Here is a 50,760-nt window from a genome sequence, read left to right as displayed (position 1 = left end):
GTGAAGGCTCAGGTACAGCAAATGCGTGCGGAGTACGCAGCAAAGCACGGGCCTTCGAAAATGATGCCAAGGGAGCGGGCTACGGCACCACAGCAACGTCATACGAAATCGACTTAGCCAGCGCGTTTGCCGACAAGGACGTTTCTCCGAGAATGAGGTGGTGGATGGAGTATCGGTGGGCACACTGGGAGAAGAAGATGAAGAAACGCGGCTAAAAAAATTATGTCGTTCGCCAGTTGATGATGTTGCTGCAGCGCGACAGTTTTTCGAGCTGAGTGGCTCGTCATCAGACGAGGGCTCGCCCGTACCTTTTGTCGCCACGCAATTGCCGCTACTTGGAAGCGAACTGAAGTATCTGACGGATAATACGGTGCTGGAAGTCGTATTATCCGTCAGATACTTCAGTCCCCAGATCGGGCCCAATTTGAGAAATCTAAAGACTCACATTTCGAGAAACCCGATGAAGCACAGATCGGGATATGTAAAAGCGCGCATTTCGGGATACCTGATAGCAAACATTTCGAGAATTCAGATGACGTCAATTTAGATTTACCGGAAAACTACGGCAACTGCAGCGACGGTGTTTTGAACGGCTTCCCTTCGAGGTGGAGCTCTTGGAAACAATTTCATGACGGACTTAAATGGTTTAGTGCCGGGACCAACCAGTGTTTTATTATTCGATCGTCACAGACCGTGTAAAAAAGGAATATGCAGATGAATGACGGTATTCGACACTTTCCAATTGCATGGAAGCACTACTTCAAAACGCTAGTGTGTACGCACGGACACAAGCAACGACCACGCGACAAAGGAATCCGAGTCCACAGATCGGTGCGCTACACAGGTTGTACCGCGAAGGTACACGCGCTGTTATCGAGTATGGGAACACGACACTACATTTACGTTCGCAGTTCTGGCATTCACAACCACAACCTGAGTAGCAGCCAATCGAACAATTCAAGATCCCGCGCTACTCGCCACAGTCTCTGACATGCGCGCTGCTGGTTCCTCGCCTAAAGGCATTCTTGCTTGGATCCGCAAACAGACAGGTTATCTACGTAGCGGCTGACTAATTCCACAAATTACTTTATGTTTTTGCGTGTGATTTTATTTACATATAAGGAAGAAAACGAAGCTCAAAGATGTGCATAACATGCTGCAGGAGCTTAGACATACAGCAAAGGGGTCAACTACAGACGTTGAAAGAACCGAAAGTGTGCTACGTGAGTTTACCAAGCAGGACGAGGGGAACACGGCAAAGATATTCGTGGACACCACCAGAGAGGTGGCGGTAGCGGTGGTCTTTCAAACCTCTGGGATGAAAAGACTTTTCGAAGCTTTTCCTGAAGTTGTAATGGTAGGAACAACTCACGACACCAACACGAACGCATACAAGCTTTTCAGCTTCGTTGTGCATGACGGTTTTGGAAAGGTACACTAGTACGCTTCTGCTCCCGTGTCATCACGCAATGTACTACAGGAAGTTAAACGGCAACGAGAGCATTCTTCCACCACTCTCTCTTATTTGTACCCGATGGTTGCGATCCCATCCAGCGAATGACATTACTTTTGGACCAGTCTTGCGAAGAAAATTCGAGTACCACGGCGTGATGGCTAAGAACCACGACAAGAAGCAATTCCCTAGTTCGGCCTCGCTTCCAAAATCCGTCAAGTTTTCAAGTGCAAAGATACTGGGTGAAGAAGTCGTGGCGCTACTAGCGCTCCAGCCAACACCCACGTTTAGTACGGGCATGCAATGGCTTACACTTTTCCGGGACGCCGTTCGAACTGGAACTTTGGAGGATTTCGTCGGAATAACTCTCGCTCCAAACTCGCCAGATGCTGAAACAGAACACGACGAAGCAAAGCCCGCAACGTCAAGCTCCGGGTCCAAAACGAAAGAGCAATCGAACGGAAAGCTCGGAAAACGTAAGTACGCTTTCACTAAGCCAGTGCAAAACAAAAAATGTCAAGAAAGGCCCAGACTAAAATCACGCGTATTCAGCGAAAGATTGGCGTGCGCACCCTGGCAAAATTGTGCAAGGACCAAAAAAGCAAGCCGGCAGTGACTCCCATAATGCTCGACTGTCTACTTTCTGGAAATTATTGCTACAACGCGGTATCGGAGAAACTATTTTTGTTGGATTTACCGGTATGCGAAGTAAAGGGCAATGCCACGATTCGATTTCTCGAGGACAGACAGCGGTTAACAATTGACGATGAGACTCACCGATTACCTGCGGATAAAATAACACACGCGTTGTCAATCCTGCCGCTAACGAACGTCGAGAAGTACGTGGCGGTGTGGGAGGAATACGGAGACATCACCCGAGAACAACTTATGTTCCTAGAGCGATATGGAGACGCAAAAAATCAGATTGAGGATGTTGAACATACACTAGAATGGATTGAGGGACGTAGAATGGAAGGCTACCGCTGTTGAAGATGTTCCTGTCATGTTTTGGGAGCCACTTCAGGAGAGAAGGGTACGTTGACTTCTTGCACACGGTTACTGTTACGAGAAGTTATGCGAGATTGGATACGTGCTGACGTCAGTAATTTTTATCATAATACGTTTCGCAGGACTACATTCTACAGCAAATAAATGAGTTACCCCTTCGTTTAGTCTCCGTTGGAAAAGAGGCTATCGATGGATACCGTTTGCTCAGCCTTCGACGAAACCAATGGCTCAGCACGACAGCCATGATAACAACGATGAAAGTGTTGGCTGAGAAGTACACTGACGTCGGTGTGGTGAGTCCCTCCTTTCGCGAGCCGAAGGAACCCGACCGAAAGAGAATAGTCGCAAATGCTTATAAGGCATCACACCCACCAAGAGCAAGCTGATTGGGGCGCTAAACTACGATGGAGCACACTGGGTAGCCTTCTTCGTTGACGTGGGGGATCGGGTCTGCATACTCTTTGATCCACTACAAGAGGATATGAACTACGCAAAAATTAGAGCAAGCATCAAGGAAGTGGTGGAATTTCTGTTGCCTGTAAATACCGAGTTGACGTACGACAACTACACATCGTGCTTTCAGCAGGACAGCGACAGCTGTGGATTGTGGTGCCTCATTGTTCTTGAGCTAAGTTTAACTGGTATGCTATGGCACAAGGGATTGTACAAGCTGGTCCCGTATCTGCGACTGCGTTTCCTGAGCCTGTGCTTGGGCTACGTTGAGGAAAAGCGATAATGCTGAGTGTGGAATCTCGTATTGAATTGCGACTTAAACTTTTCATCGTACTGCATTCGGGAATGCTTCCTTTTTCTTTTGTTTCACTAAAATGGCTGCATTTACTTGCTCAACCTGTACAGTAACGTTCGTAGAGATCTACATTAACTGAATTCGCAGAATTTGCTCTATGCATTCCTAAAGAAGACCATTTTGTTGGTATACGTTTTTTTATTGCGTTGCTGCTGTGAGTGGTGTAGCCGTAAGTGTATGCGCTGTTGTTATGAGTGCTGTAGCCGTTGCTTCGTCTCGGTAATAGTGAAAGTGATTTCGTGTTCTGTTTTATCGCGGTGCTGGGGTATCTGCTGCTACGGTGTTGTACTGTGAAGGTGTTGCTGTGCGTTCTGCAGATTTCTCTATTTTTAGAGACGTGATGTTGTTAGAGTGCAGCCCTCTTTGGCAAAGCACGGCCAAGATAAAAAAAAACACGATCTGCTGTTTCGTGTTTTTTTTCGGTATCTCTAGCAAGAGCCCATGTATCACCTTGTGGACTTTGACAAGCTCCTGCTTCCCGTTGCCAATCCCCGCTTGGCAATCCAGTGCTGACTCTTCCGATCCCGATTTGACCCTCAATCTCTAGAGATTATCTACTACATGTACTACATGTACATATTAATAACAAGGAGCCGTGTACATGTTCTATCAAAATACTTATTAAGTACACTGTACTTTTAGGAACACGATATGCAGAAGTAAATGCCAACTCTATCACGCTAGTTTACTTGAAAAATGAAAACCATGCTGAAGGGCATATATATTTCTAGCATTGTTCGTTTATTCGATGCGATCTGAGTACCATATATCTATTGCTAAATCTGGTAAAGCGGTGTCCATGATATAAGGGTTTACAGAAAAATTCTTCTGTATCTCGTAGCAGGAGGGAACGCAAGTCTGATGGCTGGAACGCAAGTCTGATGGCGAGGTGGAAAGGCTGGAGCCAGTGATGCGAGGTGCCCGCTTCTATATTTAAAAAGGATCGGACGAACCGTCGTTCAGCTTAGCCGATTTGGCGATCCGTGTACATGTCCAGTAATACTTAATAAGTGACTTATGCATTAATAAACGTTGAATGCATGCACTGTGCACAAAACTTGGAGTCCACTGGAGTCGTTTAATCTGACCAAGGTATTATATTATTGAGTCAATCTCAAAATGGCTGCTAAATCACGCTTTACAAAACTCCTGGTGCACTGTACACCCAATTAGTCGTACCCTGACTACTTGTGGTGAGCCATAAGTACATGCATAGTTCGAAGCCAAATTTGGGAATTTCAACTGTCCATTTTGTAAAAAAAGCACAGGCTCAATTTGATTAGGATAAAGAGCTCGATGAAACGGTCTTTTCTTTCTTTAACATTATAGTTTTATTATTGCGCGTTTGCAATTGGGGGTGTTTGGGGGTGTTTGAAGCTACTTCAGCGAGGTTTTATTCTGCTTCTTGAGGTTTTGAGGTTTTATACCTAAGTTTCTTAGAAAAAACTCAAATGTCTCGAAAGGCTTGGGTTCCAAATTGGTGGTAAGGTAAACTGCCAGTTAAAGTCCGTGACAGAAGGTTGAGTTTGAGGGCGCATAAATTGTCACCGACATCGAAAGCGATCGTTTTACAAACACGTCTGGAACCATCAAGATTTCAACATTGTATTGTGGTGCGGAGCAACGCGAACGAGCTATTTTTAGCTTGTAGTAGCGGCATAAAGTTCGGGCCCATTTTGCAGAAATGCCAGTTTAAGTCCAAATTTGACTTGATTTTAGTAAAAACGACGACGTTTTACGCGCGATTTCACACTGTACACTAGAATTTCTGCAAATTCCGATTTAGCTTGATAAAATGATAATCACGAGTACGATCAAAGAATAGAGTGTATTAAAAGAAAAATATCTACAACCTTACCACATACACAACTGTTTCGGCTTGGCTGCTTTGTTGGGTCGACACTTCTCTAGCTCATACCCCTGGTCCTGGGTCTGTACGCGCTCATGCTCCTGCTTCTGCTCCTCGTGCTGCTGTACCATCGACGATTTTTTGTGGCTCTCCTACTCTTCGCTGTGTTTCGTATTTGGTTCTGGGTCATTAGCTCGAAGTGTTGGTCCGGTTGCTGGAACATCTCGCGTGTTAGCAGTCTACCTGCTAAGTTGCAACTTGTCCATGCTAATGTAGCCATTTGAAGCGTTTTTTTCTTGCTGATAATTAATTCCATTCGCACGAACTACCGCGTCGATGAGATCGTGAAGTGTGTTCTTAAATAAAGAAAACTGCAACATCCAACGGCTGCAGTAAGTATGTGCCGTTTGCAGGGAGGCACACCAGTTTGACAAGCAGGCTATGACGATTTCGTCAGCAATGTGAGATGTGCAGCCAACCATGATGAGAACTAGTGGCCTTTTGACGGGCGTAGGGACAGAAAAAGCGAAGAAACCAATCCATTTAGCAAATAGAGACGCTGTCATAAATGCCTTTATAGTAGTAGTAACTGCAGCCCCAGGAACACTGCACAGTTTGAGGACTTCAGTTTCCACTCGTTCGCCAAGTAATATGAACAACGGTGGCACGACAAAACCACTAGCGCTACCACACGCCACGATAGAGAGATGAAAGCTTGTCGTGAGATCAGTGTGCCAAACATTTTTCGAACCTTTAAGGGCTACCACACGCGTTGTTTTACGGGAGCTCTCAAATGCAGTTTCATCAATATTGAAGATGCGGCTTCCATCCATATTTTCTTCCACAATGACCTTTGCCAAAACCCCAAAAAGTGCAGCCACCTCCAATTCAGTCACATTATTGCGAGCCTTTGACACTGACTGAGAAGTTCGAGATCTTAAGTCAGGATAACGGTCCTTGAATCGGCGATACCATCTCTCGCCTACTGATCAATCACTAACCAGCTTAGAAATCTGCTAGGCTTTCCTTATGATATCTTTCCTTCCAACAGGAGCCCCATCAACCTGCTGCCCAACGACCCATTCATGTATATTGGTTTCAGCTTCCCTGGGTAGAGCAGGCTCTGGCCCACATCGTTTTCCAAACGAGTAAGGCTCGTCATTCCCCACTTCACGCCATTTTTTTACTTCATTAACCCATCGACGCAAGTTACGGACAGGAATGCCATTTTGCTCGCCTATGTCGTCAATGTCGCCTCCTTCTCGAATTGCCTTTACGAAGTCCATCTTCTCCTTGCTGCTGTAAGTCTTGCGGCACTTCACGGTTGGAAGCGGTTGGAGCGGTTGTAAGCGAGATCGAAACTGAGAGGTATAAATGGAATCGTCTGCCTTTCTAATTATAGCCAATCCACTGCATCTGTAGCTGCTATTGGTCGGTCTTAATCTGATCCGATTGACTTAAACTGGCAGTTTACCTTAGACTTGTTTATGACGAAGAGCTATTCTCGATTGAGCTGCTAAAATTAGGCAGATTAAATAAATACTACTCCGTTTCGTATTACTTGTCCCTTTTGCTAAGCTGCTCGGAATTTGCCAATATTAAACTAAAATGCCTCGGGTTGGCCTTAAATACAGGCTGGCGTCGGTGTGGTTTCAATGGTGTGCAGGGCTTCAGCAACTGACCAATATTCGATGTGTGATGGTCACTCCGGGACAAAATAGCGGCAAACGGGCACAGATATCGCCCCTCCTCGCTCATATCTGACGTTTCACAGACAGAGGGGTCTAATGAAGGACAGGGTATGCTTATTACGCTTCAACAAGACAATGCCCCCCCCATTTACCCAAAAGACCCCGCATTTTGCGCTGCGAAAGAAGCTCTCCACCTCGACATGGCACAAAAGATTCAACCTTCTAACAGTCCCGATATGATTTGCTTAGATTTGAGCTTGTTCAACGCGATTCAAGCCCGACAGCAGCAGTGCAGTTCTCGCAACGTTGCTGAGCGGGTGAAAGCGACGACGGATGCGTACTGGGAGCTGCTAGAGCAGACTTTGAGTGACACCTTTCTTTCTCTGCAGTGCGTAATGGATTCGTGCATACGCGAGGGTGGTGAGAGCACCTACAAGGTAGCGCACATGTCGAAAGCAAAGCTTCGCCGGGGGGGGGGAGACTTCCTCTGAGCATTTCGTGCTTTGACTATACTGTCTCGGTTATGCATGCATTAGGTAGCATCACACTTTCAAACCATAATTAAACTAAGTGTAGTCTAGGGACAAGTGTTTTTGAAACAGGAAGGGGACAACTAATGTGAAACGCAGTGGTATTTTTTTTTAGCGAAATCACGTTTTTCAACTCGGTACACGGCCTAAATGTGTGGCGTCACTGAACGCCACCCAAAACCGCCATAAGGGCCAATTGTCAAGGCCTTCGATAGATGATATAAATGGTATTACCGCTCGTCTGGTGATACGTAAATCCGGTCTCAATAAAGTTGCGGAGTAATATCAGCTGCGCACCCTAAATTCCGGCAACTACACAACTTATATCTTAGTTTTGTAAGGAAAGGCATATTGGGCCCATCACCGTCCCTTCAACATGCTCCCTCGTATAATCTTCGACATACATCAGAAATCATTGACATTTTGTACCTGTGCACTCTTTGCATTTAGAGCTATTGTGCTTCGCAGATGGAATGTCCATCCGTTTTATAGCTTAGATCGCAGGGTCGGAGCATAAAACCACGCATAAAAAAATTGATGGGGAGAGGCAGGCATCGAATTGTTTTATCTGTGATCGAATTACCATTTCAAAACGGCAAAAAGGGTCGATTTACAGGATACCGATGTGGATTTGGTGGTTGATCGATCCCAAGCGGTCGATTTGGCTGCCGTAGCTCGATTTATCAGCCAGTCTAGCTGGATTGGTTTGTACTTTTTATAGACCTCGATGAAATAGAACGACCTCTTTTTATTATAAATCGAGCATCAGGCTAAGTGAGGACAAAATCATTGAAATGCACAATAAATTAAGAGATCGTTCATGACACCAGTTCTGTCATGAAGCACCAAAATGACGAAATGTAAAACAAAAAATGTAAAAAAAAAAAGATCGAGCCTATGTCCTACTCCGTGGCCCACAGTCATATTAAGGTGAAACTAGCAGTGTGGTTTAATAATAAGGGCAAAGGTCACTTCTATAGATGCTCTTGTACGGCATCTCCACCGGTAGATATTAACCTAACTCTAAGCGGAGGCGTTGAGACCCCGGATTTTAAAATAAGACTCGTGCGGGCAAAATGATAGCAACAAGGAGGTCTAAGCGAGGCTTAATAAATTGTTTTCTACCAATAGGAAACGGTTATATCTGGAGAGACATCACAAGTGCATTTGGTGGGGTTGTCGGAGGAGTGCATCAAATCACGGAGGACGACTCGGACGGCGAATTATATACCAGCACTACCGTATGCGCTGAAGTCTGTTCGAGTAGATTATCAACGCTCTTGTAGATGACGACCAGAGCAACTACTTCAATCAACGACCTGTGGTATGCTTGTTTTTTGCCAGAAGAAAACATGACGATCGCCCTACGGCAGCTGGCTCGTGAAGCAAATGCAGACCAACTGGATGAACCGACAAAAATCGGTGAATCCGCGGTTATCGAGACGATAAAAACGTTTTGCACTAGTGCTATTTGTTTATTCGTTGCCGAGTTTCTTCGCAAGCCAACCCAGTATAAAATGGAGGTTCTATTAGCAGAAAATAACGCTCGTGGATTCCCCCGAATGATTGGAAGTTTCGTCTGAATGCGCTGGACATGGCCAAACTGTCCTACTGCGTGAGCTGGCATGTTCCGAGGTAAGGAGAAGGCATCTACTTTGAGATTGGAGGCTGTATCCTCTCGTTCGCTGTGGATATGGCGTACAGGTTTTGGGACACCAGCAGCAAATAAAGATTTTTATGTGCTGGGGCGTTCTCCGCCTTTTGACGACCCATTTTCGGAGAGGAACCGAAAGACCATTTTACCGTCAATGGAGCAGCCTGCGACCCCACTTATTATCTCACCGATGGGATCTTTCCACGATGGAGCGTCTTTCAGCAGCGTATCAGTGCTCAAATCTCAGTCAAGTGACGCGTGTACGCAAAGTTGCATGAATCAGTCAGAGAGGACGTAAGGCGCGCATTTTGTGTACTTCAGCAGCGCATTAGATCTCTAGTAAGAGCACGGAGCCTGGGGACGCAACGGAACCCCAATCAGCGACAACAAGCGGACGAACAACGGACGGAACGACGAACGGTGAAAGGCTGGTGCTCGGACACAACGGTGAACGATTACTGGACCTGGACGGACGTAGACGAACGGCGGACAGGGCGAGCAGGAGGCAACGGTCTCTGTGTCTCTTGGCGGCTGGGCTAAGTAGGGCGACGCACACGAGGTGTTGAGTCCAAGTGGATTGCCAAGTGGCGACTCGAACTGAACGGCGATGGAACGAACGAACGAACGAATATGTAGACGGACGAACGGTAGATCTAGTGACTGGCCTAGCTATTAATAACTAGTTACAGATTACATGGGACAGAGACAGAAACAGAAATACAAATAGGTCGTGTGTCAGTACGATACACACCGGCGGGGTAGGGGAAGTTCCTACCGATAGCCAGCGGATTCTTGGACCTATCGGCACTGGACGACCAAAGCTCGGCGTGCAGGGCTAGATCAGACACGTTACAACATTAAAGTCGACCTCGCGAACTGTAACTCTCTCCGTTTTACTGCTTAACGATCGTTCCGAGGAACTGCGTTATACTGAATTCTTTTTTTAGCTGTGTGGTTCTTGTTATCCGCGTTTTTGTATGGTCGAGCCTTGAAAGCGTCGTAAATGTCGCTATCAACGATGAAGAGAAGGATGTGCGTATAACCCGGAAACGGTTTTTCAGCTATCAAGGCGTCATACACCTTTTTCAAGGGTTCATGCTTGATGGGATGCGCTTCAGCCACTGTCGACTGATCATAGACGATAAGCTTCTGACCTGGCACAACAAGTGCAACATCTATCGCTAGAACTGTATTGGAAAGGGGGATATACAGCACAAACTCGTTCTCACACTCGGATACCGCTTGGATGATCCTTGATGACGCATAGATTGGGTCAAACTGCTAACGTGGTACATATTTAACCCGTTCGAGTGGTCTCATACGAAACGTATTGGTCGCAAGGTCTTGCAGCAGTATTGTCTCCACTTCTTTTCCACGCCACGACTGCACATTGCCTGCTGGTGTTTGCAACTGCGAGCGAATTGCATCGACTGCTTGAATTGTGTAGCGTGAGCTGGCAATAGCCTCCACTGCCAACGAAGAATAAGTCAACTGACAACGGCTAGGCGAATTCTTATCCCGATATCACTAGATCGCAAGGTGCTTCATCTTATCATCGACATTACCTCCCATAAAATTTAGCCACTGGGTTTTCAGCTCCTCCAAACTTTGTGGAACTGCGATCTTCAGATCTTTGAGCAAATCGTCACACGAACGCGATGACGAAAACAGGAATCTTGGTTTGCCACCAACGATATTAAATCTCCTGAACCAACCGTCTTGATTACTCCAGTCAGTTATGTCGGCAAAACTCTAACACTCCGTTCTGGTTCATGGATTCATCCACACAGTGAAACAATCCTTCTTCACAAAATTGTTGTAATTGCCAGTGTGAGGGCTAGCGGACACATACGCATGGCCAAACAAAACCATGTCCAGTGCTTCCCCGTCGCCGTTACCATCAAACAATCCCTCGTATGTTACCGTAGCAAGCGGTGTCCGAGATATTTCGTAGCCGTTTGCCTGGCTTCAATTAAAGAAGTAGACTGAAGATTCACCCAAAGGGCAGTAGGCAATAACTGTTTTCTCCGTCATGAACACAAGCAGCAAAAATAGTCCCTGGACTCCCAACCACAAGACCTCTGCGTGTCGTTTTATCCGACGCTATTATAATTGCATCTCGATCATCGTATGGTAGAATATGAAGTTTTATCGGACCTCACTTAAATTTGTAATGGTATCTTACAGCCAATGAGATAATTTTGCTGTGGTACTAACCAATAACTTTCAAGATGATAATGTTATTTAACCAATCAAATTGAATAGGGGTAGGCGAGTCCTCTACGTTAGTCGATCGGACGTATCACGTCCGATTGATACGCAAAATATGTGTATGCCTATCCAAACTCTAAGTCATTGATATATCACTTGCATATTTTGCTTTTATCGGATCAGTGGACCAGTGACATGGGCTTAGACGAACTACAGCCTGGTAACACCTTGCAGGCTAAGGCAACAGCCACCGAAGCGTTCGTCAAATTCCTCAAAGAAGAGGAAGTTGAACAGGAATACATAAGGAAGTGCATTGATAGTGACGAGAGCGGAAAAAATGTTCGTGCGTGTGATGGATAAATTTGGTATGTATCTTGCATTTAAGGAAGGAAAGATAGATAAACCAATAGCTCGCAACACTGACATGCAGTACTATCGGCAAGCCAAGCTCTGGCTGCTCGATCCGTTCCCTAAGCACCAAGCTTTATCGGAAGCCCGGTTGCTGAAAATGGGAAAGACACTAGATAGCTTCTGTCTGAAGCGAGATGGTGGTGGGCTCGTAGCGAAAGCACCACCTTGTACGAAAGATGATCTGAAAAGAATGATGTTGTATTTGTACACTTATGCTAGCTCAGAAAGTGACTATCACGATGCAACTTTACTATGTCTTCTCTGGTACTTGTTCGGTCGTGCGTCTGACTTAGCCATGGTACGTAAACACAACATGTCAGTAGACGCAGGCGACGTCTTCTTCCTGCGCTTGGTTCGCGCGAATACATCTGAGGAGCAGGGGCTGTCGCTCGTTCCTGATACGGAATTGACTACGTGCCCCTTGCTCTCCATTGCGCTCGCCTTGATCCTCCAAGTCGCCCCAGGCCCAGCCCTCGTCAGCAACCTCCCAGAACAAGCAGGCTTCGCAAGCTCCACGCTTTCTCCCGACGTCCCGCTAATCGAGCTGCTCAACTCTCCTCAAGTCACAGCTGGTCTTGCCGCTCCAGCAGCTCCGCCGCGCGTTGCCACAGCCTCTACAGTATACGCGTACGTTAACCGGGTGATAGAACGTGTAGCGTCTGCTGCTGGTGTGGATGTCGCCTTGACTACGCACTCGTTTCGAAGAGGAGGCGCTCAGCACGCAAACGGCTGCGACGAGATGACTGCACGCTGGATCTTTAACAGAGGCTCTTGAAATCTAAGCACGACGAACAAAGGGTTCAATTACATTTTCAATACAAGCAAAGAAGACCACAAGATAGCGAAAGTACTCAGCGGATACAAACCCAGAACCGCGGTGCCGCTGCAAGACTTGACTAGCTTTGACACGCAGACGCGTGAAGCGATGGATCGAATGCAGCGTGTCCTGTTTGCTACCTGCTTTGAGCTCAAGACCGACAGCCTAAACATCAACAAGAAGGTAATGGGTGTCCTCACCGCACGCGTCTTCCGTCACTTCACGCTACTCAAAGACCTGAACCCCACAAGTCCAGCTGTGAAGCGCATCGAAGCGGCTGTTGATCACGCTGGATGCTCACCAGCCGAGCTGCTTGCGTGGTCCTTGCACCTGGTAACCTCATCCACTACCTGTGAAGACATCAAGGCAAGTAATGCAGCCACCCACAACGACGATGGACAGCCAAGAGAATCAAGCGAGAACCAGAAGACCATCGACCACCAAGCGGCCGTGATTAAGCACTTAATGAAGCACATCAAGCGACAGGACGCTCGCATAGATGCACTCAAAACTAAGAAAACAGCGAACCTACACCAAGAAAACGAAGCTATTTAGAGGAAGGCACAGATGACGTTAGCCCGCTAAGCAAGAAACAACACCGGGGATCTCCAACTCACCTTTATGCTACCTGGTTTGCGTGGAACGCTCAAGATCCACGCTGGTACGCACTGGGGCCAAAACAAAAACGGTCGAGAGCGAAGTTGCTGGTGGCCTTCATGAAGATTTTTCTTGAAGACGGCTTTGTTCTTGACCAAGATGCTGACGACTATCGTAACTGTGTTCTTGAGGTGGGCAAGAAAGCAGAGAAAGCCGTACTTAACTTTTCTGGGTGGCGAGAAGAAGATCAGCTTGCGTGGGTCGAGCGCCGTCCTTAAGCACTTGCAGGCTCTTCACAGTAAGGGAGACCTAAACGACAGAATCAAGCGCCACTAGAAACTCCTCCAGTCTGCGGCCATTCGCGACCCCGCTCCTGGCTACACCCAAGACGTTTTAGAAGCTAAGGATTAGCAACAGGAGCGCATAGCTAGCATTTTCATCATACACGTTTGCCATAACGCACACAGCGTAACCACATCATACTTAACCCAGATACCCAATCAGGTAGAGCACCACGCCTTCAGCCACTAGCCCGTGACGAGCCTCCACCTCACAAGCAAAAAGATGGCGACGGCTGGATTTGAACCAGCGTCCTCAAGGCATAGCCCTGTGCCCTTCCACTGAGCTACGTCGTCGTTGGGTGAGGGGGGGGGATGTGGAGGAGGGGGGGGGGCTGAGGAGCGACAGCCTGAGCTGTGGGGCTTGAGCGGTCGAGCTGAAGGTCTGCGTAGCTGGGCGAAAAAAATTAAGAGGCCAAGTTGTCGGGGCCGGTTTTGTGTGTTTTGAGCTCTGCTAGGCTATGAGTCACAGGTGGGGTGCGAGTCTAAACATTTTTAGGTGGCAGGATAGGGTTGGTGAAAATCGACCAATAAGTGCATACATCTGTAACTGGCTGTCGTTGGTGCTCTTAATAGTGAAACCCCGCCACGAAAATCGGGGGCTCATTGTTGAATTTATCAGACTAAGAGCACATGGCTCCTGGTCGCAAAATGATTCTTGAACGGATTTTGCAGGACAACGTCTGGACATTGAAATTGACCAATCAGTGCTCCCTATGATATACAGATAGCTACACTGTGTTTCTACCGGTCTTATCGGCGATTCAGTGCAGACGGACAATCGAGACCCACCATAACTGCCCTCTCCGTCGCTTTCTAGCGTGTGTAGTGCTAACCGGCACTTCGACAGCTAAGCACATGCAGCATACACTCTGACGGCTTCCTCTTCGGTTTGTCTCGGCTGAAGTAAGTTGCTTGCCGCTGCGAACGCCTCAATTTGCTTCATCAGATATCGAGCATCACTGAGTCGCTTTTGACTGTTTCTGTTTGGCAGGTCAACACAGCTTAGTAAGTACAGAGGCGGCAGCTGCTTCTCGTCGTTTCCACACCGCCAGATCACCCACAGATGCGCAATGGAGCACTCAGGGAGGACGAAGTCGGGGGGAACACGGCGAAACTTTCCAGCCCAGAAGAAGGTCGGTGGTGCTGCACGCTCACTTGTATCAATTGGGGCTTGGTGGTCTCGTGACTCTGACACGTTGTTCTTATCGGCTAGGTTTTGAATCCCTACTCCTGCAAGACAGTTACGCAGCGCATCATGCAATCCATCATAGGTGACTGTGCGCGCACCGATAGCTCGATCCTCTAGCTCATGTACGATATCCTTCACGATATCGGGGCCTTTTCAATTTTTTTGATGTTCAACAATGTCTGGCCTTGCAGCTCCTTTATCTGACTTAATATAGTTACATGAGGTGGAAGTCCTGTTGCTTTCAGCTTCGAGTCAGGTCCACTAAATCCGCAATGCACACGCTCCATCAAGCTCTTGATAAGCTCAGCGTCCTGAAACAACGCTGTCTCAAAATGAGGGTGACAAGGCGGGAGATGCGTTCGCAGGAAAGGTATGTGGTACACTATCGACGCAAGGCAAACTCTCCTACAAACGACAAGTGCCCAGGGATCCCTTGAAACATGTTCGTTACTCCACGTCAAACCCATTCATATTGCTGCTGAAAGTGGGGAGGCAAAATTGCAAACTCATGACTATTCGATGGTAGACCAACAACAGTTCTCCCGACATGCATATCTCCTGCAGCTTCGTAGCGTAGATAGGTGTTCTGTACACCGCCGAGAGACCACCCTGCACGCAAGTGCACTGCTGTAGACGACGGACAGGCGGCTGAACCTGAGGTACAATATGTTGCAGCACCTTTGCGCATTGAATGGGTCCCAATATCACTTGAATTCACACCTCGTCTCTTTAACTAGACCTTGTCATCTTCTAGTAAACGGTGTAAGCGCTTGTGAAACCGCTCATACTGGTCAGATCCTGGAAACAGGCAGCTTTCCATATCAAATGTAGATGTTGCCCAGTATATTCCTAGTGCTAGGACTGGGTATATTGATGGATGCAGTGGGTTAGCGTATACGTGACGCGGGTCACGAGGTCGATCACCGCCCTGGTCATATTTCATGTGAGCAAAGTACACTCGCAGCGCGTCGCCACGCCACTCAATATGCGAATGCCTAATGCCGAAAGCATTTGCAGAGCGACACATGAGATTCCACGACATAATCAAGTACACCCGCGCGAAAATTGCATCACTCCCTGGTAGCGCCATCAAGTGGGTGAAAAGAAACTCAAAAAGCTCAAATGATAGCGGGTCCTTCCCCACCTTTATAGATCCCTTTCCCCGAGCTTGAGTAGTTGCAAGCTGACGTTTTAGTCCCTTGAATTCATTTTCCATGGCAGGTCCCATTTGGCGTCCATAATATCTATAGATGTTGAATAACCCAGCGGGGCAGTGAGTGTTAAGAACAGAGTAGCTGAGCATTTCGGTTTTTGTTTTTGCATTTTGTACCAGCTTTGAGGTACAGGTCCGATGGTCCGAGAGTCCGATAAATTTTGGTATGGACGGCCCAATACTCCTTTCGAATGTACAAGACCTGACATTCAAAAGGATTTCTGACTAGGTTCCAGGTATGTCAGTCTGTCGATCCAGCTGCTGCTCAACCGAGGAAATGACGAGCAATTCATTCCACCCCAGCGGGGTAATATTTGGCAAGGAAACAATTGTTGCAACCGTGTGTTTGCTTTTCATGGATGGCCCTTCCGGTTTCGGTAGCTCCACCAGTACGTGAAGAGGACTTTTTCCAGCAGCACGGTCAACAACACTCGGTTCGCCCAATTCACCACCTGCCAGCCCAATGGATGATAACACCTCGTCTTGCGGGTCTTAGCGTCCTTCACACCTACCAGAGCGTCATTTTGCGTCAGCCACTCGCCACCTTCCGACTTCGCCTGGCGGATTTGCGGCTGGTCGGCTCCGACTGAAATTGTGAGCGGCTTCACAACCTTGGTCGTCGATTTTAAATGGTCCACCGTCTTACTTTCATCGATGTCTACAGGGAACGCGCTGCCAGCCACACCCACAACAGCGCACTGAATTGTTCTATTGAGAAACTATCAAGAAGCACAATTTAATACTACTACACCTTTGTGCACTCAACCTCGTAGAAAACGGCAGTCAAACTCGTAACTTAAAAATTGGCAAATAGGAAAATTACGGTAGGAGCCCCTAATCAGTATTCAATGTTAAAAAAACTGCAATCAACTTCATTGATTATTTACCGTAGACCATAGGTATTTCTTCAGCAGCAGCGCTGACAGCCTTGCTACAGTGAAGCTCTATACAAGACACCAGAACCGATGTCATACACTTCATTTCCGCCTTAGCAGCCCTCTCCAGAACGCGCATCTGCCTTCCAGCGAGCGTTATCACGTCTCCATTCTCGTCCAGCTGACGGCTGCGATCGCAAATTTCCTCGCGGTCGATTGCTAAGTTCCTTTTGATGTTTGCCTTTAGCACGCTGAAACAACCCTCTATCGGGACGGGGGGGGGCGTAGCAGCTCCATGTCTTCGTGCTCGGTAACGCGATCCTCCGTCTGTCGGTGGGCAGGAGCATTATCAAGAACGATGACAATCTTTTTGCCTTGATAGAAATTGCGGAACTCTTGCGACGCCTTGACCGCCTTGTAAATCTCTTCGACGAAGGCAGCATTCTTCTCCATGCGAATGCTGCCATGTTTCACTTGGTACGTTACCAGCCCAATGCTTGACGAAATAGCACATTGGGTCTGGAGGTTGGCCCCTTTGGAGGGTGGAAGGCTAAGCACGGCCCTTTCTCCTCGCCTAGATCGTCCTCGCAAGCGCTTTAAATAGATATTGTAGTTAGTTTCATCATAGTAAATGATGTAGTTACCTGCGTCTTGATGCTCCTTTAATTTCACGGTAAACACACGTCGTTCCTCAATGTTTCTATCGCTATTACACGTTGTGGGCTCGACTCTCACTTGTTTTACGGTAAACAGCATGCCCTTCAGATACCGGCTAATCGTCGACATGTCCACCTTAACGCCACAGTCCAGAAACAACATTGCCCAGCGTGTAGGTACAGTTATCATTCAGGTACTCCTCCAGGAGGACCTTAGCTTCAGGCGTTATCTTGACGTGCTTCGCGCCTCCCCGAGGGAGAATGTCCTTCGCCCACGCCGTACTATGTCGTAGGCAGTAGTCACAGGAATGCCGTTGAAATGAGCAACGGCTAGCCAGTCTTCTCGACCGACACGATGGGCTTCAAGGATTCGCTGTTTCTCGATGAGGGTGTGCGGCGTGATTCGGGAAGGAATCTTGGAGACAAACGGTAAGTTAGCAAATGAATCAGATCTCCTTTCGTTCTGAGCGATTTGTACAAACATCGGGCTTTGGCGCGAGTCGAGCAGAGCCTATCGTTTTGGCGCGAACCAGTCGCGCAAATCTTGTACAGTCAGACCTCCATAAATGACGCCCGATTGGTTCGGGAAAACATGTCTTTTCATTTATAGAATTGGTCACATAGAGAAGTGGCTACATGTAGCCATCTTACTGAAAGTAACTATCGAGTGTCCGCTGTCGCCTACGCTTCACCACTTGCGTTCGCACTAGCTTTGTCAAAGATTGCAGCATGCTCTGCTGGTCGTTAGTGTCCCCCTCGCACTGAAATAGAAATGTTGAAAGCTCCACGCAATAAGCAAGGGCTGTCGATGCAGGTACAGGTGGGTCATCTTCTTGGTTGTACTGTAACTACACAGATTCATATAACTCACCCTGATCCAAAGGCTGGACATACGACGTTAGATTAGAAGGAAGAAAGCGTACCTCGATGTTTGAATATGACCGGGTAATCTTGTGACTCGAGGCATTGTCAATCAACAGCAGGACCTTGCGATTTTAAACAGCCATCTTTAAGTTGAGACTTTGTACCCACTCGGAGAAAATTCGGGCTGTCATCCATGCTTTTTAGCTATTGTAGCATTGAACAGCCTTGCCTTTTAGCGCACGAGCACCCCCGCCAATAAACAACGTGGGTTTTCTACTGTGCCAATCACGACCGGGTCTAACTTGTGCGTACCCGTTGCATTACAGCAGAATGCTATTGTGATACGAGCTTTATCGCGTTTCTTTCCTTTTATGCTCATAGTTGCCAATGTCTGCTGAGTGTGGCGGTGTCATGGTGCGAGCGGGGATTATAAAAGGAATATTGACGGGATTCAGCTCGAATTTAAAAGTGAGAAGGATTTAATTGAGTTGAGAAAACGTAAGATGCAATCGCCGACGTTATGGGGGAGACTTTTGATTGGGTGAAAACAGTTATTTTAACGTTGAGTCGTGCACTAGAAAGTTTACTCTTCATCACGCACTGACGAGTTCCCTGTAGCACAGGTACTATTGCTGTGGCGCGTGCGCCGCTTCCGGCGCCTAAGTGGCCGCCCACATATGCCATCCGGACTTCTCTGCTCCTGGCCGGCTTCCCTGATGAGTCTTAGTACTGTGGTGAGCTTGATTTGGGCATTTCTCCGTTTTCGTTTGCTTGGCTTTAAATCCAGTGTGTTGTACCCAATCTTAAACAGCTCGATGGCATGAACTTCGTCACGGATGGCCGGCATCGGTTTTCCAAGGTCTTTTTCAATCCCGTTTATGATATGCTGCATCATAACTGACCACTCTGACAGTGTTGCTTTCTTTTGTGGCGTGTCCAGATCGTCCGATGGTATACCCTTGTATGGTGGATAGTTAAGCTCCGGATTGCCGAACCACCACAGTATCCACGCCCCCAGCGGATCGATACTTGGAAAGGCGAAGTCTTTTGGAAGCACGTGAAATTTCCCACCCCATGTATGATAATAGCGAGTTTGTGCTGTCGATAAAGTTGATAAGGCCGCTGATTTCTCTTTTTGAAGCCCAACCTCTTCTAATAACGCTCTTATTTCTTCATGCAAAAGGTCCCTCGTTATAGTACCCGCTGACACACCTTTCTTTTCCAATATCGCTTCCATTCTTTGCTCAAGTTTATCAGGAATTAAGTCGATAGACTGCTGCTGCTTATCAAGTTTTTTGTAAAGCTCAATGTAAGGCGGAATACCTGTCGGGTGCACTCAGCTCGAATCCCCAAGTTGAAGTTGTTCTTGTAGGCTGTGAAAAACGTTCACATTTGTAAATACTATTGTCGAGAGCAGAGGGTGGTTTGTTGGTATATTCTGCTGTAATTATTTCCTGTGAAAAACCAGCGACGCCAGACATAACTGTAAAATGCCATTTAAATTAGGTTCATCCGCAAGACTCGGAAAAACTGTTCTCATCACTGATGTTGTTGTGCTATCACCGGTGGACTTAAAATGGGGCGGTAGTATAGCAAATTTTAAATCGTTTATAGGCATCCCAGCAACGACGCGACCTAAAAATTGGTCTCCTGCTGCTTCGTAGCGGAAATAGCGATCCTGAACTCCACCAAGTGAGCAGCCACAGCGTAAACAAACACTCACAATGGAAGGACCCCCAGTACTTCCACCGCACGCAAATGTCGCGACACCTTTTCGTACCGAGTGAGTACCATAGGTTTTTGCGGAGCCATCGAGTTTTAGAAGACTACCCAAAGTCTTACTAAATCGAAGCTTCTGGTTGGACCCTGGGAATAGTGGCCCCTGCTGCAATCTCGGGTGGCACGCCAAGTAAATTGCGAGCGCTGTTACCCAACACGTAGAAGGACTTAGCGGATTCGCGTAAACGTGACGAGAATCACGCGGCCCAGTGCCTTCCTGATTCGTTTTTGTCGTGACAAATATTACACCAATGCCATCGTCTTTAGCCACAAAACGCTGAGTTTGTACGGTTTGAACAGATATTGATCTGCACGTTAAATTCCATTGGGATATTAGGAAGAGATGAGAAAAACCTCCATCACCAAGTTCCAAAGTTTCTTTACAGAGTTTCTGGTAAAGCGAGTAGGTCAATGGCTGCTTCCCTGACGTCTTCGGGCTACTAATCTGGTCACTATCAGCCTCCATGCGCTTCATTCCCGAGAAAAGCTGTTTCATTCCATCTCCATATTCAGGCGGCAAAGCTAGACGCCTCACTCTATACAGGTCCTTGATTGCACTCCGATAACCACTTAGTGTCCCAGCTTTCACATCACGGCTTTTGTAAACAAGAAACTGCTCAAAATACGGAGGCGTGAACTCCATTAGATTAAGTTCACCACTGCTGTCGAAGAATCGATCCGTGTTGTGGTCGACTTTAGCAAGCTCCTTGCGAATCCACTTTGCAATGCCGTTCAAGCTACTCTTGTACTTCCCTCGTGTTTCCTTGGTAAAGCAGGCATCTCGGATTGCCTCCACGTCAGCTACAGCCATCCCGCAGGCCACGCTTTCGCTGGTCTGCTGCGCGCTTCCTTCACTCATTTTACAGTGGTTTTTGGGTAGTTTTAGATCCATTTTTGGCCAATTGGAACAGCGTATAATCGTAAGACGATTCCACTTACGATTTGTTGGAAACTCGGGATGGCAAGGCGTTGTATAGTGAGCTTTTGTCAAAATACGAGTAAGAATATTTCTTTTTGATAAAAGGTAAGTGGTCAGCGCTTACGAATTGACGCGAAACTCAATATATTACTTATGAAAGTACAGGATATATGGTGCGGTCACCTGTCCAGATAGAGAGTTTTACCTCCCGAATTGACTGTCATTTAGCGAATAGAGAGGGTTCTAGTCAATTAGAGGGACTAGTATAATGAACACCATATAGTCTCGTTTGCTTTGAGATACTACATTCAAGTTAGAGATAGTGGTCAGTTATAGGAGTCACACCGTGTGACTGTATGAGGTTGATTGCAGATTAGGGGCTCTACCGTAACTTTCCTATTTGCCAATTTTTAAGTTACGAGTTTGACTGCCGTTTTCTACGAGGTTGAGTGCACAAAGGTGTCGTATTTTCCAAATAAAAATACTTGAAGTAACTGTAGTAGTAGATGATATTGTAGACAGAAGATGATGCATAAGAAAAGAAGCCTCCAGCATGGATATTCCTCATCATATTTTGATCACAAAGTTCTATCTTGTCCAGCAAAACCTTATCTACAAAATATTCGTCGACTTTTTGGTCGTCTTCACGATTTGATCCATCGCACGGGATATATCCTGGCTCTTGAAGTCTACGCGCATGCGCAAGAGTGTTTCAATAACCTGCGCTGAAAACTCTTCTCGCAAACTCGCCAAGTAGTCCAGCACATGAGATGGCTGCATCAAGTTTAGCACAAACACGACTTGAAAGAGCCGCGTGAAAGCCCCACGAAGACTTCTTTGCGGCACAAGCGTAGACATGCGAGTCAGCATTTCCGTGACTTCCCGCTCCAATTGCAGTGCACCTAAGTCATTACAGCGCTTCTTGGACGTGAGAAGCGCCTTCTCCACACAAGAAGTTAAGTATTGCGTGGCTGCTTCAACCAGATCCTCAAAGGGAGCTCTGCACAGCGCTTGCTCGTACCGCTGCAGCTCTCGATTCGTCACGATCTCTCGTTCCACCAGGCGCACCAAAGGAGAGCCCTGCGATCCGAGCGCGTCGTACTGAGCTGACGTAAGCACGTATTGCAGTTGTTCATCCATCGAATGATTCAGAATCTGCGGTAGTCGTTTGTGTAGAGTTCGTGACAGCATCTCCTGTATCTCGTTGGAGACAATGGAGTGAAATGCCTCCGTCATGTCGTGAATAGGCGTCGGGAGACACTCGAGAATCGGAGCGTCCGTCGGGAAACTCGCGCTGGAAAATTCGTCGATTTTGTCTTGGAGTGCACGTACGAACTCGCCGCTCGCGAATGCCGAGTTGATGGTCATGATGGGTCTTGCTTCCTCTTGCAGAGTTCGTTCTAAGTCTTCGTCCACAGCTTGAAGAAGCATGTCCGAGAAGGACACCTCGCTTTGAGCTTGAGTCTCGTCGATGGAGTTGCCATCTTGACCGCTTGCTGCGTTAATGGAGCTCAGAGGAATCACACACGGTCGGCTCGGCAGTACCAAGATGGCTTGCAGGTACTGGGACTCTAGTGCATCCACTATTGCAATCACAATGGAGAGAGCAGTATGATAATTCATACTGTCATCATAAATACCATGAGTAACTCAGCTAATATCCATATAAACTATGACAGACGCACCATTGGGAGGCTCGAAAAAACGCCTTATTGAGTACAAAGGACACGTCCTCGACGACACTTGACACATAGACACCCTGTTCCAGCTCCTGAGGCTCAGCAATCGCCGTGGCTTTATGGACGGACTGAAACACGTAGAATCTCTCCAGCACGACGTACACACCGCTAAGTTCCTGCACCTTGACTTGAAATCCGCCGTCTTTCTGTCCCAACCCTTCACACACTGTAGCCAAGAAGGCAGTATAGCTCACTAATACGCGGATAATAAACGCCAGTTCGTCCAGAAACAAGTCGATCATTTGCAAACTCTCATCCGCCTCCACTTCATCCCCCTCCAGCACGCGTCTCGGGTCTCTCTGTGCCTGAGAATTGGCTCTACGTTCCCATGCGACCATACGAGCGTCATCTGCGTACATTTGCACCATTTGCAGCGCGATCTCAGCGCACGAGACGTGAATCGGCTCCAGTACTTGCTTGAGCACCTGTGGGTCCGCTGTGACGTCTGCTACGGCGTTCATAATGTCCGTAGCTCCTGTCAGCAGCTCGCTTAAAGATTTTACGTAGAAGGCTCGATCGATGTAGCCATGTTCATTAGCTTTGGCAGCCTGTTTGCTGCCTCGCACGCGGTCAAGACTCGCACGCGCTTGAGTGGCGAAAATGCCGCTCAAGCAGCTCGAAAACTTGGATACTGCCTCGCGTGCAGCGCCCAGAAAGACACATCGAGCGAAGGCCGCCAGTGCTGCGTCCACATCCACGTTGGAGCCCGCGCAAGCTTGTTGCAGGTGGGAGAGCGCCGTGTCTTGCAGACTCTGCGCTTTGGCTTCGCAGCTTCGCAGCATCTCGTCGCGTACAGCAGCAGCCTCCTGGTCTCCATCCGATTCACGACTAGCTGACACACGCATGTCGCTCAGAGCCTGACATACCTGGTCAAGCTGCTGCTCCGCGAACGCCACGTAGAAGGACGTGACGCTCTCCTCAAAGCTCATGGACAAGATGGTAATTGAAAATGCATGACATATCATAGGAACTGTGATACCGCATGATCTGCTACGTTCGTCAGACGCAGAAATGTCCCATCATATGAGCGTAATTAGAGCTGCACAAGGTCAAGTGAAGTTTTTATTTTTTAAATCTGCCTTCAGTTTGAAGTCTGCCTTATTATAGCATCGTTCCTTCCTTCTAAATAAAAAGGAACTTGACACTGTTTCTGTCCTGGACTCGACAATAACGAGCGCTGCTTTATGCCGCTCGCTGTGAATGACGTTTACTTGTCAGCAACGAGGGGTCCGATGAGTGCGGCGGTGGCCTCGAAGACCTCGTCTGGGCCGGGCGTGGCATCCACCTTGAAGACCTTGCTCTGCTTCTCGTAGTGCATGATGACGGGCATGGTCGACTCGAGGTACGTACGGAAGCGCTTACGGATGGCCTCGGCGTTGTCGTCCGTGCGTCCGCTGGTCTTGCCACGTTCGAGCAGACGCTCCTCCATGACGCTCTCGGTGCAGTCGTAGAAGAGCACACCCTGCACCTGGAATTCATCCTCAGACATCTCCTGCTGCCAGCCCTGCAGGTTGTCGAAGTTGCGCGGGAACCCGTCAATGAGGAACAGGTCGCGGCCGCTCTTGACCATAGCCTGCTGCAACAAGTTCAGCGTGATCTTCACGGGAACGATCTGGCCTTCCTTAATCATGCGGTCAATCAGCTCGCCATTCTCTGAGCCTGACTGACGCTCCTCGCGCAGCAGATCGCCAGCCTAAGTAGTATTCAAAAAATGACATCAAGGTGTCAGAGCTTGTGATGCACTTGCGTCTTGAAGAGTGCTTTCCTCACCGACAAGTGGACGAAGCCGTACTTCTCCACCAGCTTGAAGCACTGCGTGCCCTTGCCCGCACCTGGGCCTCCCAGGACAAACAAGATCTTCTTAAACAGCGTAGCACTCATCTTCGTGTCGTCAAATTTGCAAATGACGCACGGAAAATTCAAGTTTCAAGTGCAAAGCTCATTTCTAAAGAGCCTAAAAACGTTAGTGTGGGACACACAACATTCGATCTTACACAGGAAGGATCGCTTCAAGCGCTAGAGACTGAGAGTAGAAGGCGAAGCGATGGATAGCAAGGGTCACGTAGCCATCAACATGACGGGCAGCGGGTCGCTCGACGTGGCGCTGGCTCGGGAGGAGGCTCTGCACCGCTTCCGAGACATCAATTGGGCCACCTACACGCGGTATGTTCTGTTTATCAGATCCCATTTTTTTCGATTCGAATTTACTTACTCGATGTCTATTTGCAATATGGTCTCAATAGTGCTGGTGGCTTTTCGCTGGAGAAGGCGGAAATCACAGCACTGATGGATCTTGAGGGAACCATCAAGCCTGGCGCTGACGACACGACCAATGTGAGTGCACAAGAAGTTTTGAAAATTATTGTGCGTCTTTAGCAGAATTAATAAAAAAATTTGCGGTGCTAGGTCAAAGCCGTGGATGAGTTTATGAGTGGTGCGTCCAGTTTCATTTCAAGTAGATAGACACTCCCGGTAGCTTAGATTCTTCTTATTGTGCCGTGTATCAGATGCTGGTCCGTTGGTGGGCAGTGCGCTGCTCAAACTGGTGAAGAATGTGACAGAGCCGACGGTACTCAAGTACTGTCTAGCCCGCATGGAAGAGCTGCTACCTGGTACGTAGCGGGTTGTACCCATAATTTATCGTTGCTCGCGATTGACACAGCTGCTTGTTGTCGCTGTCTCTAGATGGTCTGCGTCTACACAAGCGTATGGTTTATTTCGTCCCGGAAGGTAGTACAGTGGACGCTGCGCCGTTCTTGAGGATGATCCGCAACGATACCGGCTACTTGCAGTATGCAGCGAGTCACCTGCTTGCACTCTTTCTCACGTGCGTAGTCGTATAAGTCCTCGCAAAGCTGATAAACTGAGGGCTAAATTGCTGTATTGAGTTCAGGATCCGTCCGCGTCATGAAGATGCAGAGGCACTTTGCCAATGGGAGATTCAGGCGCTGAAGACTGGTGCTCTACCGACATCGACGAACGACTCAACTCGTGCGAACGTAACACGTGCAGCGGTTGCCTCCCTGATGGTCCTTTTACGCAACGAGAAGCTTCGTGTGGTATTTGTCAAGCTGGGTGGCGTACTACCGTAAGCTAAAACGTTTGTCAAGTACCGTGGTGCTGATGAATACTCACTCTAATATTACAGTGTGGTAGACTTGCTCGAGAGCTCGCAGAACCGAGCGCAACTGGCATATGAGGTGAGTCCAACCGTATCATGCCGTTACTGTTATGGATAGTAGAATATACTAATCTTATGTATTTGTCTTTGCAGCTCACGTTCATCCTGTGGACCTTGGCGTTCTGCGACGAAGCAATGGAGAAGTTCGTGGCTGCGAAGGCATTGGATGCGATCGTACAGCAAGTGGCCGCAGCACCACGTGAAAAAGTCGTTCGTGTTGCTCTAGAAGCTCTTCAGGTATGTGCGATCCACTGGCACAGTGTACAAGCCTCGTCTTAGTGAAGCAACTATTTGTTGCGATTGGATCATATGCAGAACCTTCTTGGCAAGCTCAGTGGGTTCTTTAATGAACGCATGATCGACAGTGGACTGCTGAAGACGCTGAACAACATGCGGGAGCGAAAGTGGGCGGATGAAGACATCGCCAAGGGGATCCAGGCTATCCGTGACGTACTTATCCGCGAGTACAAGGAGTTGAAGTACGTATGGACTGGTACATTGTCCCACTGAAGGCTTAATCGAGCTGACCTGTTGCTGGTGGTGAGCAGCACAATGGAACGCTACGAGAAGGAGCTACGCACGGGGACGCTGAACTGGGGTTTGCTGCACACGGACAAGTTTTGGAAGGACAACTTTATGACATTTGAGAACAAGGACTTCGAGCTGATTCGGTACGTGTGTTGATGTCAAGAAGAAGATATCGTAGCCTACAGTTGTTGACAATAATGATGCTGTGTTCGTCAGCTTGTTGATCGACTTGTTGGAGTCGGACGAACCAAAGACGGTGGCAGTGGCTCTGTTCGACTTGGGAGAGTTTGTGCGCTTTTATCCGAACGGCAAGCACATTGCCAAGAGACTTGGCGCTAAGAAGATGACGATGAAGCTCATGACGCATGAGAACGCAGAGGTGCAGAAGCAGGCTCTGCAGTGCATCTCCAAGATGATGGTAAACAAGTGGGAGTTTGTCAAATGAGCATGGCGCAGCACAACGTTAGCGTATAACACCTTGTTGCAAGGACTGAGATGGTCGTGCAACAATTTGTTGAGAACGAAGGACAGTCGTGTCGGTATGCAATAAAACTGCTTTTAAACTAACGAGTCGTACAGTTTCCGCTTTCAAATTGACAGTACCTGTACCATAACTTGGTAGAAATGGGTTGAAGCGGTACGGCGACTACTGCGTGTTCACCCACGAGCGCCAAAGGCCGACAGCAGCTTCCGCCGCACACGAGAGGCTCACCAGATGGTCTAATCACAGTCACACCATCGAGATATCGATAAGAGACTGTCATTGCTCTTAAAAAGAAAACGTAGAATCTACGTACCAGGGAGGAAGCCCTTCTCGAGACACCAGTGGATGCAAGGTCCGGCGTAGAAGAAGTTACGGAGCTGCACAAAATAGAGCTCACGACGACTGCCATACAACCACCAAAAAGATTTAGTTGGTGCGCCTGAGTACAAGCAGGTGAATATGCAATATACCGAGCTTGGATGGCGGCTAGTTGAGTAGCACGCTGGAGAGAAGACAAGGAGAATATAAGACAAGTTCCTTCAAACATATATAGCAGACTCTGCTGTTACCTCCTCGTCCGAAAGATCGCTCTGCTCCTTGATCTGCTTCTCCTTGGCAGTCAGCGCGCAGATCCTGTCAGCAACATCGCCAGTCATGCACTGTGAGCCCCGCATCCACATTTCCTCCTCTCACTTTTGACGTACCGAAGAGTATTGGCATAGACATCTAGAAGAATGTAGATGCCCCACGTCCGACATGACAGTCGCGAGATCTTCATGGCGTCAATACTCAGCAACTTTGGAGCTCTGCAACATACAGCACGACCACCAGAATGTCAGTCAACGTGGCTTCACGCGCTATAACTCATAGTACTCCAGACTTCTACTCACACAAAGCCGACGTAGGATGTGTGCTCCAGTGGGTAGTACACGAGCATAGACAGCGCCTGTAGACTCACGATGCGTTTGACATGGTCGCTGTCGTCTCCGTAACACCACGAGCCGTTCTTCCAGGCTGCGTACGACTCCAAGCTGCCTGTAAAGCGGATGACGTAGCGAGCCATAGAGATGTTGGAGGCGATGGCTTTAAATCCTTTCGACGTCTCCGTCTCCTGCTGCGTCGTGTGCGCCATCAAGTGGCCCATCGCGCCGAGTCCATAGCCGATGGTTTTGTAGAACTTGTCGGAGCGGAACGTGCTGCTACTGAAGCGCGCGAACTTGTCCACGTCCAGCAGCGTGAGAGTCTTATCAGTGTCAGACATTGCTGGGTCTGTGACTTGCTACACGATCAGCTAAAGCGCTTGCGCCTGGTCGACGCAACATCGCCCCGTTGAATGAGATATCGCTTTCGACAGGTGGGCCTGTTGAAGTCGCTGGGTATCGTGATGAAGAGGGTTTGTACAGTACATTGTCGAGCAAGTGCGAATCGAACTTATTTCGGGTAGGTACGTTTTTCCGTTTAAGTGCGGTCTGGCTCCTCAAAAAACGACAGCTCGGTGCGAGAAAGCATCGGGCGAATAGAGACTGGCCTCGGGCTAGTACGTAAGGATGCGTGACATCACAGACACTAGGAAATTGTATTCGGTCCACCATCTGCCTGCTATCAGGAATGATCGACGGCAACAGAGTGGAAGAAGTGGTCGAACGCAAAAGCTCAGCGGCGCCGTCAGGAAAGCACGGCAGCGGCGCGGAGTAAACGGCGACGGCTCCGTTACAGAGCTCAATTTGCGTTGTTTTATAACAGTCCAAGAGACATACCGGGACAGGCCTCTTGCCTCCGAGCCACGTACTTTTGCTCTTCCAGGCCAACGGCTGATTGAAACGGCAACAGATACCGGTACGAGTGAGGGACACCCACCCGAGAGCATTACTACTTTGTCACTGTCCAGTTGGCGACGAGCGACATATCACACGCACACACACAAGCAAGAAGCTACCTTACCATCATGTACCGAGAGGGATACCTCGTCAAGTGTGGCCGCAGTGCGTACGACCCACCGGTACGTGTCGAGCAAAGCAACGCTCATGTAGTAGTGCGCCTTTATTGACGATATTGTGGTGTTTGCAGCAACTGATCTACTGCGTATTCGAGAACGGCGTAGTCCAGTACTACACGGAGAAAGGAGGTATGATTGTAGGCGAGCTCGAGCTGGCTGGACACGTGACCAAAGTGCGCGTAGAGAAGTCCACGCCCGGCAAGTTCCCGCATCGCTTTATAGTCTCCGTCGCTGCGGTGGTTCGTGTCGAGGGCCGTCGTATGAAGCTGGGGGAGCCACGCTTAACCGAGTTCGCGGCTCCGACAAATGACCTTATGAAGGAGTGGGCCAACTCGTTGCACTTGTGGCGCCGTATGAACTGGAAGGAGAACGTCAAGTTCTTCGACAACTCGAGTGAAATATCGCAAACCGAAGAGCTGGAGACGCTGCAGCTCCAGATGCACACGCTCAAGACGGTGCGGGGCCGCTCCGTCTCCGCCAACAAGTTTAGGAAGCCATTTGTCAACATCATGCACGGCCAGCCCTCGCCTACGATCAAGAAGCTTCGTCAGATGATCATGCACACGGGCTCGACGGCCTGCACCAGCACCGCGTAAGAAGCGGCATTTATCGTTCGGTGCGCTGAACTGGAAGCCAGTGCCGCCACGTTGTTTATTATGCATGTCGTATAGAGCCATGCGACCAGTGGCTGCGCCCACCGGGCCTCATTTTGGTGTACGTCACGAGGTCAATTTTGTGTGTAAAAAATACAGAGCAACTATTATCAAGCCATTTTCGCTCCGTTGCATTTGCTGTTGCAAGTGATTTCGATACTACCGGTAGGCAATTGAAATGTCGTCGGAACATCATTTGCATACTGAACATATCACAAAGGCGCTTTAAAGGCGTGCAACTTACTCTAGCCATTTCCGATGAGCGAAACAATTCGTAGTTTACATTTGGAATCGATGGGATTCTAGCTAAACTATTCTATCGGCTGCTTCAGGCAACCTCCATCTTGCTGGCAGCAAGTGCCGCTTCTAGATGAGTCGACACGGCGTGGCGAATCAACGACGAATCCACGCAGTCTGCGCCTCGAAGCCACGGATGCTGCAAAGCCTCCGACACCGTAAGTGGCTCATCTGGAGCGACAAGCATCGAGGAAATGAGGTCCTGCGCTCCTGGAGTCATCGCTTGGAGCACTTCTTCCGGTTGTGACGCCCAAAAGTGCGCCAAGTTTCCATCCAGGAGGGTGTCGTACCAGGCGTCTCCCTTACTCGCTTCGTTAAAAGGTGGCAGACCCGTAATCAAGATAAACAGCACCACGCCAGCAGACCAAACATCCACTGGAGTACCACGGTACATCCGTCTCGACTTGATCTCTGGAGCCATATACAACGCCGTCCCGCTCTCGTCTCGTGAGAAAATCTCAGTCGCATCAGCGCCCACAGGTGCCGTTGCTGCGACACCAAAATCCGCGAGTTTGAGTTGATAATTGGCATCCAATAGCAAGTTCTCGGGCTTGACGTCTCGGTGCACGACTCCGTTGGCATGGCAAGCCTCCAATGCCCGCAGTAATTGGCATGCGTATACTTTCACCAGAGGTTCCGGAAGAGCACCACCGACCTCCAACAGGTCGAACATGTCTCCATGCGGTGTGAACTCGGTCACCATGGCCACATAGTCGTAGTCACCCTTCTTGCCGGACACTAATCGGTCGATCTGTAAGACGTTGAGGTGCTGTACGCGACGCATAGCGTTGCATTCGTGCACAATAGACGTCACCTGGTGCTCTAACTCGTCCACGTTCACGCGGTCCGTCGTGAGTGCATTAACTGTCAGCGCAGCCGGGAGCTTAACGACCACGTCGCGTTGTAGTCGGTCGTCGTAGGCTAGGAGCACGCGGCCGTGGAGACCTGAGCCGAGCTCCTTGATGATCGAGTACGGGCCCTTCTGGAGCTGGTGGCTCTGCTCGTCTACTGGCGCCTGCAGCCGCAGAGGCGACGGAGTGCTGGTCGCTAGGCAAGCGAGCATGTTAATATTGATGTGATCACTTCGAGGTTGATAGAGAAATGTGCAGGTCTTCTCTTTGATGCCGTGGAATCCTGGAAGCTATCATGTTTGATGATGTATCATAAGAGAGGTGAAGGTCTCCACGGGATTTTGATGAGATTCGATGAATGTCAGGGTACATTTCCATGCGGTCTTATCTCAAAAAAACTGTCGCTCTTTTTTTCACGGTGTTTTCATAATCAAAAATGCCTACGAGCGGCTGCTTGGCCAAAAAAAATCTGGTGATCTGACTTTGCATTGAAGTTGTACGCGCAGCTTTCAACTTGCTACACCGTAGCAAGCAAAGTCGCAATCGTCGTCGACATGATGGAGATATGTCGCTGACGCTGCCGCACTGGCTGTGTTAACTGACGTGTTGCTTTCCCTCGCGTGCCTATGCTATTTCGCCCGGCACGATCTTCAGTGCCAATGCAAGAGGATGAAGGCACCAGCTTCATGGCATTATTCGTATCTTATAACCCGAGGGTGGCCAGACTCAGATGGCACGGGCTCCAAACTATTTCGAGAGTGCGGCCTGACAACAACTGTAAGGCTTGCTAACATCTAGCACATTAAAATAATGATTGGAAAGATGTAACGGGGTACGTAGCCCTAAACGTACCCTTAGTTACATGAAGTGTGACACGTCATACTTTGGATATCTGGTGCATGGTACCAGGGTCGTCCGAACATTGCTTTTCTAAAGGTGACTTATATTATAATATAATAATAGTTTCTTTATTTAACTCAAGCTTAGCCTACCCTAAAATAAATATACTCAGCTTACAACCTACCTTAAATTGGTCACTTCGTTCCCTTTAGGTAAAAAGGGGACCTGTGAACTGCCGTTCACTGAGAGTTTGTATACTGTCGGAAGCCAACTTCCTCTAGCGCAAGGTGCTGTGTAACCCCGTCACACTTGGTAGCACTCGTAGTCAATCCACGCCAGCGCGGGTAGACTACCTGAACCTCTCTGAAGTTCGTTGCCATGGATACGTACGACTTCTCCCATCTGAACGACTCACAGTTCGAGTCGGTTCGGAAGATGGCTGGCATCTTCGGGATGGAGGCCTGCAAAGCCTGGTGGCGTCAACACCGGCCGAGCAGCTCGAGCGCGTCAATGCGTTTGACGCTTTCCAGCAGGGGCTCATCGCACATGTGCGGGAGATCCTGCAGGCTCCGGCGGGGGAGACAAATCCGCCACACCCGAGGCCAATACGGCTGAAGGTTAAGCCGTATGAAGGGGAGGAAGGTGAGAACCTTCACTTCTGGGTCCGAGAGGTAGAGGTCGCGATGGACGCGGCTCTGATCTCGACCGAGCAACTTCGTGTTGCTTTTGACTCTCCAACCTTAGCGGTCGTGCTAAGCGTTGGGTGTACACGCGAAAGGCAACATCCCCTGGATTTTCACATCCTGGGCTCAGCTGTGCAAACAGGTCGATCCGCGTTCCTCCCGGCGAACTACGAGTACCACCAGCGCTCGCGCTTCCTCTCATGCAATCAAGGAAGGCGCGAGCTGCACGAGTACGTCCAAGAGATACGGGAGCTCACGGCGTTCCTAGTATGAAATTTACTCAACGAACACGTCAAGATGACTGTGCTCATGGACAGGGCCCAGCGCGCACTCAGCGGATCCGGGTGCAGTCAAGCACCCTCGAAGAGGCGATTCAAGTGGCTCTTCAGGAAGAATACAGCCATCTCCAGGCGCGCACGCCGGCCTCGGCATGGCCTGGGAACTCTTTGTCGAATCCCGGTCGAGCAACCCCCAACGGACCAGTTCCCATAGAACTCGGGTCCGCCGAGCAGCGCGATATTCACTGCTTTGGCGGCGGAAGATGGGCCACTTCATACGCGACTGCCCCGCAGAAAGACTCCGCAGGCGATCTTTCTCCAAGCCCTCAAGGGTCGCTGGCAGAAGCCAGGATCCCGGGGACAGGGGAACGCCGGAGACCAGTAGGGGCGGGGTGCCCTACTGGGGAAGAACTAAGTATTCGTGAAGGCTGCGCGGGTGGCGCGTACCACGGAGACTTATCCCCTGAGAGTCTTTGCACTTTCGAATCGGCGAAGAGAAGCGGCGGGTTGCTCGTAGTACACGGATGTGTACGGGGATAACGATCACCCCTTTAGAATCTTGATCGATTCTGGGGTGTCGAAGAATTTCGCACGCCGCCAGACAGTTGCTCGTAATATTAACCTGTTGTCCGATGCTTTGAGAGAAAGCAAGGACAACGGGACGGTGTCAGTGCGACTGGCCGACGGGAAGGTCGTCACTGTCCCCAACGTCCAAGTGGATCAGGCCGTCAAGTTTGAAGACTTTGACAGCCTCGAACAGTTTACTATTATCGACATGGATCCCTACGATATTATCCTGGGCATGCCCTGGCTCGAGAAGCACGAGCCCTGGATAGACATGCGAGGCAAGGCAATCGGTGCCAGCCGCGCTGCAAATTCCGACAGAGCATTGGTGAGTCATTTTCCCACCTCTGTCAGGACCCGGGGCGCCCGCAAGGGTTGCCAGGGTACCAAACATCCAGCAGATGCTTGGGAGTCGTCGACGTATATGACGACTCCAAGGACGCTTCGATGGTGGCGGCGCCCAGAGGAGGCGCTGGTCAAGTGGGTAACTTAGGTCTACAAGCGGGTAACATAGTTCCGCAGACAGCTGTGGCTGTCACGAACGGTAATAGCGTGTTCAAGGTGGATAACAGAGTTCCACGCACGGTCGCCCAGACCTTAACTGAAAAGGAAGATGCCGGATACGCTTCCTGTGTGGGTAACATAGTGCCACACGCGGTCGCCCAGACCTTAACTGAAGAGGAAGACGTCGGACACGCTTCATGTGTGGGTAACACAGTACCACACGAGGCCTTGAGTGCCTCGGATGTCAGCGCTCCGACATCCCCGGACGTGGGTAAAAACGTTCCACGTCACGGTCGCCGTCGACGACGACGCCGCCGCCGCCACAAGTCGGACCTGAGCCTCGTTCAGATCGACGTCGCTTCAAGCGACTCGGTGTCCAGGGCCCGGGCTCCTTCGACACGGCCGGTGGAAGAGTGTTATCACGTCTTCGATGGCGAGACCGGTTTACTCGTCAAGACATCTGGTGTTCACTTAAAGCCGTTGCCAGAGGTTGCAGAGATACTGTCCCTCGAGGAAATGACGATCGAGTCTTGTCTGACCAACCTCATAGTTGGGAAGGTTGCCGAGATGGTGTTCGTAGGACCTGATACCACTCGGGAGGAACTGAACTCCTCCTCTGTCTTGGACGAGGACGTCCTGGAAGACCTGAACAAGCAGCGTCAGACGCGCTTGGGCTCCGAGATCTTTAAGAACCCCAAGGATCCGGTGTAGCCTTTGTGACGGAGTATGCGGACGTGGTGAACAAACACCCACCGACCCAGCTCTCACCAGATCGAGGCGTACGGCATGCGATCGATCTCGTGCCTGGCACAAAGTACTGTGTCACGAGACAATGGCCTCTTCCACGCGAGCAGTGCGAGGTCATCGATGCCTTTTTCGCTGCAAAAGCGAAGGCAGGCATGGGGCGGGAGTCGAAGTCCCCGCACTCGACGCCAACTTTCTGCGTTCGGAAGCCGGACGGAAAGTGGCGTCTAGTTCATTCTTATAACAAGCTGAACAGCGCGACGGTGCCGGCCCAAACACCAATTTCACGAAAGGATGTGTTGCTAGACGACATGGCCGGAAGCGTACTGTACAGTGCGCTGGATTTGGTAGACGGATACTACCAGATCCTGATGGGAGAGAGCGACATCCCGCTCACCGCGGTGAGCACCCCAAGCGGCATGCTTTGGGTGTGACACGTCATGCCGCAGGGCTTGTCTAATGCCCCAACGACGCTCAACCGCCTGGTGACGCAATTGTTCAGGCCACTGAGCGCCTTCATACAGACGTACTTCGACGACATCTTCGTCCATATCCGTGCCGAGGGAGGCAAGACGGCCATGGAGGTGCATCTAAGGCACCTCCGGACTTGATGCGACCAAACAAACGCAACGCCAACATTGACAAGTGCGTCTTCGCGTCACCAGAGATCAATGTTCTCGGTTGCTTCGTCAGCCACGTGAGCGTTCGGGCTGACCCAGACAAGGTCAAGGCCACAGCAGCATGGCCAACGCCATGATCCCAGAAGGATCTTCGAAAGTGGTTGGCCTTGGTCAACTACCTTCACAAGCACAGCGCAGGGAACGCGAGCTTCGTTAAGCCCTTGTCGGGCCTCCTTCATAAGGACGCTGACTGGCGCTGGGAGCAAGAGCACCAGGATGCCTTTGACAGCATCAAGGCCAGTCTCCAAGAGGACCCTGTCCTGGTCCTGTCGGACGAGACGAAGTCGTTTAGTGTCGTCTGCGATGCCTCCGACTATGTCATCGGATGTGCACTGCTGCAGGCCGACACTGCTGGACATGAGCGGGTCATCTCGTTCCAGTCCAGGCAGCTCAAAGCCGCCGAACGAAACTACCCTGTCCACGACAAGGAGCTCCTGGCAATGAAGCATATCCTTGTGAAGTTTCGTGCTCACCTTCTGGGCCCCCAGCCCTTCGTGATCTACACAGACCACGCATCCTTGAGGACGACGACCAATTCGCCTCACCTCTCCCAACGGATGGCGAGGTGGCTGTCCTTCTTCGCAGAGTACAACTTCTGCGTCAAGTACAAACCGGGCAAGCTCAACGTGCTTGTGGACGACCTCTCTCGGCGTCCACACAGGGTGACAACGGATTTATATGATAGGATACGTATGGCGTATCGGGACAATGAGGCTGTCGCGCCTATCTTCAAGTTCCTCACGGCAGGAACGAGCGCGAAGTCCGACTGGCTTTCGTCGCGACAGCGCTCCCGGCTCCACCGATTTGAGTTGAAGGATGGCCTCCTCTATTACCGGGTGGATCCCAATGAACCTCCACGGGTGGTCGTACCCAACGACACGGATATGAAGCTCGACATCCTCGCGGAGGCGCACGACGAGCCTTCCGGCGGCCACTTGGGTCGCGAGAAGACCTTCCTGTCGGTCTATCAGGCTTTCTGGCGGGCCCACATGTACAAGTGGGCTGCCCGATACGTGAAGACATGGGAAACATGTCAGCGGGTCAAACCCGCAGGGCACGATTCGGCTCCACTACAGAACCTGACCGTTCCGGCTGACTGTTGGAAGTCGATGAGTCTTGACTTCATCTTTGAATTTCCCGCCGACGGACACGGCAACACCGGAATTTTGGCTTTCATGTGTCGGCTGAGCAAGATGGTACATCTCGCCCCAGTGCCCGTTACCGTCACAGGAGAACAAACCGCGAGGTTGTTCGTCAATGGCGTGTCCCGCCACAAGATCTCCCAGAGACGATTGCCTCGGACCGAGACCCGCGGTTCACGGCTGCAATTTGAAAAACGCTATTTCCTTTATTGGGAACTCATCTGCAGATGTCCACTACGGACCATCCACAGACAGGCGGCCAGACATATCGCGCCAATCGAGTGCTCGAGGACACTCTGCGCAGTGTGTGCGCGGAAGCACCACGTACGAGGTCGACGCAGCTTCCAGTTGTTGAGTTTGCGCTCAGCAACGCGGTGCACGCGTCCATGGGGTTCACGCCATTCTACATGAACAGCTTCCATCACCCCAGAGTGCCTCTCACTCTTCGAATAGACACTGAATCCTCTATTCTAAGTGGGGGGGGGGCTCGGAAAGCGCTTTCCTCCCAGGTCTCAGATGTGAGACAGTTTCGCTGCGGAAACAAGTGGAAGACGTCTTAAGCGGTACAATGATCCGAAGGGGGTTGCTGACTCGCAGACCCACCTTGGCCCAGCTTCTCGAAGCGAGGGCCGGCCACAGAAGTCGACGAGGGCGTCGGAGCAGACACCCAAGCCTCGGGCGGAACAGCAAGGCTGCGGTCAAGACCGTACCTCGGAGGGGCCCCGTACGAACGGACCCCGGAGCCATTCGCCGAGTACGTCAAGTACGTCGGGTACGCACTGTTCGCGCACGACCAGGAGTGCGCTGAATGCGGCCCCGGACGTGACAGCAGAGTTTCGATACGTCGGATCATGCGGAAGGCCTCGTCAAAATCGGACGAAGAGACCCGCCGGTCCGCCCGCAGATGCAGGTTCGAGACCTCACGCTCCAACAGGTCCAGGCGGCCCGCAAGACGAGCGATCTCGCCCTGATTCCCGGCCTGAGCGACAGCATCCTCGCTAGTCCCAAGGTCAAGTGCAATACCAAGCACGAGAACGCGTTGACGAAGGCGGTCAACCTCAGGGCCCTGCGTCGGACCCGCAGGAGAAGCGCTTGGGAGGCGCTGAGTACTCGTACTCGTACAAGGACACCTCCGCCCCTGCTTGACTGGAATTGAGAAGTCCACTACCACATGGAGCGGATTCCCCAGGAGAAACTTTGTCGCGGTAAGCGACAACTCCTCGTGAAGTGGAGGGGTTATGCTCACTCCGAGAGATCGTGGGAGCCGATTCAACGGCTCCTGATTGACTGCCCAAAGGCTGTCGCAATCTGGGAACAGAAGCGGCGGCAGCTTTATAAGTAGTCCGGGGCTTCTTTTCGAACGGGGTACGGACGTTGACGACACTCAGCACCCGCGCTCATCGTGAGCGCTAGAAGCCGCGCGCGCTTGAGAATGTCCCTTGGCAGCATGCACTTGCTGACCAAGTGGGCGAAGGACACGAAGATCACGCTGGTCCAGGATGCGGGACATTAGCTGATCTTCATGGAGTTCCCGTAACTCCGAGGGTGAGTATATGATAGACTCCACCCAAGCCCAGAAGATGTCCTCACATGAGTTCCAGCTGGGACATCTCTCATGAAGAGTCCAGGGATAGCCCCAGAGAAAGTAGAGACCACCCCGGTTCTCGGGCTTCTTACGAGAAGTCGTGAAGTCCTTAAAATGGATTCGGTGCGGCGCGAGAAGCACGCACCGAACCGCCTCCAAGCTGTCGACAAACAGGTGCTCCGTCTGGACTCGTGTACGCTCGTAAACGCCCTTAAAAATGTGGCCTCCAACAAGGCCACGAGGAGCGACGAGAATCTCTAGGAAGAGGTCAGCCTCAGAGCTCTCCTCGGGAGGCCAATCCCCCTTTAGTTGATGGCAGCTCTCTGGCTGACGGGTGCCACCACCGAACCCCCACGCGCACGCTGGGCAGCTTGGAAGTCCTCCTGCTGCTGGTCGAGGTCGTTAGTGATCCCCTGGGGCTCAGGAATATCACCCCTCCTTCTCGTCCTCTTCATCCGACGAATCGTAGAGGCCCCGATGGGAGTACTCAGTCTCCTTCTCCTCGCGGAGTGGAGACTTCGAAGCCGTACGCTTCTCAGAGGGCTTGGCGGATTCGGCTTTAGAGGCCTTAGCACGCGCAAGACCCTTGGCAAGCGAGAGACGTTTGCGAGGTCTCTCTTCCTCGTCCCCACCAACATTGAGAGTGCCCTTAGCCTTGACGGCCGGACTCTCATAGCGTACAGACGTCCTGGGACTGTGATCACCGTGATCACTAGCGAGCGACTGCACGCTGCCGTCCTTGTGCTCGCTGGGCACTGGGCTGTGCCCTCCCACGGAGCAGGAGCATCGTGAGTGCTCCCGAAATCAGCTTCGTCCTCACTGCCTGAGTCGAACTCACGTTCAGCGAGCCGAGGGTTCGAACGGCTGTCTGGGGAGGCCGAGGGTGACGGACTGCGGCGTTTGCTATTACGCTTGCTCACATCCGCGTCACGTGTTGAGCCGATCGCCTCCGAGGCCACCTTAGTAGCCTCCTGGAATGCCGAGCCTTTGCCGTGAGGCTTAGTGCTCTTGGCTTGCGCCTTTCTGGCAGCAGCCCTGGAGCGTGTCTTCGCACTACTCTTCGCAGTGCCACGGGGCATGATAACGGTCGATATGGAGACCAAGAAGAAGAGCACTCAATCGCTGCTCGAGACTCTAACTGTGAAGTGAGCCTCCGCCGCGCTCGCGCAGCCGAGTCGATGTATTTCGACTTTGAGAATGAAAGTTTGTGACATACGCTTCTCCATTCTGCTTGGTCGGTAAACCGAGCCTAAGTGGAGGAGGATGTAACGGGGTACGTAGCCCTAATTGTACCCCTGGTTACATGAAGTGTGACACGATATACTTCGGGATATCTGGTACATGGTACCAGGGTCGTCCGAAGCCAACCATTCGCTGATGACATTGCTTTTATATAGGTGACTTCTAGTTTGTATATTTAGCTCATGCTTAGTATACCTATAAATATACTCAGTTTACAACCTACCTTAAATTGGTCACTTAGTTCCCTTTAGGTAAAAAGGGGACCTGTGAAATGCCGTTCACTGAGAGTTTGTATACTGTCGGAAGCCAACTTCCTCTCGCGCAAGGTGCTGTGTGACCCGTCACAAAAGCCATGTGCTGGCGTATCCGTAATCGAGGCAAGGCAGCGCAGTGAACGCCGCGCAAGTATCCAAGACAAGTACTTGAGAGCTCTATGCCGTTTGATGAAGCCATATCATTAAGTTGAAGTCGGTTGTTTAATCTGACCAATCGGATGCCGTCACTCGAAGCGCAGCAAAGCAAAATGATGCGGGTGGCTTTCCGCTCCCTACATGGGTGTTGTGTCCGTGCTCCATTGATACGTCCACTTGGCGCCCTCCACTCAACCCCTCTTCCTCAACCTCTTCAGTGCCCACCGCCTCGCAAGATAACGGGTTTGCGCGAGGACGCACCATCTACCGCGTTCTCCCAGCCAATATCAAGTCGACAAATTTCAAGTGGAAAAGACTAGAGGAGCGCTGAGACAGTGGTGCCATAAGGCAGACGGGCTCCATAGCCTCGCAGCGACGCAGCGCACGATCTCCTGGCATTACAATGTGCTCTGGGCCTTACTCCTGCCCAAAAACGCGCATACCTCCGTAACTAAAGACTATTTCCCTTACGCCAAGTGGAGCTTCGTGGGCTCCGTAGCTTCCTGTCCTACCGGTGTGCTATCGATGCAGTCACTGCTGTATGATGCTGGTCTGGTAGCTGGGGCGATCCCCACAGCCGCAGCAGTGAACCGGGTACTCAGAGACGGGCTGGGGCAGTTCGGAGGTGTGTTATTCGCCACTATCATCAACAATCGCTACGACGCAGATGGCGCATTACGTCGTCCGTAGCTCTGGATGTAGCTGTGCTTGGAGAGATCTTAACACCTTTGGCACCGGGCAGTTTCCTGGTGATTGCATCATTGACCAATGTAGCGAAGAATGTGGCGTGGCTGAGTGCTAGTGCAACACGTGCAGGTTTTCACAACTCGTTTGTAATTAGAGAAAATCTGGCCGATGTGACGGCCAAGACGGGCCCTCAAGGGATCGCGTCGTCGATCTTTTGCACAAACTGGAGATCTTCATCTCCTAGTGGACTGGAGCCAACAATTTAAATGTTGTGGCTGCCTTCTCTGTGCTCTCGACAGTTCACATGCTCAGTACGTACAAGTCGGTGGCGTGCGTGCAGTTGCGTACCCTGAACTGCTAGCGCCTGCACATAATAGCCACACACACTTCTTGAAAGCACCCTCAGACGCTTGTGAGGTCCCTAGGTTGGCGACTGTGAGTGAGCGAGAAGAGTTCATCTCCCAGGCTCTGACACTGCACAGCAAGTCTGTGATATACGACGATGTTACGCTGGATCAAGTTTCACAGGGAAGTCTAGAGGCTCTTGGTCGTTTGAAGGACATTTATGCCGAAGAGAAGTATCTGCTAACTTAAAATGAGAGGTACGAGGACAGCATCGCATTGACTTAGCGTTGGAAGCCGTGAAAGCTCATACATCTCCTTCACACCCTTGGCATGGTGAGCCACGTAGGTAATGTATATAATTCGGCAGCTGCGCATGGCCATGTGCTTGGCAAAACTTGTCATGGACAAGTTCTTCGAGAATTCGTGTCAGGTGTCGCTCTGTGCGACCATCAGTAGCAATAAAAATAACTCATTTCCTTAAAACGCCGCAATCCATGGTCCGTATGTACTGCACCTTCAGCAGCTTCCGGCGAAGCAACTTGAAATTGTCGACTTCCTTCAAGAAGTGCTATGGGATGAACAAAATCGCGGAACAAATGAGTAGTCTTGTGCTCCGGAATCAAACAGCTGTACAACCCCCAGAATCTTTCATGGTGTTTGAGATATCCATTCCGGGGAGAAGCCGGAGACGTTGCGGAGGTGCTGCAATCAACAGTAGAGCAAGAATGTTTTGCGTGCAGCGACAAACGTTTCCATCTCGAATCCTTCGTCGCTGCACGCAAAACATTCCCGTCGATAAAAGCGGGATACCTGACGTTTGAAAGCGCTTTTCAAATGACCACTTGGTCACTCCACAAATGCCTCGCCATCTGGTAGCCCTGCAGCCCGTTACTTTTTCTTTCAGTTTTCTATCCCAAGATTTATCCTTCGACGTCAAAATCGTGGTGGTGCGATCAAGCTTGAGAAGGCCTTCCAGCTTGTGAGCGCCTTGTTCTCCACCTAGAATACCAGCAAAAGGCTTAGAGGCTGAAGCTGTTTGTAGCGATTGATAGCAGCTACTGTGTCACTACCCTTGCGCTTGTCCATAAACTGCATAAATACGCTTAGTTTTTCCCGACCCACAATCTTGCCCACAGTGTCCTGCTGCTCGACTTTGAGCTATTTTTCTCGGGCAAAGCTCATAGAAGACCGCCCGTTTCCTACCAGAAAATTAAATTTGGTGAGGAAATCGCCCGTACGGCAGCTTAGATCCTTGCACGAGCTGAAGCTGATGAGCTCCTCGATAGTCCTCGCGGTATTGATTTCAGACGCGAGAGTGGATCGAGGGGCTCGTTGAGGAACCAAATTGGCTAGTGAGTGATACCCTTTTTCGGCGTCAAACTGAGATAGACACCATTTCGACCCCCTCACCCGAGGTATTGGCTTGGTGGTGACAGCGGCTTTGGCTGCAATAGCCTCAGTACATTTAAGTACCGATGACGAGCTAAGTTGGACTTTGTCACCACCACGGAGGTGCATGAGTTGTGACTTGAAGGCTGTTCGGCGACCTGAAAATTGAGCACACAAATTAATGTCTTTAGAACTATATTGGATGCACCAAAATACAATCGTACGAGAGTGTGACCCCTAAACAAACCCAATTTATTTTGTTTTCTGAGTTTATATGAAGTAGAGACGGGAAAAGCAAGTATTTTTGCTTAAAGTACAGTATTCAGCCTAATACTGCCGCCTCTCGTGCCACGGTCGTATAGTTCAATACCGTATTGTACTAGTCCTTGAACGTTGAGCCAGGCTATTTTATTATGCCGCTGATAAGAGCGATACTCTTCGGGGTTTTATCAGAGCAGAGCGAGAACCCCACGTAGTATTCCTTGTCTAGTGCATCTATTAAGCTATCGCACTCCTACTATTGTCCCGGCCGTCCAACATTGGGCGTATTCTGGCCTCTAAAACGTTCTTACTTCAACAAACATCTGCAATCCAACTGTACACTGTACAGTCGATTGAGATGCTGAATGTTATTTTTTCACAATTCCGACTAATGCCGTGCTAAGCCCGGTGAAGCTCTGGATATTACGGTACTTTCAAAAAGTAATAACTAGTGCGGAATGAAGGACTTTTTAGAAGAAAAAAAGGAGAAGAATTGCAATTTAACTAAGACTTCCAGTCTAGAAGAAGACATCAACAAATCGAGCGAGAATGAAAGTCATTCATTTGAGTGGCTATCCCCGAACTTCGAAAACTTAAAAACAAGTTGTTACCCTAACTTAAGAAAGTACATGTACTTTTTTTTAAGAAGACCTGTAACAATTTCTCCACAGCATTATGGTGTCTTAATCTGCTCGATCCTCAATTGCATGAAGTCTTTGGGTTTCTGCCAGCGCATCACGACTTGGAGTAAAATACTCCAAAAACTTTTTCGTAAGGGGGGCCATGAGATACAGCTGCGATAACGTTTTCATTTGAGTGACGGCGACATAGAAAAATGAACGCTGAGGAATCCTGCGAGTCGGATGACGAAGCGGAGCAATAATCATTTTTTCTACTGTCAGTCCTCCCTTTGAAATACCCGACGTGGTAATTCGTTTTCTTCCTCTGATGTGTGTGATGTGTGTGTGTGTGTGTGTGTGCGTGCGTGTGTGTAAGTGTGTGTGTGAGAGGGAGGGGGGGCTTACTTACGCGTTACGTCGTAAGGTTGATGTGTATGAGGATACAGTTTAGCCAAAATGAAGAAGCCGCGGTCGAACGTGCGTTGTCGTCCGACCTTGCCGTCTTGACGCGAGACGGCCTCGCTAGGAATCCTATTAGTATTCATCTATTCCCTTCTTTAAATCATGTAGCCTTCATGTACTGTACCACCCACCATCGGTGGACCACCGACAATGGTATTGTATATTGGAGCAACATCCACCTAAAACCAGATAGCGTGAATGTTGACCCAGGCGGCTTGGAACGACTATCACCAGTGCTTTTTATGCTTTACCGTAGTTTATTAGGTATTCCGTCCTTTTAGCCTATCACTTGCAAGCCACTATACTTTTAGTAATTACAAATGTAGCACCCTAATATTTTATAGAGGATCGTCGACGTTTTCGATCGTTACTTATTTCTTGACGTCAAAACAAAGCGGTCTTTACTCCCCTAAAACTCTGGATATGAATATCCAGAGAACTGGAAAACCCTGAGCCTCATTATTAGTTGAACTCAGTAATTTGTATTGGAAGACTGTCGGAATCAATATAATCACCATAATATTTACAGCCCAAAAGATTAATTCCGTGCAAACCATACAATTCTTATAACATTTTTATCTCACTTTTTGTAAGACCTCACGCTTGTGATTTCATTTCCTTATCTGATGCTGTACTATTTATTTTAATGTTTCTTGTGTAATAGTAGACTATTCCAACCGTATACACCAACCAATTGTATTATAATAACTTTTTTACCATGCCCCCTTCAAAACTTTTGAATCAAAAGACAATGGACACTTTAAACACTGTTTAAACATGTCCATTGTAAAGACGTCGTATCTTTCCACTGCCCGCACTGGTACCTTAAGGTAAGTACAGGGAATGGAGTAAGCAACCCTATAGCTCCCGCCGTCCGCTTGCAGCACCGACACTTGTACATAGAGGACAACGAGAACAAAATAAAATACACAACGAAGCCTATCCCATATTTTTGTCGGTTTGGAATTTGCTTATTAATAACAAAGTCCAAGACGCACGATGAATATGTAGAGTGAGCTACAATTGCCAGCAGAACTCGCGGATTAGAGCGTGGTGTGATTATCTTCCCTACTATGGATACAACGTCAGAAACTGAAGACGTTTGAGCTAGGCTGGGTATTGACCGGGGTTTAACTGCCCGCGCAAGGTACATGTATTAATACCTTCTGTATCAACCGGTTAGACAACACATCAGAAGTGCAATCCCCCAGATTCCCTTAGTTCGCCGCGATAACGCGTGCAGACAAGGTACATAAAGGTCCGTGACTCACGGGTAGATTTGCGTTCGCAATCGTGCCCATATTGCCAACGCAGATTTACGGTTGCCGTGCTTCGCTCCCGTGCTTTGCTACTGTAGCGAGAAAGCCTCGTTCAGTTTTCAGCTCGACACCCACAACACGAGAGCGTAACGCTAGCGATGAAGCTAAGCGTCCTACTTCGTGTCGCAATCGTGAGTCTCGCCACGACTCAGGCACGGCAGCTTGAGGTGAACAAAGCTAAGCTCACGTCACTGAACGAGACCCAAGAAGAGCAACAACAAACATCAACGAGTAATGCTGGTGATGCCTCGGATAGCCTGCTCGGCTCAACGTCAGGGTCGCATGACTTGGGCGCTTCCATGAGCGCAAGTGGCTCCTGGGATGAAGTTTTAGTCGGTGACTCTGATTTCGACTCCGCTTCAGCATCGGACGAGTCTGCGACCACCGAGAAGAGCGGTAGCTCGTCGGAAACATTAATTGAGTCGTCATCGGCGTCATCGGCAGCTTCAGCGCCGACACCTGCACCGACACCAGCTCCTACGCCAACGTCCCCTCCCATCTCGGTGGAGGATTCAGTGCAACTAAGTAAAAGTTTCGGTGGCCCTCACGGAAACGAGTTCTCGGATGAAGTGGCAGCAACTTCGGGACAAACAGTTGCGTCCATTACCATCCGGGCAGGTAAGCGTGTCGATGGCGTTATCCTCGATATCACTGCACCTGTACCAATGACACTGAACCACGGTGGCGGTGGAGGAAATCCGAACACTTTAACACTTGCTGCCGGTGAGTATATTACGTCCATGGAAGCTCATTGGGGGGAGAAGAAAGGTCACACTCGTATTTTCTACTTGCGGTTCGAGACGAGTGCGGGGAACTCGGTGGCGGGTGGGTCCTGGACTGACAGTAAAGCCACGATTAAAGCCCCCGAGGGCTTTCAGCTCGGAGGGTTCTTTGGTCGTGACGGCGATGAAATCGATCTTTTGGGTGCAATTTGGACGAGTATTGTGCCTATCACGCCGGCACCAGGGGCACCCACGCCGGCACCGACCCCGTGGGTGGAAAAGATCATCGACCACGATGCGGTGGTGCCGTTCAAACAAACGGAGCCTGTCACGATTTCGGAAAAAGCTGCCGTGAAGTTTAAACCCCAGCTTCACATCACCGGCGGGTGTCATCCGTACCCTGCAGTGAACGCAATTGGACAGACTAGTGGCGGTCTCAAGACGAGCGGTGCTCCTAGTGCCGGTTGTAAGGGTTCTGGCTGGGGTTCCCAGGTCTACGGACGGTCAACGTGGTACAATGGCGTCTGGGCCATCATGTACTCGTGGTACTTCCCCAAGGACTCGCCATCTACCGGTCTGGGTCATCGTCACGACTGGGAACACGTGATCGTGTGGATCGATAACCCCGAGCTCGCTGAGCCAAAGATCCTTGCTGTTAGTCCTTCAGCACACGGTGGATACTCAGCGCAAGTTCCTCCGGATGCCAATAAAGTGGAGGGCACCAGTGTCAAGGTTAAATACCTGAGTAAGTGGCCCATCAACCACGCTCTGGAAAGCACAGGCGAGGGCGGTGACTACCAGGACCTTATTATGTGGGGACAGATGACCGATGCGGCTCGGGAGGGACTGAGCAGGACAGGCTTCGGTAAAGCGAACGTGCCCATGAACGACGGCAACTTCGAGTCGAAACTTGGTAGAGCTTGGCCCTTTAAATGAGAGAGACCTTGTCTGTGAGGTTCATGCATTAATTAATGTGCACCCTTTCATTCAAGACAACCATGTTCCAAAATCGCTGTTTGTTGTGATATTTCCTTCGTGCCAGAACGTGGCGTTGCAAAAGGCACTTTAAGTTGCAACTTGCAAGTGGACGGAGCAGATCCCGGACATTTTCCCAACGTAGGACAATGAACAAGTTTGTGATCTGTCATGCGTGACTTTCCCAGGTGTAAAAAGGTCATGCAATTTGAAAAAGAGTTTTATTTTGGCAATGCCCAAAAATAAAGTCACCAGCATTTATTATCGTTAACGACAGTGCTGTACATGGAGCAACGATGAAGGTAAAGGTCCATGTTGGTGCGCCTGAATCATGGATAGCTGCACTTCCCGAGAGCGTCAAGCATGAGTTCTCAATGGAGGAGCTCGAGCAGATGAAGCAACAGGTTTGACTACAGGGGGTTGCTGTATCTGACGACAATCTGACGCTCTTTCGATTACAGTTTACAGATTTTGATACAAGTGGCGACGGCAGTATTGCAGCCTCCGAGCTCATTGTTCTAATGGAGTCGATGGGGATCATAACCACTCTTGAAGAGGTACACAGCTTAAATATGAACTTAGTGTCTTTCAACTCGTATGAAATTATGTTTGGCTTAAGTAGGTACAGGGGCTCATTGACAAAGTCGATGAGAATCGGTCGGGTGAGCTTGAATATCCTGAGTTTGTTCGGGTACGTTAGCTCTTTTGCTTTACTGAATCATCCGGACCTTAAACAAATTGTATTGAAGCTTGTGAGTGATATTCGACGCGGAGACGGAAACAAGCTGGCAATCTTTCTTCAGTACTCCAAACACGTAATGGCTATTCGTCGTGAACTCCTCGACTTGAATACTCAACCCACTCCCAACTCGCAAGTATTTGGAGTGAAAGGTTAGCATTTATATTGTCCTTGGTATGACTCGCATTATCATGCATTCTCATACTGGCAACAGAAAATGCCTGGGAGTGGAAAGTACTCATTCGAGGATCTTCAGGCTCTCCATATGAAGGTGGAGTCTTTAAATTCTCCGTTCGGTAAGCTTAGTCACTTGCTTTTGAGAAAATCATTAGCTGAATGACTCTCTTGTAGGTTCGGACACGAGTACCCGTTTGAGCCTCCAGTATTCAGCTGTTTAACTCGCATTTATCACCCCAATTTCGTTCCGGTATGTACTTGAAGCCTTTATTTCTTCGTATCCAAAATAGGAGCCACCATCTAACCTAGACGCTCGTTGAAAGCTCCTGAATGGCTCCATGTCTCTCTACGGCTTACTACGTCGATGGGATTCTGAATGGCGTATGCGACGTCTTCTTGAAGAAGTCGAAAATCTATTCGCTACACCGGACGAAGAACTTATCGCCGAGTTTGAAGACGAGACCGCAGAGATGCTGATGGGAGGTGGAGTCGACACTCGATCTGCCATTACGTCAATCATCGCAAGCTTCAAATCCAAAGCTGCACGTCATCCTCGGGTTATCGCGCTCGAGTGCATTGCCACGTACCGAAACGACCGCGACGCTTTCAACCGTGATGCCCGAAAACTCACTCTTCGATGCGCAAGAACTGCGGCAACATATTAAAATGTAACTTTCTGAAATATTCATATAGGATTCAGAAAGACAGCAGTGCCTTTTAGGAAAAAGTGCTCCCTGCTTTCTGTTCACTTTTGATTTGATTTCGAGGCAATATCCACTTTTAAAAATGTTTTTTTTTAAATAAAGCACTTTCTTTCAAAGTGTATCATTTTTGCTGTGGACCACTGGGTCCAATAGGCGAAAAGAGCATTATGCTGGCGCAGCAACAGGAAGTGGAGGCGGACGTATGTGACCTCGCAGGCCATGGACACCTTTCATTGATAATACTGACAATCAACATGTCTGCCAGGTCCGTAAGGAGGACCAGCTGCGCATCAACGAGTTTGGCCGCAACAACGCGGCGCTGCACGAAATCCGCGAGCAGAAGAAGGCGCTCAAGGACAAGCTCGACACGCTGGACGACGCCAACACGGACCTCATGATGGGCGAGGGCGACAACGTCCAGTGCGTATCGCAATCTCCTGGGCTGTTACAGCACTACTATAATACTAACGCTGATACTGATACTGGCAGGCTATTTATTGGGGAGAGCTTCGTGGAGGCATCGGAGGATTTTGCCCAGGAGTACCTCGAAAAGCGCGTGGAGGTGGATGCAATGTAGCCATTCCGAATAGTAGTATAAAGTTTTGAGCATAATTCTTTCCTTTTGGCCTTTAGGAGGCCAACAATGAGCTCAAGAGGCTGCAGGCGGAGGAGTCCAAACTCGAGACACGGCAGGCTGTACGCTACCTTCCATTGCTACAATGTGGAGGAACAGGAGACTGATAATTATTTGGTGGATGTAGGCTCTTAAAAAGGTTTTGTACAGCCGCTTCGGCCAGAGCATCAACCTCGAGGACAGCTAGGAGCAAGATGATAGGGACATACACGGCTAAAGTGTTTTAAACAGGGTTCAAGGAATCGGTAGCTCGCTGTAAAGGTTGCGTGTTTGAAACTCAGGCTGACCATTTGTAGCGCGAGTTCTTCTAAGGTCGTCAGTGTGCCACGAGGATTCTTTCAAACGAGAAGTGAACTCGTCTTTTAGCTCCACTGCCTCGTGGTATTTCTCTTCGGCCAGCTGTCACGCATGTATCGATGCGACTGGGGCGTCTTCAAGCGCCAACTGGACTAAAACGGCGTGTAAATGAGTTTGAAGTGCGTTCTGAGTCGTCGCCGTGTCCCGGATATATCGATCTCTAAACAGACGTCTGTTCAAAAGGTTCCGTGTACCATTGACTACTGTCAGCGACCGAATAGTGGACTCCGTGTGCAGACGCAGGTAAAAAAATCCGATTAGTGGGCTTTGCCCGATTAAACGTATTAATAAACTCAAGTCAAAACCGCACCCGTAATTACCCGTAGGTGTCTTTTGAGTGTCTGTAAAAAGGGGAATAGACGTTCGGTAAAAAAATGTTCAAACAAACGGACGTCTTAAACTTTCTTTGAACAGACGTCTTTACCAGCACTGAAGGTACGCACGCAATAATTTGCGCGTGTAATTTCAATTTGCGACTCTATACTTTTAAGAACATGGATAGCCTGGATTCCCTAGCTATCATCTATTGGTAAAACAACTCGTCTGCAATTGGAGGCAAAATTGAGTGATGCCAGCTTACAAAGCAGTACATGTATTCATCTTTGCCCGGGCTTATAATACATGTAGTTGGAGCCAAACTAATTTTGAAGGGGCTTCAAATATGTGAGCTCAAAATTGGCAATTACTACTGTACATTCACGTAATATTTGATAGTAAAGGAATGCACCAAGAGAAAGTGCTTGGTTAGTACATTTTTCAACCAACCAATAACTGCCAACTGGTTGGATTGGCGGAAAAACAGACAGCCTCCTCCACAAAAACCTGTACGTCTTCATTTGGCAATAGTTATTGTGCCTTAATGCTTTTTTGTCCTCCCAATCGGACTTCTTATTCGGACTTCGGAGCCTTAACAAGAGATCGGTAAAATGAGGTAAGGCAAAATGCAAAATTAATTATGTGGGCCACATCACAAATCCCTGCTATCCAGTCGCTTCTTTTTTGCAATAGGAACTGCAGGAAAGCACACACTCTCATGGAGAAGAGCGGTTTACAAGCTAACTAACGTGGTGTACGTAGCAGGCGGCGCTCATACTCGGGCGAAGGAGCGTGCAGAGCGTGTGGAGGTGCCTTCGGATCCTGAATTGGACGGTGCGTGAGTGACAATGAGGCGGCATGCTTTCGATTTTTTTGCTATATATTTTTGAGCGATGACGTCTAACACTGAACTGTTTTTCTTTGTAGGTGACTAACCAGGTCGCGTCTTAAAGGGAAATGTGGTGTAGGGATTTCCAGATTCGACCATACGCCGACCTACTTTAGGTCAAGAATCGGCTCGGTCTGATAAACCAGAGCTTAGGAGCCAAGGATCACGGTAAGTACTCGGCGATCTGTCCGGATATGCTATCCGGATAGCCGCTGAGCTCAACGGCCGCCTGAAGAGTCGGTAGAGATCCGAAACGACTACATTTCACTAGATATTTGTATGAGAAGCATAGGATTAAATAGGAGGAGCCGAAAAGGCTCCCAGAAGATAACAGAGCAGAATTTTCCTAGTCCAAGACACGTGTACACTTTTCCGGTAAGTCCCTGCATAGGGCTGGATTATGCCTGCCGTCAATACTCGAGAGGCATAGCTTGTAGGGTATTGACTGGTAGCGCCAAGAGATTAAGTCGGTCCGGGTAGGACAAAGTCTCGCTACGCGCGAAAGAAAGTCCCGCATACTCAGCGGGCCGGTACGTCGGATAGCCCGGGTGCCGTAACACTTCTAGCTGAGCTGCCTCTGCGCTCGGTGACCTGTAAAAGCGCTCGCGCGCCGTCGTCCATCCTTTGGTGGAGGGCACAGGGTTGTGAACGAGCTCAGCCGAACCAAACTCGGCGGAGCCTCGGAAGTGATCTGACTTGGTTAGTCGGAACCGGGTGGAAGCGAGCCACTCGTCTGTCCCGGAAGGGCCGGACCGCGAGGGGACCACCCTCTGCGCAGGCCATACAAACCGCCGACCTAACTCGGCGATTCGTTGTGGTTTGTGTAAGGAATCCACATCTGACGATATTTGTGTGTTCTACTACACCACAACTGGTGCCGCGACCCGGGAACAGGAGTG

General features: G+C 49.6%; 11 protein-coding genes across 11 annotated transcripts; 6 read left to right on the top strand and 5 right to left on the bottom strand.

The window, feature by feature from the left end:
- Positions 1 to 14,312: 14,312 nt before the first annotated feature.
- On the bottom strand, positions 14,313 to 15,026 carry PITG_00767 (uncharacterized protein; the record flags this gene model as incomplete). The annotated part of the gene is made up of 5 exons (XM_002909292.1): positions 14,313 to 14,371; positions 14,415 to 14,520; positions 14,599 to 14,708; positions 14,765 to 14,959; positions 15,023 to 15,026. 5 exons carry the CDS (start codon positions 15,024 to 15,026, stop codon positions 14,313 to 14,315), a joined length of 474 nt encoding a protein of 157 aa, XP_002909338.1.
- Positions 15,027 to 21,477: 6,451 nt separating this feature from the next.
- On the bottom strand, positions 21,478 to 23,533 carry PITG_00766 (uncharacterized protein; the record flags this gene model as incomplete). Its single annotated transcript, XM_002909291.1, has 4 exons — positions 21,478 to 22,311; positions 22,390 to 22,489; positions 22,551 to 23,386; positions 23,444 to 23,533. The coding sequence occupies 4 exons, from the start codon at positions 23,531 to 23,533 to the stop codon at positions 21,478 to 21,480; spliced, it is 1,860 nt and encodes a 619-aa protein (XP_002909337.1).
- A 115-nt stretch (positions 23,534 to 23,648) lies between these two features.
- PITG_00765 (flagellar adenylate kinase) lies at positions 23,649 to 24,492 on the bottom strand (the record flags this gene model as incomplete). Its single annotated transcript, XM_002909290.1, has 2 exons — positions 23,649 to 24,297; positions 24,375 to 24,492. 2 exons carry the CDS (start codon positions 24,483 to 24,485, stop codon positions 23,812 to 23,814), a joined length of 597 nt encoding a protein of 198 aa, XP_002909336.1.
- Positions 24,493 to 24,648: 156 nt separating this feature from the next.
- Positions 24,649 to 26,758, top strand: PITG_00764 (V-type proton ATPase subunit H, putative; the record flags this gene model as incomplete). Its single annotated transcript, XM_002909289.1, has 11 exons — positions 24,649 to 24,767; positions 24,848 to 24,938; positions 25,011 to 25,038; positions 25,112 to 25,216; positions 25,290 to 25,431; positions 25,498 to 25,692; positions 25,753 to 25,804; positions 25,879 to 26,022; positions 26,101 to 26,264; positions 26,334 to 26,456; positions 26,530 to 26,758. 11 exons carry the CDS (start codon positions 24,649 to 24,651, stop codon positions 26,756 to 26,758), a joined length of 1,392 nt encoding a protein of 463 aa, XP_002909335.1.
- A 91-nt stretch (positions 26,759 to 26,849) lies between these two features.
- Positions 26,850 to 28,058, bottom strand: PITG_00763 (uncharacterized protein; the record flags this gene model as incomplete). Its single annotated transcript, XM_002909288.1, has 6 exons — positions 26,850 to 27,033; positions 27,111 to 27,199; positions 27,268 to 27,299; positions 27,367 to 27,430; positions 27,502 to 27,603; positions 27,688 to 28,058. 6 exons carry the CDS (start codon positions 28,056 to 28,058, stop codon positions 26,960 to 26,962), a joined length of 732 nt encoding a protein of 243 aa, XP_002909334.1.
- Positions 28,059 to 28,439: 381 nt separating this feature from the next.
- Positions 28,440 to 29,547, top strand: PITG_00762 (uncharacterized protein; the record flags this gene model as incomplete). Its single annotated transcript, XM_002909287.1, has 2 exons — positions 28,440 to 28,796; positions 28,865 to 29,547. The coding sequence occupies 2 exons, from the start codon at positions 28,743 to 28,745 to the stop codon at positions 29,387 to 29,389; spliced, it is 579 nt and encodes a 192-aa protein (XP_002909333.1).
- A 143-nt stretch (positions 29,548 to 29,690) lies between these two features.
- Positions 29,691 to 30,830, bottom strand: PITG_00761 (protein kinase, putative; the record flags this gene model as incomplete). Its single annotated transcript, XM_002909286.1, has 1 exon — positions 29,691 to 30,830. One exon carries the CDS (start codon positions 30,804 to 30,806, stop codon positions 29,775 to 29,777), a length of 1,032 nt encoding a protein of 343 aa, XP_002909332.1.
- An 8,961-nt stretch (positions 30,831 to 39,791) lies between these two features.
- On the top strand, positions 39,792 to 40,306 carry PITG_00760 (uncharacterized protein; the record flags this gene model as incomplete). The annotated part of the gene is made up of 4 exons (XM_002909285.1): positions 39,792 to 39,883; positions 39,934 to 40,155; positions 40,208 to 40,221; positions 40,266 to 40,306. 4 exons carry the CDS (start codon positions 39,792 to 39,794, stop codon positions 40,304 to 40,306), a joined length of 369 nt encoding a protein of 122 aa, XP_002909331.1.
- A 4,141-nt stretch (positions 40,307 to 44,447) lies between these two features.
- Positions 44,448 to 46,007, top strand: PITG_22668 (NPP1-like protein; the record flags this gene model as incomplete). Its single annotated transcript, XM_002909284.1, has 1 exon — positions 44,448 to 46,007. The coding sequence occupies one exon, from the start codon at positions 44,448 to 44,450 to the stop codon at positions 46,005 to 46,007; it is 1,560 nt and encodes a 519-aa protein (XP_002909330.1).
- A 335-nt stretch (positions 46,008 to 46,342) lies between these two features.
- On the top strand, positions 46,343 to 47,627 carry PITG_22667 (uncharacterized protein; the record flags this gene model as incomplete). Its single annotated transcript, XM_002909283.1, has 7 exons — positions 46,343 to 46,450; positions 46,508 to 46,603; positions 46,669 to 46,737; positions 46,796 to 46,937; positions 47,000 to 47,081; positions 47,137 to 47,212; positions 47,286 to 47,627. 7 exons carry the CDS (start codon positions 46,343 to 46,345, stop codon positions 47,625 to 47,627), a joined length of 915 nt encoding a protein of 304 aa, XP_002909329.1.
- A 206-nt stretch (positions 47,628 to 47,833) lies between these two features.
- PITG_22666 (uncharacterized protein) lies at positions 47,834 to 48,487 on the top strand (the record flags this gene model as incomplete). Its single annotated transcript, XM_002909282.1, has 5 exons — positions 47,834 to 47,866; positions 47,932 to 48,086; positions 48,156 to 48,228; positions 48,300 to 48,362; positions 48,428 to 48,487. 5 exons carry the CDS (start codon positions 47,834 to 47,836, stop codon positions 48,485 to 48,487), a joined length of 384 nt encoding a protein of 127 aa, XP_002909328.1.
- Positions 48,488 to 50,760: the final 2,273 nt, after the last annotated feature.

The sequence above is a fragment of the Phytophthora infestans genome, genomic scaffold, assembly GCF_000142945.1.
Source record: "Phytophthora infestans T30-4 supercont1.1 genomic scaffold, whole genome shotgun sequence".
Taxonomy (NCBI): Eukaryota; Oomycota; class Peronosporomycetes; order Peronosporales; family Peronosporaceae; genus Phytophthora; species Phytophthora infestans.
Note: the sequence above shows the minus strand (reverse complement) of the source record. Positions and strands in the feature narration are given on the sequence as shown.